General features: G+C 57.8%; 1 protein-coding gene across 3 annotated transcripts; it reads right to left on the reverse strand.

Moving 5' to 3' along the window:
• Nucleotides 1–867: 867 nt before the first annotated feature.
• On the reverse strand, nt 868–51,444 carry WNT7B (Wnt family member 7B). 3 transcript variants are annotated; one of them, XM_077169171.1, is made up of 4 exons: nt 51,147–51,444; nt 25,288–25,514; nt 7,867–8,138; nt 868–3,124 (listed from the first exon to the last, which is right to left on the reverse strand). In XM_077169171.1, the coding sequence occupies exons 2-4, from the start codon at nt 25,382–25,384 to the stop codon at nt 2,645–2,647; spliced, it is 849 nt and encodes a 282-aa protein (XP_077025286.1). In that variant the 5' UTR covers nt 25,385–25,514; nt 51,147–51,444; the 3' UTR covers nt 868–2,644. The 3 variants fall into 3 exon arrangements, with proteins under 3 accessions (XP_077025286.1, XP_077025285.1, XP_077025284.1); XM_077169170.1 differs by lacking the exon at nt 51,147–51,444 and adding an exon at nt 48,625–48,695; XM_077169169.1 differs by lacking the exon at nt 51,147–51,444 and adding an exon at nt 44,344–44,450.
• Between the last annotated feature and the right edge of the window lie 18,201 nt (nt 51,445–69,645).

A 69,645-nucleotide genomic window follows, 5' to 3' on the forward strand; every position in this document is an offset into this window, starting at 1 on the left:
ACCCTACATCTGGGAGTGGAGGCAGGGAGGAGAGGTGACCAGAGGCCACCCTGCAGTCAGTGCCAGAAAGGGGCAGGACTGGGACATGAGTGCAGGGCTCCCCCCCTTCAAGGGCCCTTCTCTGTCTCCCACTCAGCATCTCTGGAGGGCAGGCGCCCCTTGAAAAGCCTGCCCGGTGGGGCCTGGGGCTGGAACCAGCCTCCGTGGGTGCCAAGGCTGGGCGCAGGGCGGCCAGGGCTGTTTGATCAGTGGTTCTGCCCGATGCCAGGCTGCCCGGACAGCGGGCAGTGGCCAAACCGGCCACGCTGCATACCTCCCGGCCCTCAGCTCTCGGCAGGAATGCCATTCATCCCTGGGTGTGCAGGGTTCCCTGGCCACCAGGCCCTGGTGGAGGGACCTATGGGGCCCTGGGGGCAGCACCCTGTGCAGGGTGAGGGCCACGGGGTCACAGGCTACTCTGAGATGTCCTGAGAGCAGCACCCTGCAGCCCACGAGTGGACTCTGGGATAGGTGGTGGCCTGTGTATCTCTGCAGCCCCAGGGTAGCCCACAGGAGCCCGGGGAGGTGTCCAGCCCTCACCAGCCTTGCCCATGGCCTCTGGGTGGGTCACGGAGGGTGCCTAGAGGCAGGCAGACGGGGCTCGGAAGGTTAAGAAGGAAATGGGCATGGTGCCAGCCTGAGGCCCAGAGGCAGGTGGCTTGGCCCCATCGGAGCCCCCCAACCACGGAGAAGGACCAGGGTGCGTGAGGACCAAAAGGGGGGGGTTTGCATCCAGGGAGAACCAGAATCCTCCCCTCTCCACCCCAGGGGCCAAGTGGGCGTCGCCTGGGGGCTGCACACACACGCACTTATCGGATTCCAGCTTTTATTGAGCCGAGCGCCTCCCCACGGGGTCCCAAGACACAGGACGCAGCCTGTGGGCACCCCCCGCCACCCCCCACCCCCGTGGGGACTCCTGGCTGACACACCGCGCCTCACTGCCATCATCCGGCCCCAGTTCCCTGATGTGTCGGGAGGAGGCCACTGCCGGCTGGGGCGGGCAGCGGGCTGCAGCAGCAGCCGAGGCACAGTGCAAGGGACTCAGGGTGGCGGGGGCCCCGAGGGTCCGTTTCAAGCGGAAGAAGGAGACTGGCTGGGGAGGGGCGGCCTCGGCCACTCCCCCCACCCTCCGTACCCAGTGTAGGTCACAATAATTTAAAAGACACTATAGACATTTCGACGATATACAATATAAGTTAATCAAGTTCCTTGGCAGAGGACGCTGTTCCTACAGGCTTGGGGTACCCCAGGACTTGGGGACCAGTGTGGGATAGGGTGGCAGCCAAGGGAAGGCCCCTGCACGATTGGGGACATGTGAGCAAGAACACTGGGGCCAGGTCCCAGGCGGGGTCACTTGTCCCAGACCAATGTCCAGCCCACTTGGCTCCTTGGCAGCTCCGAGAACATACTTCCAGAAGCTTCTGCTGAGAAAATAGGGGCTACGGGCAGTGGAGGGGGCCCTGGAAGCAGGTTGCTTGGGCAAGGGGCTCCCTCAGTGTCCCCAGGGAGGGTGGGGGTGCACCTACAAAGGCACTTTGAGTCCTGAGTCCCAGGTGAGGAAGCCCCCTGAGAGGCCCCCAAGGGCACCCAAGAGGGTGCAGACCCAGGAGTGTGGGCAGTCAGGAAGGGGTGGCCAGATTTCTCCTGGCACAGGGGCCTTCTTGCCCCCAGTCCCAGGTGGTTCCAGAACAATCTCAGCTGGGGTCTGAACGGTGAGCGGAGGCAGGAGCAGTCACTCATGGCCACGGGGCCTCAGGCATGTTCTTAGGCCACTCTGGGCCTCAGTTTACCTGCTGTCAAGTGAGGCGAACATCCCTGGACAGCCCCTGGCCGGCCGCAGTGGCTCCAGGGTGGGGGGCTCTGCAACAGGCACTGGGGGGCAAGGGCCGTGGCACTCAGGAGCCTGACCCAGTGATCCCTGGATTTGCTCAATGTGATTTTTAGGAAGGAGAAGAGAGGGGCCGGGAGGGGAGGTATCAGGGGCACTAACACAGAGGGCAGTCAGGTCTGGCACTAGGAATTCCCTTCCGGAACTAAGAAAACATAAATAACTTGTGTCAACATCTGTCCAAATTGCCCCAGAGTCCAGCAGCTGATGTGGCCTGGGAGTTGGTCTTGAGCATGGCTGGCCCACGTGGCCTCTGTATGTCCGTGCCACTGGGCAGGAGAGGGGCACTCAGAGTCTCGTCACTTTGTTTCCAAGCGTGCATGTGTGCCCTTGGGATTCCCCCTTACAGAAAAGAGAAAAGGAGTTTGCCAGGCCATTTTGATGTGCCCTTTTGGCCAGGTTGTGGGCACTGTTCTGCCACCAGAAGTGACGGGGAGGTGGCAGGAAGGAGCTGTGGGGGACAGGGAAGGGGTCGCGAGCCCCAGCTTGTGCCTTTCCTGCGCCCGGGGCCCCAGGTCTCCACCCATCCCTACCCACAACCGACAGCACCGAATCAGGCAGAGCCGCAGCAGGTTGGAAGGCAGGGGGTGGATGTGCAAAATGCCATCGGTGGGGTGGGGCTGCCGCAGCAGGGGCACTCCGGGCTGGGACCCTGGCCCAGTGACCGTCGTCTGTGGCCCCACCACCAACGGAGCAGCCCGCCGCGGCCCCGCCGGCTCACTTGCAGGTGAAAACCTCGGTGCGCTCGCTGCAGGTGTTGCACTTGACGAAGCAGCACCAGTGGAACTTGCAGTTGCACTGCCAGACCTTGGTGTACTGGTGGGTGTTGTAGCCACGGCCGCAGCACATGGTGTCGCAGCCGTCGGCGCCGAGCGAGGTGCGGTTGCACAGGCGGCCCTGCGTGCCCACGCTCCCCGTGGCTGCGTCCTCCTCGCAGTAGTTGGGCGACTTCTCGATGTACACCAGGTCCGTCTCCATGGGCTTCTGGTAGCTGCGCAGCTGCTTGATGCGCAGGAAGGTGGGCTGACGCAAGCGGCTGGCGCGCACCACCTCCACCTGCACAGCCGCGTTGTACTTCTCCTTGAGCAGGTGGCCCACCTCGCGGAACTTGGGCAGCGTCGTCCAGCACGTCTTGGTGGTGCACGAGCCCGACACGCCGTGACACTTGCACTCCAGCTTCATGCGCTCCTCCAGGACCTGTTGGGACACAGCGGCCATTCAGTGTGGGCGAGCCAGGTCCCCCTGCCTGGCACGGGCACCCGACCACAGGAGCCTCAGTCTCCTGGACTGTTGGGTGGGGACGCCTGCTGCAGGAACTCCCAAGGAAGTCGCGAGGGTGCAGGCTGGAAGGGTCAGGACTCAGGAGGGCTAGGCGGGCGCTTACGGGATGCATTCCATTCATTCTCATGACACCCCCTTGGGGAGCATGCTGTGACAATCGTCAAGGCACTGATGGGGAAACTGAGGCACAGGGCCCCAGGACTCGCACCTGGTCATGGGGCAACACGCAGTGGGGCTGGTGCTCATGCTCAGTGGGCTGCACTGCATTGCCGAGGCACCTGGCCTAGCCACAGTAGGTGCTTAATAAATGCAGATCATATTCCCCACCACATTCCCCATGCCTGACATAAGGCCTGCATACAGTCAAAGCCTAATAAATGTCTGTGTAATGAAAGCTGTAGAGCAGATGGAGCTCGGGCCCTGTTTGCTGAGGACTGAGGAGGGGGACGGAGTGGGTGGGGGGCAGTGGGCTGGCCCGAGACCCCATTCTTTCTCCCCAGCTCCATGAGGGACAGTGGCATCCTGGGTTTGTCTCAGGCCTCCCTGAGTGGCCCCAGAAGGCTGCCCCCCAGAGCCAGCCCAGGCCTCAGGTCCTCATTTACTTAGGCCAAAGGGGCCCTGCAAAGGCCTGATGAGAGGTGGAATCACTAGCAGCCGGCCTGCAGCCCCACAGGGGCCTTTTGTCCATCGCCAGGCTCCTGCCCACCTAACCTTGGCAGCTCGGCCACCCTCCGAGCCCAGGCCGATGCACCCCATCATGGGGCATCCCCTGTTTACCCCCTGGCCTGGCAGCCTGAGTCAGTGCCTCCTCCTTCCCGACCCTGGCCCACATGGGAGGGGGCAGCCAGATGCCTGCCCTGTGTTATCACGGGGCCTGTACAGAGCCACCAGCCCCAGACCCCCGCTGCCCTGAGCCCTGAGAGGCCAGCTCCCAACTCCAGATGGCCTTGCTGGTCCATGCCCAGGGGCTCATCCCTCCTGGCAAGGGGCAGGCCTAGGAGACTGAGTCCCGGTGGGCCCAGATATGGGGAGGTGTGCCGTGGACCAGAGCCACCTCTGCTCCCCCCTTCCCCCCACCCCAAGCTCTGCCCATGACCACCTGACAGCTCTGGTCCAGCCAAGGGGACCCCTGGTGAATGAATGAATGAAAAAGAGGACGAGAAACACTCCCCCAGGGATAGTTACTGCCCCAAGCCCCCTCACACATCTAGCCAGGATCCTGGCGAGAAGGGACACTGAACTTTGCCCTCCCAGGGCCCTGAACACGGCTCAGAGAAGGAAACCAGACATGAAACGCAGGGGCCGTGGGGTCCCAGAGGCCTCACCCTGCCTTGAGCCATGGGGCCTGGGCTGGGGGCTTCCTGGAGGAGGTTGGAGTACTACACTGGGCCTGGTCGTATGAGTAGGAGTTCACTGGCAAAGTGGGAGGTGGGGGTCAGGGGCTCCAGGAGAGTTACGGCCTCAGCACAGGGCTAAGGGGGTTGACCTCATCCCCTCAGAGAAGCAGGGGACGATGATACAGATTCAGAAAGCCATCTCTGCTCCTGGGAGGACGCCCGGGGCAGGGCGGGACTGAAGGGGAGGCGACGCCCCCAGCAAGGAAGGGAAGGCAGGTGGACTCAGGTCCACGGAGGAGGGAAAGAGGCCTCCAAACAGGAACTGGCAGGGCTGGGTGACCAGGCAATGGGGCCTGGGGGGGCCTCCTCTAGGGGATTGCACACATGGGGTTTGGGGCCTCCCTCTGCCTCCCGCCCCTCTCCCTTCTCCTGTCCGCCTCCGGTCAGACTTCCCCAAGCCCCCCCAGCTCTGGTCTGAGTGAGCCCCCATTCTCTTGGCCTCCTTGGCTTGTGCCCATCCCCTCCCCTGGGAGCCCCTCTCTCCACCTAACCTGCTCCTCGGGCCAGACCCCGTTCCCAGGAGCTGACCTGACGCACCCCATACGGGAGCCCCAGCCTGGGGGGACAGCTGGGCTTGATGGCTGGAGACCTGGCGGGGTGTTGGCCTAGAGGCTGTGCCCCCCAGCCCCACACTCTGTGGTCTATTCCTGACACCTCGCCCTGCCCCAGCCCCTACTTCCATGTCCATACATAGGCCAGGCAGCCCAGCCCCTGCCCACCCGCGGAAGGTCTAGGCCCTGCCCGGTCACGCAAGGGGCAGCAGCAGACGCCGCCGACAGAGCAGCTGGTGGGGGCTACATCCTTGCGCGGCTGTCCTCTGGGCCCCAGGCTCTCCCAGGAGGGGTCACAGCATTCCAGAATGTGCTGTCCCAGGAGGGGACAGTGGCATCAGCCAGGGACCGCAGGGCCCTGAGACTAGCCCCTCAGCCCCAGGAGCCTCAAGGAGACCCCGAGACCAGCCTCTTGGCCACAGGAAAGAAGCCGCAGGGCCCCAAATCCACCTGGGAGGGGGCAGAGTAACCTTGCACTGCCAGGGCCTCCCACGTGGCCTTGTCTCCCCCTGGCGCTGGCTAGAGTGGGGGTGGATTGGGGTGCTCCCAAGAAAGGCTGAGCTGGTGTTTTTTCTAGAATAAAGGCACGGGCCACGCTCCGGGGACAGAGCTTGATTACAGCACTGGGGTGGGGGCGAGTCCCCCACTGGGAAGGCTGGTCGTCCCCGGGCCGGGGTCTCCAGGAGGGACATTCACACTCCACCCAGTGCTGGCCTCGGGCCAGGGACTCCAGAGGTGCGGGGGGACCCACCCACACCCTCCCCCTGGCCCCTCTCATGGCCTTTTATCCAGACCCCACAGAGTGTGAGCCCCTCGGGAGTGGATGTCCATCCACCCTCTGGGTCCCGGCCCACAGTGTGGGCTGGACAAGGCCACCAGATGTGCACCAGGCCACGTGCCCTCAGGTGACAACCTCCTTGCAGGCCGGGGCAGGCCTGGCCCAAGGCTGGGGGAGGAGCAGGCCAAGATGCGCCAGCTGCCAGCACGGGGTGGCCTTCATCAGTCGGGGCTTCGACCCTCATGACTTCGAGGAAGCAAGCCAGAGGATCCCTGATGGCAGCTCCAGGCTTCCCTGGAGGAACTGACCCCTGCCTTCCCTGGGTCACCTCCATCTTACCCTTGGCCTGCCCCACCAGGCCGAGGGACCAGCCCAAGGGCCAGGCTCTGGCCTTCACTGCCCTCATCTTCCTCCCAGGGATGCAGGAAGCCTCTGCCTAGGGCCTGAGCTCTCACTGATGCTCAAGGGGTGGGGTTTTCATCCAGGACCCAGCATGCCTCCTCCTCCAGGGAGTGCACCCTGATTCCCACAGAAAAGTGGATGATGCCCTCCTCTGCCCTCCCACAGCAGTGGGCTTCATCCCAACATGTATTCCCATCAGGCTGGGCCTGGAGAGTGGGGCTTCCAGTCTATCTGTGGGTGCCTTGGAGGCAAAGACCATGTCACCTATTCATTCATTCATCCATTCATTCACTCATTTATTCATTTGACAGTCATTTAACAACTTCCTGCTGCCTGCTACCCTCCAAGTCTACAAGACAAAGATAATCCCTGGGCCTGGCATTTAGGGCCTGTTCTGAGCCAGGCCTGCTTACTTCTCAAGCCCCACCTCGCCCCCCACCCCCACCCCTGCTCCCACAACCTGGCCGCTGGAGTCCCACACAGGCACCTCCTTCTCGCCTCTGCTCCCCCCAGCTCTGGCACAGCATTCATTCAAGGGTCCTCCAGGCAGCCTCTGCTCCCTCTCTGGGCCCCCATGGCCCCTGGGGATGCCTCCGCACCCTCATGAACTCCACAGTCAGGTCTGCTGCTCCCTGTCCCCGCACCCAGCCTGGCACAGGCTCAGAGAAGGCAGGGAGAGCTTGTGGAGCAAATGAGTGGCACCTGGAGGCCTCCCACCTGGGTCCCTGGAACAGAGGGCATTTTCAACTACTCACCTGGAGAGGCAAGTCCGTCCCCTGCCTGAGAAGCCCCTGGGGGTCCAGTGGCCCAGGTGCAGCCCCCGACTGGGGAGGCAGAGCCCGCGCACAGTCCCGCTCGGCTGGCCGCCCTATCTTGGGCCATCTCGCCGCCGTGGCTGCTCCACCCAGCCCAGTATCGGGGCCTTCATCTCCCTGTGCCAGGGTCAGGCTCGCCATGACTTCTTTCCCAGAGAGCCCTGCCTGAAGGTTCTCCCTCAGCGCCCACCCTGCTGCGTCCCTCCCAGGCGGGAAGCCCCCAGCTCGCAGTTTCTGCCCCACTTCCTGCCTCCTGGGACCACCCCTTCCCCACGCCCCTCTCATGGCAATCTCCATGCCTCCTCCAGGAAGCCTTCCCTGGTGTGTTGGCAGGGCCCCTTTGGAACCAGGAGCCAGATAAGAAATGTGAAACCAGGGCCTGGGGCTCCACCCTGGGCGTCCAGTAAGGCCCAGAATGGCAGTGGGGTCCCTGGCCTTCGTGGGGTCCTTGGACATATCAGCTCACTACCCTGAGCCTCAGGGTTTGCACCTATGAAACAGGAGCAATGAGCTGCCTCTCGAAACTTGGAAGCTTCAGAGATGATGCTCAGAAAGGTCACCCAGCCCTCGTGTAGAAGAGGAGCCTGAGGGTCAGAGAGGTGGCGGTCCACCCAGGGTCACACAGCATCACACGACACTGTGCCCCCTGGCCTGCACGCCCGGCCCCCTGGCTGCATCTCGGCTGCCCCCGGCCCCCCACGCCCACCCCGCCTACCTTCCTGCCCGCCTCGTTGTTGTGCAGGTTCATGAGGCGCCGCGCGTTCTTCTTGATCTCGCGGGCGTCCACGAAGCGCCGGGAGAAGTCGATGCCGTAGCGCACGTCGGCCGAGCAGCCGCCCCACTTCCAGCCCTCGGCCTGGTTGTAGTAGCCCTGCTTCTCGCGGTCGCAGCCGCAGTTGCTGAGGTTGCCCTGGCTGCAGGCGGCGGTGACCGCGTGGGCCACACCGGCTGCAGTGATGGCGTAGGTGAAGGCGGCCTCACGGCTTCCTGGGGTGGGGGGGGGAGCACACAGTGAAACCTGCCGCTCCGGGCTGGGCCGGGCTCAGGGGACACAGGGCTGGGGGACCTTGGACTCGGCACGTCCCCTCTTTGCAAAGTGGAGCCACCCCACCCCTTGCGGGGTTGCCGTGAGGCAGTGTCAGTATACAGTGGGTGCTTATTACCTGCCCCGACCCTCCCATGGCAGGTAGGGCCATCATCGGCCGGTCTCCCCGCCCCCAGTGCCCGGGCTGGGGAGGACCAGTTCCTACAACTCAGGGGCAGTGGCGGGAGCCTGGGTGGGGGGTTCTGCACCGCTGCCCCCTCTTCTCTGCAGCTTCCTCATAAAGGGGCCCTTCGTGCTGGTCCCCGTGGGGACCCCGAGCACATGGTGAGAGGGAAGCTGGGACCATGGGGCAGCACAGGGGACCCCACACCACCCAGCCAGCCCCACCCTGGGCTCTCTGTCACCACCTCTTTCTCCCTGCTCCCTCCCACCTCAGTCCATACCCAGACCCAGGTATTTCTGGTCCCCCTGAGTCTCCCCCTCCACCCCAGCAGGCCTGCCCAGCCCCATCTCCCCAGGCTTCCCAGCCTCCCTTGTCCCCTTTACCTCCCAATCACCAGTCAGTTTGTCTCAAAGGACAACTCTGGACAGGGCGCTCCTGCCCGCGCCGTCACACGTTCTCCTGTGCCGGCAGAGCCAAGCTCACACTGAGCAGGGAAAGGCAGGCCCACAGCCCACACCCGCTGCCTTTCCCAGCCCCTCTGCCTCTGCTCCACCCAAATGAAGACTCCCTCCTTCCCTGCTGCTTACCCCACTGTGGGTTTTCCTGGCCTTTGGGGTAGAATTCCCTTCCTCTTGCTCGAATCCTGACTGCCTTCCAAGGCCATGCTCTGACACCCCCTCCTACAGGCAGCTTTCCCAGATGCCCCAGCCGGATGGAAGCCCTCACCGACTGAACTCCCTTGGCCCCACATCTGACCCCTTGTGCTCTTGACTCTCTCCACCCAGGTTAGTGCTAGGGGTGGAAACTTGTAGCGTCCTCAGAGTCCAACAGCCCCTTGGACGGCGGCACCAGCTCTCATTTCTTCTTTGTTGTATTTTCTCCCACCCCAGGTTGGCTCTGCCTCCTTCCCCTTTGATCCCCTCGGGTCCCCATCAACTCCCCACCAGCACAGAGCTCCCGAGATCCAGGGCTGGGTCTGTGCCATCTCCCCATCCCCAGCCACCTGAGCAGGCCCCATAAATGTTGGCTCAAGAACCGAAAGCCAAATCCCAGTGACGGGCATCTCGCAGGCCTTATCTCACCACGTGCAGAGTGTGCAATTGTGCATTGCACTTCTGGAAGCACCCTCAGCTGGCTCACCAACCGTCCTCATTACTGGGGGCTGAGGTGATCGCCCACAGATTGAGAGAGGTGTTGCAGGTCAAGTCCATTCCACAAACATTTATTGAGCATCTCCTGTATGCCTGGGACCACCTCCTCATACTGCAATGGCTATGAACTCCCTGGGGGTCTCCAACCTTGGTGGGGCCCCTGTTCCCCTGGGGTTTTCTTCCTCCCTGAGTGAGGACCAGGGTGGGGCTGCCAAGAGACAGAGGGGCTTTGGTTTGCTGTCAGTGAGGACGAATGCCTACCCCTGGGAGGACCTGTTGGGAGGTGTCCCTGCCTCCAGAGCCTGCAAAGGCCTCCTCCTCCCCCTCCTCCTCCCTCCTCCTCCTCCTCTTCCTCTTCCTCCCCCTCCCCCTGCCACACTGGCCTAGCCTCTCCTTCCTGGCCCCCTCCATGCCGGGCCAGCCCCCAGGCAGGACCCCTTCTGAGCCTGGTCACAGGAAGCTGCCTTCTCCCCCAGTCTCCCCCGCAGCTCAGTAAGAACTCTACCTCCACACAGCTCAGGGCCCAAATTGCTCTTTGCTGCTCTGGTCACTCTTTGAGGGATGTGGATGAGCCCCGTCCCCCCACTGTGCAGGCCCGGCCAGCAGGGCTCCCAGCCTGGGCCCCATGACCTAAGAGGACAGAAAGGCATGGAGACGGGCAAAATATAGGAAACAGACCCCAGCTCTTGTGAAGGGAAGCCACCAGGTTGGAGACAGCTTCCAAAGGTGCCTGCTCCAACTCCGGCATCCCAGTCCACAGAGCCCATGGACAGGCTACTCCGCTGAACAGTGTGCTATGCTTGGGCCAGGAGGCCTTAGGCAGGGCAGCTGCATCTTGGGCACCACAGGCACCACAGGGAACCATGGGTACCACAGGGAACCACAGGCACCACAGGGAACCACGGGTACCACAGGGAACCACAGGTACCACAGGGAACCACGGGTACCACAGGGAACCACAGGCACCACAGGGAACCACGGGTACCACAGGGAACCACAGGTACCACAGGGAACCACGGGTACCACAGGGAACCACAGGCACCACAGGGAACCACGGGTACCACAGGGAACCACAGGTACCACAGGGAACCACGGGTACCACAGGGAACCACAGGCACCACAGGGAACCACAGGTACCATGGGGAACCACGGGCACCACCAAGGGGAACCATGGGGCACCATGGGGAACCACAGGAACCCACAGATACTACAGGGAACCATGGGCACCATGGGGAACCATGAGTACCACAGGGAACCACAGGCAACATGGGGAACCACAGGCACCATGAGGAACCTCAGGGAATCACAGGTACCATGTGGCCCCAGGGAGCACCATGGAGCACCATAGAAACCAGGGGGCAACAGGGACACCACAGCAGCACTTTCTTGCAAGGGCTGGGATTGGACACAGTCAGATCTGGACTTTAGAGAGCATGCTTTTTTACTGCAAGAGGGATTGAGATTCTGGAACTATTTAGAAGACAGATGAGAGAGCTGTGCAGCAGAATGATGATGATGGTGATGATGAAGATATTGACGGTGGTGGTCATGATGGTGGTCACAATTGTGCAGATGCTGATGATGGTGACGACAGTGATGGTGAAGATGATAATGGTGGTTGTGATGCTGATGGTGATGATAGTGACGGCGGTGATGGTGACGGCGGTGATGGTGATGGTGGTGATGACGATGGTGATAATGGTGGCGGTGGCGATGGTGATGATGGTGGTGATGGTGGTGATGGTGGTGATGGTGACGGCGGTGATGGTGATGGTGGTGGTGATGGTGGTGATGGTGGTGGCTAACACTTACATAGCTCTCACAGCCCATCAGCTCACTTCTCAGCCATTCACAAACATTCTTGTTTAACTCTCACAACCGTACGATGTGGGTTCTATGGTGACCCCATTTTTCAGATAAGGAGACTGAGGCATAGAGAGGTTATGCTAATGACAGAGGCAGGACTTGAGCCCAGGCAGAGGGTTCTGAAGCCTTAAGAGGCCAAGGGAGGGACCAAGGTATTGGACTAAGTGACCTTGGGCCAGAGATGACAGGAGCAGCGGGATGAGCAGCTTTTGGGGAGCAGCTACTGTCCTTGGACTCTCTGTGGAGCCTCAGGACACAGAGGCCCAGCAGGCAGGTGAATGCTGGGTTGAGGGCTGGGGAGGCAGAGCTGGTGGTGAGAATGAGTGTGTGTCTCAAGCTAGGTGCCCACTGAGGGTTTAGAAAGCTCAAAGAACTGTGCAATCATTTCCAGAGGACCAGCTGACGGAGGTAAAAAGTCCAACAATCCGGCAAGCCCTGCCTGAGCCAAAACAGACGAGGGCATTCTCTTGGGGGGCCCAGAACCTTCTGGCCTCCTGGGACCTCCTCTCCCCGACATGTCCCTGTGTTTTGACAGAGCGGCCGCCCAGGCAGTTTTGATACCGTGCCATCCTGTAGACCCCGAGCAGGAAGGAGACACTGAGGCTGGACTGTGCTTTTTGGGGACATGTAACAGGGACCTCGCGCCACCCACCCCCCCCCCCAGGCTCTACTCTCACCTGGTTTTGCCTGTAGCAAGTGCAGACTCTCAGTTACTTACTCATCAGTTACTCATCGGGCTGCCACTCCCACTAATTTCTTTTTTATTTGGTTTTAACGAGACAAACCCGCTCGTCTCTCCAGACAGAGACGAGCTGGAGGCGAGCTGCGGACAGAAGGCGTCATTTTGGGGGGACCACGAGGAAAATGTCAATGGTGGAGAGTCGCTGCCACAGATCCAGGGGTTCTGAGCATCCGCGTGCCGCTCGCGTGCCCTCACCCCCGCCCCGTTCTCACACGGCCCTGCGGGCTAGGGACCAGGGCCCCAGCTCAGAGGGCTTTGGGCGCGCCCCAGATCTCAGTGCAGAGAGGGAACAGGGCCAGGAGGCTGTGGAGAGTCCCGGCCTCCCTCCCCAAACCACTCCTGGGGCTCCGAGGGGGACCGTCTTGCCAGTCCCAGCTCTCAGCCGTTTTCTCCTCCCAGCACCAGCCTTAGGAGCTCTCAGGCCGAACACCAGCCAGCCCTGAGATTGACAGAGAACCTGACCTTTGTGCTGGGTGTGGTCAGCTTTGAGCCTATGGGCTGCTGCTGCTCAGCAACCCTCCGTGGCTCCCAAGGCCTCTGGGCTGGCTTCAAGTGCCTTAGCCTGACTCCTAGGGGCCCCTGAGACCCGGCCCCCCTCCCGGCCCCACTCAGAGCTTCCCACCCCCACCCAGCTTGGCCAGGGTGAACCATAGGCCCACCCCTGGCAGGTGCCCCACCCAGGTGTGCAGCAGCCACCCATGAATAAATGACCCAGTGGCCTGCCTTGAAGGTCAGTGGCCCTTGCTCCTTCTGGAATACTAGCTGGCATTCCCATGAGTCCGTACCTTTCCCAGAACTACGGGGTGAGTGTGCCCTCCCCTGGGCTGTCACCAGGTGCCCTGTGGGCTGCAGGAGGTGGGGGGGGGTGCAGGAGCCACACCTGACTCTTTTATGTAACCCCACATTTCCCCCCAAGAGCAGGTCTGGATGGGGCATTTTACCCACATCACCGTGTTTTATCTCCACAACAGCCTGAGGAGGTGGGTCCTTTTGATTAGCCCATTTCACAGATGGGAGCACTGAGCCTCCCAGGTGTTCAGTGACTGCCCGGATGCACAGCAAGGTGGCAATCCCCCCCTCAGGCCTCTAGACAGGCCTTGAGATGGGGGTGGGGACAGCAGGAAGCTGGGTGAAGGCAGCAGGGATGGTTTGCAGGGATGCCACACTGGCTTCAGGCATACTCGGGGGTCTCAGGAGGCCCAGGGGCCCTTCTTAGGGCCAAGAGCCTGCCCAGCAGGATCCACCCAGCTGGGGCCAGGTGCCAGGGTCTGTAAGCTCAGATGCAGGGGATACAGTGACCATCTGGGCAGGAGGCCACACATTGGTCTCCTCATCCCACAGCCCTCCTGAGTCCCAGACAGGCTTTTGAGACCTGAGCTCCCCAGCCCCATGCTCAGGCCTGTCCCCCAGGTTGTCCCCATCCCCCATGACACCCAGACAAACCATTAGTCCGAGGTTCAGGGAAAGCAGAGGGAGGCACTGGGAGGTCAGGGCAGAGCGCACAGGCCTGCTGTGTGGCCCCAGGCAAATTACCAACCCTCTCTGAGTTTGTATCTCCACTTGCCAAGTGAGGCTGGTGATCGTCGGCCCACTCCATGGCCCCCAGAGTCAGCCCCGTGAGCAAACGTGAATAGTTGTTGCCACCCACAGTGTGGAGGGGGCGTGTGGGCCAGGGCCCTCCCGGGCACGGCATTGGATGTCCAGGACCAGAAACCACCTCCTCCTAGGACTGGACACCAGCCCTGCCCAGTCTTTCCTCCTACATAGAGAAAATCCAGAATATCAGCAGCAGAGTCTCCAGGGACCACAGCCAAGGGGGTAAACTGAGTCCACGGGAGCAGAGGCTCACCTTGGCCGCACATGGGCCCCAGGCACCAGACTCATCTTCATAAGCCACTTTTGGAAAGAGTAAAGCTGGAGTTGGAGCAGGAATGGAGCTGTCCACTCGCCCTCCTCAGGGCAGAGCTGGGGGCTGTGCCCACCCGCCCCATGCCACTGGCACTTCCTAGTACCCATTTCCTAGCCAGCATGTGAGTTTTAGAAAGCCACAGCAAGCCACCATTGAGTTCCTAGTAACCCAATTAACAGCAGGCCCTGAGGAGGTAAAGTGGGAACGGGAGCCAGGAGCCGGAGCCTCGGTGCTGGGGGAGCCTCTGGGGCCACAGGTGAGACCTCCCCAGCCTCCGGCAAGGTACTGAGGCCCAGAGAGGGGCAGACACCTTCCCGGGCCACACAGCAATTTAGGCAGTGGGAAGCCCAGACCCAACACTTCTGAGGGGGCTCAGAAGTGGGGACCATGTACCATCCCAGAGCCCTTTGGGAAGCAAGAAGGAGCAGCTCAGGGTCTGATGCCTTGAGTTCAAGTCCAGACCCTAAAATGTGCCAGGTGAGCGACCCTGGGCCAGTCAAAGGGGCTTTCTGGGCCCATTTCACTCCCACATGACCGAGTCGCTATGGCTGGAGAAAGAGGAAATGGGGAATGGGGAGTGGTGGTTCCTTTTGCAGGTGATGAAAATGTTCTAGAACTGCCTGTGGAGATGGTTGGGCGGTTGTACCTATTGAGTTTACTAAAAGCAACTGAATTGGATGGTTTAGGTGGTAGATGAATTGTATGGTATGCGAATTATAGCTCAGTATATCTATTATCCAAATGTTAAAATTAAAATATATATATATTGAGTAGATGGAAATATTAGTGGTCAATGAGAAGGAGGGTTAAGGGGTATGGTTTGTATGAGTTTTTTCTTTTTTCTTTTTACTTCTTTATCGGGAGTGATGAAAATGTTCTAAAAAATGATCATGGTGATGAATATACAACTATGTGATGATATTGTGAGCCGCTATGTACGGAATGTTTGTATGTTAAGAATGTATGTTCTCTCAAAACCACAATGAGATATCATCTCACACCCACCAGAATGGCCATTATCAACAAAACAGAAAATGACAAGTGCTGGAGAGGATGCGGAGAAAGAGGCACACTTATCCACTGTTGGTGGGAATGTCAAAGGGTGCAACCACTGTGGAAGGCAGTTTGGCGGTTCCTCAAAAAGCTGAATATAGAATTGCCATACGACCCAGCAATACCATTGCTAGGTATCTACTCAAAGGACTTAAGGGCAAAGACACAAACGGACATTTGCACACCAATGTTTATAGCAGCGTTATTTACAATTGCAAAGAGATGGAAACAGCCAAAATCTCCATCAACAGAAGAGTGGCTAAACAAACTGTGGTATATACATACGATGGAATATTATGCAGCTTTAAGACAAGATAAACTTATGAACCATGTAATAACATGGATGGACCTAGAGAATATTATGCTGAGTGAATCCAGCCAAAAACTAAAGGACAAATACTGTATGGTCCCACTGATGTGAACGGACATTCGAGAATAAACTTGAAATATGTCATTGGTAACAGAGTTCAGCAGGAGTTAGAAACAGGGTAAGACAATGGGTAATTGAAGCTGAAGGGATACAGACTGTCCAACAGGACTAGATACAAAAACTCAAAATGGACAGCACAATAATACCTAATTGTAAAGTAATCATGTTAAAACACTGAATGAAGCTGCATCTGAGCTATAGGGTTTTTTTTTGTTTTGTTTGCTTGTTGGTTTGTTGTTGTTGTTTTTTTACTATTACTACTACTTTTATTTCTTTTCTTTATATTAACATTTTATATTTTTTTCTGTTGTCTTGCTAGTTCCTCTAAACCGATGCAAATGTACTAAGAAACAATGATCATGCATCTATGTGATGATGTTAAGAATTACTGAGTGCATATGTAGAATGGTATGATTTCTAAATGTTGTGTTAATTTCTTTTTGTTTTTCTTTCTGTTAATAAAAAAAAAATAAAAAAAATAAAAAAAAAAGAATGTATGTTCTCGTACGTTGTTTTATCAATAAAAAATTTTTTTAAATTAAAAAATAAATAAATCCATTATAAAAAAATGTAGCATTTTGGGGTATAAGGGTCATTCAGTGGTAGAATTCTCTCCTGCCATGCAGGAGACCAGGGTTCAATTCCCAGCCCGGGCACTTCCAAAAAAATAAATAAACAAATGGTGCTGCAATCATATTATAGTCACATGCAAAAAGAATAAAATGTGACCCCCACCATACAGCACACACAAAAAAGTAGCATTTGGCTCCCGACTGAACCATCCCCAAGGCCTGGTTGGTGTGAAGGAGCCTCCACCGCCCAGGACGCCCGGCTCGGAGGAGCAGGTGGCTGGCCCCAGGCCATGGGCAGAGAGCACAGCACTAGAGTCCCACCCTGGACCCCATACCCATGTCAGGACCTCACCCAGCCCCAGGACAGGGCCAATGTCCCGTCTGCTTCCCGCTGCACCAAACAAGTCAGGCCCCTGTCTGGCTGGGCCCGCTATCCGCTGCCTGTTCATGCACACCCCTCCCTCTGTCCCTCATTCTGCTGTCCTTGTGTGTCTCCCCAGCACCAGATGCAGGCCCCCTCCTGGCCAGACCCCCAGAGTCTAGGAAGAGGCACCCCCACCCCTGCCCATCAAACCCCAGCGGGGACCTGCCCCAAAGCCAAGCACGCACAGGGCAAGAACGGGCTGAGGGGCTGGGACAGGCTCTGTCAGACAGTGGAGGGGGAGGGCAGCCCTAAGGGGTGGAGGGGAAGGGGAGAGGGCAGATGGGGGGCTGGGGTGGAGTGTGGTCAGGGGCCCCCCTCGCGGGAAGGGCTGCTGATGGCAGGCCCTGAATGACAAGAGAGGGGAGCCATACAGAAGTGCAAGGAACAGTGTTCCGAGCTGAGGGAAGAGCATGTGCAAAGGCCCTGAGGTGGGACTGAGCAGGGCATGGGTGGCATGCACAGCAGGAGCTGGGGTGTGCAAGAGCTTCAGAAGTCACCTGGAGGGTTCTGGATTTTATCCTCTGGAGATGAGAACCCCCTGGAGGGGGCTGGTCTGACATATTTAAGAAGCCTCATTAGCTCGGGGAGGGACTGCAGGTAGAAACAGGGGGACAAGAACGGAGGCCATTGCCAGGGTCCCAGTGAATGATGGTGGCCTAGCCAGATAGACCAGTGGCCAGATTTGGGACATAGTCTGAGCGTGCAGCCAACAGATTTGCAGGCGGATCAATGAGCAGGGTTTAGGGAAGGGAGTCCAGAAGGGCTCCCAGCTGTGGGGCTTGAGCAGCTGGGGGTATCCACTGGGACAGCGGACACTTGAAGAGGATCAGGCTTGGGGGGAAGCCCAGAGGCTGCTAGGGAGTAGCAGCTCCCCACCTGGATCTGGAGGTACCCTGGGACTGCAGGGTGAAGTGACCCCCTAGCACGCAGGCCAACTCCAAATGGGCCTGGGGAGCCCATGCATGGCCTGGGCAGGGGCGTGAGGCTCAGGTAGGGGTCTGGAGGCCTCTCCATGCAGTCAGGAGCTTTTCACCAGGTGGACACTTTCGAGAAGCAGATCACACCAGGGAGGCCAGGGCAGAAGCCCCTGTGTCACCTCCAGAGGCCTGGGCATTGACAGCGGGAGGGCCTCCTGGTCTGAGCTCCCCCCATCCTGCCTGGGCCCCCAAGCTCCCCCCTAGCTGGGAGTGACTGGGTAAGGACTGCACCCATCCCTCGCCCCATTTACAGGTGGTGAGTTCAAGGCTCAAGGAGGCGAGGGACCCCTGGGTCACACCAGAAGCTTGTTTGTCACCTGGTAAGCTGGTGCTGAGCCCAAGTCCAGGTTCCTGGGCCTTAGTCTGGACAGGGCCCTCAGGAGGCTGCTGGACTTAGGAGCTGGACCTGAGAAGCCCAGAGACCCAGGCAGGGCCCAGCATGTCCCCTGGGCTCAGCTCAGCTTTGGCACCTCACCCTGGGGCCTGAGGCCAGTTCCTAATGTCCCCTGGCATGGGGGGGGGGGGGTGTGCCCACTCCCTGCCTGCCAAGCTAGTCTCAGGTCTGCATCCCCAGGACACAGGGCCCGAACTGACAGAGCCAGGGAGGTGCGGGCTCAGGGCCAGGGGGCTAGGGGTGAGGTGGCATGGGTGGAGGGGCAACAGGTGCCAGGAGAGCCCAGAGAGGCCCACCAGGCCCCAGGTAGGCCCACACCCCTATTTCTGCAGCCAACAAGGCAGAAGCACAGAACCCCAGCTGGCCAGCTCCCCCACAACCTGGCCTGGGGTTCATAGCAGCTTTGCTCCCCTGTGCCTCAGTCTCTGCATCTGTGAAATGGAGGGAATAACAGCACCCATTCACTGGGCATAGGGGGTGTGGGACACCTGGCCACAAGGTATGCTCGACATGAGGGTTCTGCTTGCACCACTGCTCTTGGAGTGGGCACAGACCTCATTAGGGTTATGTGTGCTCATGCCTGTGACATGCACACATATGCCTCTGCACAACTGCATGTATGTGTATGTGTTCATATGTGTCCGTGTGTGTGTGTGCATGTGTGATGTGTGTGCCCACACACAGGCATGGGCACATGCATGTACATGTGTGCACACAAGTGTGTGTGTCTCCACACAAGTGCATGTGCATATACATGTGTGTGCCTGTGTGTATGTATCCACACAATTGCATGCACGTGCACATACATGTGTGTCCATGCATGTGTGGCTCTCTCCATCCCTTACTGTCTCTGTTCCTCTGTCCCTCGGCCCCTCTCCGTCCCTCTGTCTCTCTCCAGCCCCGCCCTGGCACCCCCGCCGGCTCCGGCTGAGTCAGTGTCTCCACGCTAAGCTCTCCCCTGCCGTTGTCATAAACAGAGCTCTGGGAGAAGCAGGCCAGGTCCCAACATGCCAGCACGCCCGCGCGCCCGCGGCCTTTGTTCCGACTTAGCGGAGGCCCTCACACGCTGCCCAGCATCCCCCGCAGGGCAGGCGGGCTCCAGCTGGGCCACGACCATTGTGTCCCACCCAGCATGTAGGACGGGGGAGTCACTGAGGCCCAGGGTGGGCAGAGCCAGGTCCGGGTCCACACAGCGAGGGGTGGCACGGAACTTGGGGTCTTGTCCTGAGCACTGCATCCTGAGCTGCGTCTGGCCTTCCGTGAGCTCCCTGCCCCCTTCCCTTGACGCCCCTGCCACCTGCGGCTCCCCCCACAGCTCCTACATCAACCTGGGCTTGCAACAAAATCAGCAACTTCCTATTTGCAGGGACTTGGGGCCACAAAGGGTCCCCTTCCCTCCCGAGGGCCGCCCCATGCCTCCCAGCACCCGGAGCCCCTCGGAGCACAGTGGGTGAGTGAGTGGGCTCCGAGCTGGGCAGCAGGTCCAGCGCCAAGGGTCTGCGTGGCCCACCATGCCTGTCTGAGTTCAGGCCCCCACTTATGGCGTGAGAATAAGAGACCCTGAAACGAGGGCCCCACCCATGCCCTGGCCTGCAGGGTCCTCAGGAAACCACTGCAACTGAGACCCCAGGCCCACCTTGTCCTCAGGGGCCAAGGGTAAGGGCCCTGCCTCAGCAGCCCAGGGACCCTTGTCCATGGGAACCCTTGAGCAGAGCCCCAGCATGGGAAGCTTGAGGTTGGGGATGCAGGAGACCCTCCTGTCCTCATTCCAAGGTGAGACCTCGGCGTCCTGGCTGAGCCCCGGCACCCACCCGTCCTGGCACAGGTCGGTAGACTGAGGCCCCACGAGTAGAGAGTAGGGCGCCCTCTCCCTGGCCCACGGCCTTGCCTATCTGCTGGGACCTTGCCAGGGAGAGTGGAAAATCCCCACCATGGGACACATTCCAAGAGCCCTTCAAGGGCTGTGTGGAAGGACCCAGGGCGGGGAGGAGACACCCCCATCCCTCCGCCCAGCCCACCTGGCCCATCAGCAGGGCTGGGCACGCCCTGGAAGGCCCTAAGCCACTTCTGCAGCCACCTCAGAAATCCGCTCCCCAGGGGGGACAGAGGCTCCTGGCCCGCCCCAGGAGTGACCGCGGGCCTGGCCCCCGACAGTCCCCACACTGCGTCCTGAACCCCAAGCCGGCTAAGGCTCTTGGCCTCCCAGGAGTGACTTTCTGCTCCTGTCTTCAAGACCCCAGTTCCCTGCTTTTCCCTCAGGCCCCGGCTGCCTGGAACCTGAGCCTTGGAAATATCTGCACTGTGGCTGTCCCCAGTACAGGCTGGGGTTGCAAGGTGACAGGGTGCTCAGCTGCGCCCTGATGGAGGCAGGACCACCCCCACACCCAGGCCCTGGGCCGAGAGAGTCTGCCTCTCCCATCTGGCCCTTCCCACCAGGGCTTAGCCAGGGGTCCCAAGCTCTGCGATGGCAGAGCCCTGCCCCAGGTCCGGCATACAGCAGGTGCTCAATGCATGCAGGCAGAAGGACAGACACGCTGATAGAAGGGATCCCCCCTTCAAGGCCCCTCCTTCCTATGCCCTGAGCTTCCCCCAGTCACCCTTGGCCCTGGGGGCTGCCCGGCCGGCACTGGGGGACGAGGCCCCGGGAGGGGAAAAACCTCAGCCCTGCCCCTCCATGGGGTGACCTTGGGCAGCTAGCAACCCCAGAGACAAGCGTCACCCAGTGGGAGCATGGCATTAGCCATTAGGGCCACTTCCATGTGTTCTAGAAGCCACACCTAGAAAAGTAAAAATTAAGTAGGCGGGATGAATTTTAATGATATAGTTATTTTAGCCAATATAGACAAAGCATTATTTCAACATGGAATCAGTAAAAAGTCATGAGTGTGGTCTTTTGCATGCTTCATGGTGTTGCATGCCACGTGTCTTACACACAACAACACACCTCGACTGCACTCGCCTTACTTCTAGCATTTGTCTATGGTGGATGGTGCAACCCCAGGACCCTCATCCCTCCAGGGAGCCAGAATTCCCCTGGGTCTAGTTTGCAAACTCCAGGCCAGGCTCCAGCGCACAGTAGGTGCACAGGCCCAGGAGTCCTCCCTCTTCTCCGAGGACCCTTGCCTCGGACCACTGGGCAGCCTGGAGGACCCTGCCCCTCAGACACCCCAAGCAGAGTCCCTCTGCCCTCCTCTGAAGGTCCAGGGCCTGGTGGCCTTTCCAGAAGCTCTACTCTGCACAGCCAGTAGGCTTGGAGCTCCAACAGGCAAGGCCCACCTTAGAAAACCACTCCCAGTGCAAATTGCACCCACAAAGCAAACAGGAGCAGGAGACAGCTGTGCCGGCCAGTCGCCCAGGGCTGCTCATGTGAGACGGGATTAGGGGCAGCCCCTATGCCTAGTCATGGCCGAGACCGGCACATGACAGGCAGGACCCAGCCTTCCATGGCAGCACACTGAGTACACACAACTGCAGCCCCTATGCCCAATGCCAGCGGGTCCCGGGGTTCTCTGGGCACAGGGGCAGTGGGGCAGTGGCTAGATGGGGCCAGCATAGGGAGATAATTCCATCCCTGCTCAGAGCCTTCCCTGCTTTCCATGCTCCAGCCCTGCTCCAGCCCTGCCTCTACCCCTCTAGCCTCAGGGTTCCCCTCTGTCCCCTCCCCAGTGACCTTGATGTCCATGCCATCCCTGGAAAATATCTCTTCTCTGCCACTGGGCCTTGGCAAATGCTGTTCCTTCCACCAGAATCCCCTTCCCTCTGCTCACCTCCAGGCTGGCCTGGGTCACTCCAACTCACCCTGGGGTCTCAACCTACTGGTCACCTATTCAGAGAAGCCCTCGTCAATGATCCTGGACTGGTTAGGGGCTCCGTAGGATGCTTCCTGATATGCTTAGGGCCCCAGGTTTCTAAGGGGCTTCCCTAGAATGCAAGGTATACTCCCACTCTCATGTCTCCCCCTCAGCCCTCAATTGACCCATGCCAGGGCAGACAATAGCCAAATCAGGACACGTGCACCCTTAATTCACTTTTGGTTAACAGAAGAGATAGGCTAGGAAGATCTTTGAAAGGTAAGGGAGCAAGCCTGGGGCAGGCTGGGTGCAGGAGTCACCCGGCCTGAGGGAACCCAGGCAATGTTAGGGAAGGGAGGCATAGCATGAGCCTTGATCCCTTGAAGGGAGCAGAAGCAGCTGGCACCCGGGGGCCCCACAGCAAAGCCAGTCAGGGTGGTCTGAAGAAAGATCTAGCTTAGGGGCAGTAATGAGCTGCCCATCTTTGGAAGCATGCAAGCAGTGGCATCAGGTACTGGCAAAGGGAGTGGAATTTTGCACAAGGGGTCGATTTGCTCCTTTAAGGAGGCTTCCTTCAGCCCTGAAGATTTAGACATGGCCCAAAGTCATAGGCAACCCCACCTACCTAGGCCACTCCACCTCTGCCAGCCAATCGTTAATTGGCATGGTCTGAGCAGCTGCTCCACGAGTGCCCACCGGCCGCCTGCCAGCTCATGGCCTGGCTCCCATACCATGCCTGGGGCACCCAGCACGCCTCTGCCATGGGCTCAGCCCTACTTCCTGCTCATGCTTCCAGCAGCCCAGCCTGGGAGGGGCAAGGTGCTTGCCTGGACCCCTCTCAAGGCACCGCCTGGGTCCTGCTGCCTGTGGAGCTCAGCCCAGCTCAGCCTGTAGTCATGGCCCAGAGCCAGGAGCTGCGCTCCAGCAGACAGCAGTGAGGAGCCATGGAGGGTTCCAGGCTGGGCAGAGGCCCTCAGGCCTGGGTTCTAGAATGTCCACCCAGCAGCAGAGGGCAGGGGGAGCCTGGAGGCAGGTGCTGAGCTGGACCAGGGCAGGGGAGGGCTGGGAGACAGCCGGGGTGGGGGAGCAAAGCACCAGAAGGTGGCTGTGGTCATGGCCTGGCTGAGCAAGAGAAGAGCCAAGGAAGGAATGAAAAAGGCTTCCCCCGCAGGGAATGGGATGGAAGAAGACAGGGCAGAGGAAAAGGGGCTTGCGCGCTGAGAAAGCAAGCAGCAGCCAAGGCCCGGCGGTGGGACGGGCTGGAGGTTCCCAGGGGCCAGTCACACTGAGCCATCCCCAAGGAGCCACTGTGCTGGCCTTGACACTCAAGGGAGAGGTGGGGAGGAGGAAGGAGGGTGGAGTCAGCAAGTCACGGGCAGGAATGGGCTCCCCAGCTTAGGGACACCTGGGGGGGGGGGTCCAACAGCTCCCGGCCACGGAGAACTCAGTAGGAGGAGCAGCCGCCCAGGTGGCCGGGAGCCAGGGCTGGGTCCTGATCTCCGAACCCAGGGACATGGAGTTCACTCAGGGTCTGAACAAGGAGGGCTGGGTGCAGATGCCTGCGTGAGGGGTGAGGGAAGACCAGAGAGGGGACAGCCAGGGTGGACAGCTCTGCCAAAGAGTTTGGCTTGGAAAGGTGTGTGAAAGAAGGAGTAGGTGTCTCAGAGTGGAGGGATCCCTGGACGCTGAGCCTAAGGATTCAGGCGCTCTCGGGGGACAGGGAGCAAGGGAAGCTGGCTGGGCCCAGGGAAAGTAACTAGGGGAGAGCTGCGGAAGCCCCCAGGCCCCAGTCCAGCCTGGTGTAGGGCGCAGAGGATGCAACTGCGGCCTGCAGAGCTCTGAGGCCAGTGTGCCACTCAACAAAGGGATCAGGTGGCTGGCGGGTCCCCAGTGCCACCCATCCCCCCCCCCCCGGGCTTTGGGCCGTCCACGGGAGTCGTAAATTTCCTGGGGTGTCAGTGTAAACCCCCTGCCTGGCCTGGAGAGGCCATCATCTCCCACACCCCTGGGTCAAGTGGTCCCAAGCAGAGTCCACGCCCCCAGCCCCAGTGCCAAGCCTGTTCCAGTGCCCGAGTCTCCCTCGGGGCAGCCTTTTCCAGGAGACACCGAGGGTGGCTGGAGAGGGTTGTGGAATCCCACAGAGAAACCGCGAGCACATCTGCGACCACCAAAACCACAGCCACTTCTCAGCCGCGGATCGGGGATGCCCACAGCCTGGGGTGCGAAGGGGCACTCCCCCACCCCCGCACACTCCGAGGGAGAGAGCTGCACTTGGGTGGTGGGGCCCCAGGGAGGGGGGCGGTGCCACCTTCCTGCCTGTGCCAGGTGCCACCCACAGCCTGCTCACCGCAAAGGGGCCCCCAGGGGCTTTCCGTGCCACCCCCGGCCCCGTGCCAGCCTTCCAAGCCCGTAGGACTCAGTGCTGGCCTGGGTCCCGGCAGCCAGGGCTCTGCCTGGTGGCCCAGGCCCCTCGGCCCTTGGGAAATCGGGGGTCTGGGCTAACAGGGCTCCCTTGCATGCCCGGCCCTGCACCCTGAGTTAGCACACCCCAAGTTAGCACTCTTCCGCTCTGGTCCTTACTAGGTCCTCACGGGACAGGCTGTGTCCCCAGCCCCACCTTCATTCATTCGACTTCAATTAATTGAGTACCTACTGTGTGCAGACCCTGGGCCAAATGCTGGGACCCAGACAAAGGCCCGTCCACCTCAGCTCCAAGTTCAGGTTACAAGTGAGGAAACTGAGGCCCCAGGTTGCCCTGAGGGTCGTGCCCAAGATCACATGGTTAGATTCTAACCCAGACCAGATCCAGAAGTCAGTTTTCCTTGAAGCCCCTTTCTGAACCACCAGATAGGCTCCTCTCTGTGCCTCAGTCTCCTTATCTGTAAAATGGGCACAGGAGCCCCTCTCCCAGGGCTGTGAAGCCAGGAAGATGGGACATCCAGCATGTGGCAAGGCTATCAGCAGGGGGCGTGCCCACTTGAGGAGCTCCGGTGGCCTCGTTGTTGAATTGGTGGCCCATCCCTCCCCCAGTCCCAATGCCGCCTGCACACCCCACCTGCCCTGTCCACCAGCCACCAGGCCTCTTGGTGCCACCAAACACAGCACACTGTAGCCTTTACTCATGCTGTTTTCTCTGCCTGGAATTCCCTTCCCCTTTCAGAATCACAACAGCATTTAAAAAGAACATGCCGTAAGCCGGCATTCTGCTCATTCGACCCTCACAGCAACCCCACGTGGCAAAGGCTGCAATGCTCCCTGTGGTTCGGACACAGAAATGGAGGCAAGGAGGGGCAGAGTGCAGGCCTCAGTCCACACGGTGGGGAGGGGAAGCCGGTGTGCCCTCTCCACTGCCTGGCCCTACCTGCCCCCAGCCTGCCACACTCATGCCCACACATCAGGACAACGTGCCCCGGCCACAGCCCACTTGCTCGGACCAGCTCCCATCGGCGCCTTCCAGAGGTTCTGGATCCCCACCCCAGCAAGGCAAGGACAAGGGTTCTGGGAAATGCTGTTGATGGCAAAGAAATAGGCCAGCGGGAGGCTCATGCAGTGCAGAGGGCGAGGGCGGTCTGCCCTGGAGCTAGGTGGGTGGGGGCCTGGCACCCCAGAGAGCCCTTACCTACTCGAAGCTCTTGTCCGAAGACAGTCTTCTCGCCGAGGGCAGAGCAGTTCCAGCGGCCGAAGCGGAACTGGTACTGGCACTCGTTGATGCCCATCTGAGCCCCCTCCCCAATCACGATGATGGCATCGGGCCGGCTCTGGCAGATGGCACGCTGCCGCGGGGCCAAGCCAGGAATCTTGTTGCAGATGATGTTGGCTCCCAGGGCCACCACGGAAGACAGCGCTCTGCGGAGGGGGAGGGGGACAGCAGTGAGACTGGGCTTCGCTCCTGCAGTTGGCAGAGTCTACCAAGTGCCTGCCACGTGCCAAGTGCCGCCCACCAGGAAGCAGAGCCCGGACACCTGCCCTTGAGGGGCTTGCATGCCCGGGAGTGGCTGGCAAAGGCTCTCACACCCCTGCCTCCCGGCCTCAGAAGCTCAGGTCCCACGGAATTGCAGATCATGTTCACAATTCCCATGGAATCCCACAAATCACAAGAACAACAGAATTGCAAGTCCCATGGAATCACAAATGCCACAGAACCACAAGTTCCATGGAATTGCAAGCCCCACGGAATCACAGGTCCCACAGGATGGCAGGACTGAGGGAATTTCACGTTCCATGGAATTGTAAGCCCATGCAATCATAAGAACCCCCAAACTGAAGTTCCCTGGCTCCCCCAAGCCTCTGAGTCAGATCCACAGCTCCATCCGGTCAGAGAGCACCACACTGTCAATTTCTCAGCTGTCAATTCAGGACTGCTCGCAGCTGCATCCAAACAGCACATCCCAGCCCCAGAGCACTGGGACTCTCCTATCACATGTAAACCCTGTGTCCTCCGGGGTGTACCTGGGGTTGGCAGGCTGCTCAGCTGCCTGGCCTGGGCTGGGAGCCAAGCCCACCAGGGCTACCTCTGCTTTAGCCCACATGCAACCCTGGCAAGGGCACTTTGCCCCTCTGGGCCTCAGTTTCCACATCCGTGAAATGGGGTTATAATAACTGTCCCCCCACCCAGGCCCAGGGACAAGCACAGGAGAAGGGCCCCCAGGTGAGGGCTGGTGAATGCTATTTCTCCCTCCCTTCTGGGTGTCTGGGCTCATTCGGGGAGGAAACGGACCTGGCAGGAATCGGGAATTGAGCATCTGCTGCGCACGTGGCTGTGTGCAGGGCCTGTACTGCAATGTCGCACCCTCAAGCAGGCCCTGACTCATCCCTGTACCCCAGGGAGTGGAGGCCCCTGGCAAGGAGACACTTGCCAAGCCTACAATTTCTTTATAGAAGATGTTACCGGAGTGACGGGTTGGTTATTTTCTGTTTTCAAACAGTGAAATTCACATAACAAAAAGTTAACCTTTTAAAGTGAACAATGTTGTGGCATTTAGCACCTTCAGAATCTTGTGCAAACACCCCCGCTATCAAGTTCTGGAACATTTTGATGATCCCAGAAAGAAACCCCACATTCATTTAGCAGACACACCCCAAACCCCCAGCCACCGCCAATCTGTGTCCAATCTATAAGGATTTGCCTATTCTGGACATTTCATATTCATTGCACCTTGTGGCCATCACGACCGGCTTCAAGGTTCGTCTGTGCTGCTGCCTGTGTGAGAACGCCCTTCCTTTTCATGGCTGAGTAATATTCCATTCTTTTTCGTGGCTGAGTGATATTCCATTGCCTGTATATAACATATTTGGTCTGCCCATTCACCAGGTGAAGGACACTTGGGTGATTTTTACCTTTTGGCTCTTGTGCATAACTCCCCTGGGAGAATTCATGTACAAGCACCTGTCTGAGTCCCTCTTTTCAGTTCTTTGAGGTGGATCCCTAGGAGTGGAACTGCCAGTCATTTGGGAACTCTGTGTTTAACTTTCTGAGGAACTGCCAGTGTTTCTCACAAGGGCTGCACCAATTCCTTGGTTTGAAGCACCCAGAGGAAAGGGGGGTAGCAAGCTGGAAGGAGGGGAGAGCCTGCTTAGGGCAGACCAACGGGCAACAGCTGGATTTCCAAACAGCATACGGCCTTGAAACAACATACTGGGCCTGTTGGGTCAGGGGACAACCTGGGAGTAGGGGTGAGCAACAAGGCTCTCAGCCCCCTGACACGGTGCTGCGCCCTCCATCTCCCTGCTGCCAGCCCTCTCCTGAGAGATATGAGTCGGTGTTTTTCCAGGGCGGCTGCGCACCCAAAGCCAGCTGGGAAAATCCCCATGCAGCTTGAGCCCACAGCACGTGCCACAGCCCGCAGGGCCCCGAGCCCCACCTGACACCCGATCGCCACGGCCCGCCCACCTCACCACCCTCCCACGCCCGCTAAGCTGGCCCGGGACCCCCCGGGTCTCCCCCGGGCACAACGGGGCAGCAGCACCCAGGCTGGTGTGGAGGAAGGCATCTGGGCGGGTGGGGCTGAGAGCAGGATGGAATCTGGGGAATTCAGCCCAGAGTAACTGTAGATCCTTGGAAAACCGACCTGGGGAAATGAGATGGATGGGAAACCTGCCGGGCACCCGCCTCTGGGCCACAGGTCAGCACCCGCTGTGGAGCCCAGACTCTGAGAGCGCCACACCCTCTTCCCAAATCCTCCCGACTTTCAGGCTGCAAAGTCCCCACAGCCTGGGCTGAGAGTGGACAGAATGACAATGCCGGCACCTAGAGCTGCCCCTGTGTGGACCCCTGCTCAGAGGCTGTCCATACCAGCCCATTGCTCCCAGGCTCCTTCGCCCACAGCAGGAAACCTCTAGGGGTCTGCTCTCCAAAGAACCTCACTAGCATCACCGTCCCCTCCACTTCCTGTCCCCCCACGTCTGCCTGGGGTGTGCTCCCCTCACTTTTTTTTGTCTGGAAAACTCTACCCCCGCTTTTGGGCCCAAGGAGAAGGCCCGCTCTGCTCAGAGCCGTGTGCGCCATGGCCGGGGGAGACTGCCCAGTGGGCGCTTGTCTTGTAGGTACCAAGCCCACCCCGCCATCCCCAGGCTCAGCCCCCCTGTAGAAGGCGAGCGCCTCGAGGGCAGAGCCAGACCCAGCAGCACTGCCCTGCGTGTGCCTGTGGGGTGATGGAAGAGTGAACAAACGAGTAAATACCCCAGAACTACATCTAAAAGAACACTTCCATCTCAACAGCCAAAAGGCAAACAATCGATTAAAAACTGGGCAAAGGATCTGAAGAGATATTTTTTCAAAGAAGATATACACACTGCCAATAAGTGCACGAGAAGATGCTCCATGTCGGAAATGCAAATCATAAACCACCATCAGCTGCCACCTCACACCCAGAGGACGGCTATTACTGAAAAAAAAAAAAAGAGGAAGTAACAAGTATGGCATGGATGTGGAGAAATGGGGACCCTTGGACATTCTGGTGGAAAAGCAAAATGGGGCAGCCAGTGTACAAAACAGTTTGGGGGCCCCTCGGAAAGTTAAAAATAGGCTTACCATATGACCCAGCAGTTCTCCTTCTACACACATCCCCAAAAGAGCTGAAAGCAGGTGTTCCAACAAAAACTTGTACCCCAGTGTTCACAGCGACACTATTCACAATAGGCAGAAGGTGGAAACGGCCCAATATTCATCAACAGATGAACAGAGAAATAAAATGTGGCAGCGCCCTACAATGGAATACTATTCAGGCGTGAAAAGGAATGAGGTTCGGATGCATGTGACAACGTGGATGAAGCTCGAAACCCTTATGCTAAGTGAAAGAAGCCAGACACAAAAGGCCACGAATTGCATGATCCTATTTATGTGAAATGTCCAGAATAGGCAAATCCTTAGAGACAGAACACACACTGGTAGTTGCCAGGGTGGGGGAAGGGAGGAGTGGGAGAGGGTGCTAAACGGGTGTGGGGTTTCCATTTGGGGCGATGCGCAGTTTCTGAAACTAGAGAGAGGTGGTGGTTGCATAAGGCTGTACACGTACTAAATGCCACTGAAATGTACCCTGTAAAATGGTTAGTGGTAAATTTTACGTCCTGTCTGCTGTACCACAATTTAAAAAAAAGAATGTTTCTACCCCAGACTTCCCCACCCCTGGGTTGGAGGATCCGGTGGGAGAACCAGAGGGCCTTGCCCAGCTGACACCTGCCAGAGCTCTCTGGGGTGGAGGCTGGTGGAGAAGGGGGCTTGGAGCCACCCGCACCCCTGCTCCATCCTGCCTGCGAGGAGGACACGGGACGGCGTCAGGAAATACATCTCTCCGTCCTTTGCACCAGGAGCCTTGATGATCAGATACGGCTAATAATTCAAAAATAATTTTGCAAATGTCTCCCTTTGAATTTTTTTTTCCCACTCATGATACTAAACCCTCCCTTCCTGGGTGCCAACTGGGTGCTGGGGCCTCTGATGTGTCTCAGGGATGCTTTGCTGCCTGTTCCACTGCCACAGGTGCGGATACGGGAGCTGAGGTGGGGAGGGGACTCACCCAGAGCCACCCGGCAGCCTCGGGTCTGGGGGACCCCGGAGCTCAGGCAGAGGCTGGAGCGGGGAGGGGTTCGGGCCTGGCAGTAGGGGGGTACCAAATGTTAGAGGATAGCCTTTCCGTGCTCACAGTCCTTCGGTCATTCACTCATTCACTCCAGGCTGCCCGCTCCCCCACACACCCTTCCCGTGCGCCCCCCAGGCTGACCTGCCCCTCCCTGGCCAGCTCCCAGCCCCCACCCCTGGCCTTGACAGCTTTTCCTTTCTCCTGGAGGGGAGGAAGCTGCGGATGTGGGTGGCGGAGACTGGCCCCCACAGGAAGCCATCAGAGTGGGAAACAGAGTAAAAACATAAAATAACTCAATAACCGGTGCTTTAGAGAAGGGAGGCCGGTGGGCAAGAGGAACATTCTGGAATAACTGGTGGTTTGGGTGTGAAGTAAACTGCCCTGCAGGGTGGGCCTGGCTTCCACCCCAAAGTGAGCAAATAAAATCCTCTGGACCAGCTACCTGCCCAGACGCCCACCAGGGGCCCTGAGAAAGCGGCCGGCGAGGCTGAAAGTAGCACATGAGCACAGAGGAGCTAGGCAGGGCATGTGCACATTGGTCGTGGACATTCTCCATGGAAAATTCTGCCCTGGGTTCATCCCCCTGTGTTGCTCAGGGGCCCCGAGACACAGGCAAGGTGCCAGGAGGAGTGGGCAAAGCTGAAAACCTGGAAACTTTCCTTACCCCTGGTCTGGGCAAGCCCCCAAAGAAAGGTCGAAGGAGCAAGTGCTTCAGCCCTGTAGGCAGGAAACTCCTCCTGAATCCCGGGGGCTGCCCATGGGCCCCCCAGCCTCAGACCACAAGGAGGCCAGCAGAGGGGCTAGGCCGGGATGCACTTGGGTGCAATGCTTCCTGGCATGGGTTCAAGCTGAGCGCTGTGCACAGAGGGGTCTGGTGGGTGCTAGAAAGATCTATGCCAGAGCAGCTCAAAGGGGAAGGGGCTGCTCCAGCAGAGTGCGTGGTCCAGAGGTGGGGAGAGAACATTCCAGCCCCTGCAACCACTGCCAGGCGACAGATGGGAGCAGACGTGGCCCAGCAGCCAGCACCTTTGCTGCACATTAGCCAGGTCCAGGGTACTCCTAGGGCCCCAGGGGATGCCTCCTTTCAGGTGTGTGACCTCAGCCAAGTGTCTCCAGCTCTGTGTGCCTCAGTATCCTCATCCGTAAAATGGAGTAACGACAGCCCTGACTGCTCACAGCACTCTCGGGAGGGGTCTGTAACATCACGTGCAGAGCGTTTGGCAGGCTGGCAGGGGGCTGTAGCCGACGTTGGGGTGAGCAGGTCCCCTGCGTAGGACCGTGTGACTTCTGAGCCCCAGGATGCTTCTGTGATCCAGCACGGGTGCCCAGCACTTCACCCGGCAGCCCTGGAGCTGGCTGGCCTCTCTGTGAGCCACGGCACCCACCACCACTGGGCTCCCCCAGCCATCCAACCCAGCCATCTCCTTCTGGGGTCTGTTCACCAGGAGAAACACCAAGAGTGCTGGTGACCCCCAGAACACATCTATGCGGAACACTGAAATGGCATAGAGTGAAGCAGCAAGACAGGCACTCAGCCACAGGAGAAAGGAGAAATTAGCTATGCTATATTCACCCATGGAGTACCATGCAGCAATGAAAAAGGGGGGGAAGCTGACACGGGTGAATCTGAGCAAAAGAAGCCTGACACACGAGCTCCAGTCACCCTGGATTTGGGCCAATTTCCAGTCCAGCCCGGCTCTGCCATAGGGAGGGGCTAGCGCAGCTGTGTGGGGGAAACACTCCCCTTGAAGGCAGAGCCCCTGTGTGATGGATTCTGGCCTAACGGTGTCTCCTCCGTGTTCCTAGTTCACAGCCTGGGAGGCCAGTGTGCTACAATGATGATTATTCCTCAAAGCTTGGAAAAGGAGCAGAGGCCCAGAGAGGCCCCCTGGTCTTCTGGGTGATGCAGAGAGTCAGGGACAGAGCAGGGGGGCTCCACCTGCAACCCCGGGCAGGTCAGTGCCTGGTTCCCCTATCTGTCCCCTGTGAGATGCTCCTTCCCCGACCCTCAAAGGTGGCAGGGGTAGGAGGCAGCCACTTGTCCACCTAGAGAAGCAGCCAGTTGTGGAACAGGAGCCTGAACTGAGGGGCAGGTTGGGTGCAGGGTGGGCCATCCCTGAGGGCTCCAGAAGAAGGATGCCCACCGTGCCCAAGGCTGGAAGGGGCTTCCCAGGCCAGAGGCTGAGTCATGGACTCCGGGACACTGTCTCGTCCCCCATTTACCTGTACCTGTTCAGGGGCCAGCGTGGGCAAAACCTCGGTGGTAACTGAAGGAACGAGGGAAGGGATGGACAGACACGTGAGTGAGGTGAATGCCTGAGACAACTCTGACCCAACCTACACAGGAAAGAGGCCTTTCGAGGGACAGTGACCGTCCCCTTTGAGGAACGAGGCAGCTGGGAACCTCCGTGGTGGGGCCCGTGGGCGGCAGGCTGGGCGGGGGCTGCTGGGGGCTCACCCTATTCTTACTTAGCTTGCAGGTGACAGAACAGTAAACCACTCATATAAAGCTAAGCCAATGACAACTGTCCATGAAGCTGGGACTTCGAGCCATGATGTAGGGGTGGCCAGGTGATGGTGATTACGGGGGTAAAGCCCCCTAAAGTCCCCCTCCACTGACTTCACCACCAACAGATAAGCATTGGGTCTGCTGCTCAAAACGCCAAGAGAAGCGACGCCGCCTGCCAACCCTGATCGGGAACAGCCCCTCAGAGCAGAGGTGCTGAGCCCCTCGATTCTGTCCACAGAGCCCTAAACCTACGTCGGGGTCCCCAGGGGCAGGAAAAGCCAGATTTCACGTGGGAGCACGGCATCGCTCCAATCTTGGACTCCTGGGAATGGTGTCTGGGCAGGACTCGTCCCCAGGATTTGGGGGCTGGGGTGGGGGACTTTGGGGGCACCCGTGCCCACCTCCAAGGGGTCAGAAGGTGCCCCCTTTCTCCCAGGTGGGTGCACGGCCCTTGGGAAGGTCAGTAGTGGTGAGAAAGCCCCCGTGCCCCGCTCTGCCCTCTGGGGCCTCCCTGCCCCAGCCCTGGACTTCTCCACACGGCAGCGTGGCCCGGGTGGGGGACACAAAGTTCCCTGCAGGCGAGGCCTCTGCCATTTACAGACTCCGCCCACAACGGTCACCACTCCCTCTTCCCCAGGCCATGCTGCGCTGCCCCTCTGCCCCTCGCACCCCACTTCCTCTCTCCAAACCTCCTAAGCACCCACCACGGTCCCCCACAAGAGACCCTCCTCCTCAAACCCTTTCCTCCCGTTGCCCCCTCGGGGAGCCCCAGGGCCCTGCACTTAACCCTCACGCTCTACCCAAAGCCCTTGAGAGCGGGGTCTGCCTGCCCCCACCTGCTGCAGACTTCGCAGGGCCAGGGGTCCCCAAAACTGCCCAGCCTGGCCCTGGTCAGTCTGAGATGGCCTTGGACATGGGCACCCCGTCCCAGCCTCCAGCCCAGTCCCCCGCCCGAGCCTGGGCCCTGGAGCCCAGAGCTCCTCCAGCCCACGCTCCCGGCCCGGGGCACTTTGTAATTCTCCCCTCTTGGGCATCCTCAGGCAAAATATGTGAAGAATGTTCTAATTATCTGCCATCGGCCAGGAGGCGGGCCAGGTCCACTCATCCAGGAAGTAACTCGCAGATACTGGGAGGGCGGCGCCTTGTCCACATGCCCACCCTGTGCCCTGGCCCCCAGTCGCTCCCTCAAGTGGCCAGGGGTTGCTCCAGAACTTTCCAGCCATGGATGGGCCAGAGGAGGCTGCTCTCTGGCTATGGAGCCTGGCAGGCCTGTAGGGCAGTGTGGGCAACGGCCAGAGGCAGCCTCAGGCCTCCTGTCCCTCAAAAGGGGATGAGAACGCCTTCCAGGGCAGAAGCACTGAGCTGGTCCCCGAGGACCAGCAAGATGCAGACTGGCGAAGCCCCCTGCCCTGCCCCAGGACAGAGCTGCCCCCTCACCTGTCCCACAGGGCCTGACAGCCCCCCATTAGCTCTGGGCTCCCCAGGGCATAGGGCACACAGTAGGAATGGAACACAGTGGCTTCAGAACTCAAAGAACCCGATGCAAAGGACCAGGGGCCACTCAGAACCCCAGTCCTTCCTCTGGTCTAGGGATCCTGTGTTCAAGTTCTGCTCGGCCTCTCTGAGCCTTAGTTTCCCCATTTGTCCAACGTAGAGAATAGCCCCTCTCACAGGCAAGGTCTCCTGCAGGCTGGGTGCCACTGAGACAGCCCCTCCACCCGTGGGTCCTGTCTGCTACAATCTTTCCAGGCCACTGCCCCGCTCAGCTCACTGCCTGCAGTGTTCCCGGGGAAGAGAGCGCAGCGTCCACTAGCTCCCTCGCGCCCCCGGCGGGCAGCGCCCTCCCGCCCTCCCCACATAGCTGGCATTCCTGGCCTGGCATCCTGGGACCCCTCCCTTCAGAGAAACCAGGCGGCGGGTAGGAGGCCCTGGGCAGGACTGAGGCCACTGGAGGTGGGCAAGCCATGGGCAGGAGGCCCCCTGTACCCCACATTAGCATACGGAGCCCAGGGTTGAGGGGGCCTGCAGAGACTGGAAGGTTCATCAAGTCTGCATGTTGCTAAACCTGTGAAATGAGAAGCTCGCACAGTCATCCTAACACCTCCCGCCCCTAATAAAAACCTCAGGACCCTGACCCTGATCTCAGGAAACTTCCAGGCCTCGGGCAGGCATTCGGGGCGCACGTGACACATGAGATTAGGGCACACTGGACCAGCTCTTCCTCCTCCAGGGCACTCTTTCCTCTAACATTCCAGGTCCAGTTTGGTGCCTCCTCCTCCAAGAAGCCCTCTGGGCCTCTCCTCCATTCTCCTCTTCCCCTCTCCAAGCACGGTCCCATCTGCCAGTCCCGCAAGGAGGCAGTGGGGGCCCAAACTCGTCTGGACCTGTTTGGCCAGGGTGTCTCATTCCCCATCCCCTCTGCCATGCCCTGGACTTCCCAGGCACCACTGGCACCCCTGATGGCATGCTGCCACCTCCACCCTAATTCCCAGATGGGCACGGATGCCCAGAGACTGTACAGCAAATTGGTGCCCCAGCAGGGATGAGACCCCCCCAGCCATGGCCACAATCCCAACACCCCAGGTCTGTGTGATGCGGGGGCACCTGGCAGGACTGAGTGGGAGCCAGCTTGGCCAGGATGCCAACCTGAAACCTCAGGACAGACAGACAGATGAACAGGCAGGTGGAACAGGTGGGTGGAAGCCTGGCAGGCCCCACTGGCCCAGGGCCAGGCTGGCAGTCTGAGCGCCTCATGGCAGGGCCAGCGTCTCAGCCTCCCCAGCCCCTCTACCCGTGGCGCAGAGCAAACTTGCTTCTCTGCGCAGACTGCAGGGCAGGGCCGCGCCCGCCCCAGGCCAGCACCCTGGGACCCCCCTTCTCAGAACAGATGCAAGACAAACCGAGAGGTGGGGCCCCACCAGGGCCGTGGGGTGCCTCAGCAGAGCACAAGCCCGTGGGGGGCTCAGTACCCCCACCCTTAACCCTGGCTCTGCCTGGTTCTGGGACCCCCTCTGAGTCCTCTCAGGCTGTACCACACCCCCCAACCCCATGCCATTGTCCACTTCTCCCTCTGAGAATTCCTTTGTCCCTGCAGCCTCCCAACTATTTTGCCCACCAGCCCAGGCTTGGATGCCTTGTGAGATGGGGAACTCACTCCCTCCAAAGACAGCCCACTGTGCCCTGGTCAGCTCAGCTGGGATGATGGGAAAGTTCGCTCCCTCTGATCCCCTCTTCCAAGCTTCAGGGGGTGGGGGGGCCAGGACTGGACTTAGTGACATGGGCCCCAAACACAGACCGTGTCCCTCATGGCCAGACCCCAGGCAGACTTCATTATTCCCAATGGGGTGGGACTTCAAGAGGAATGGCCCCTTGTCTCAGGCTGGACCTGGAGTGGGAGAGGGTTGGTAGCCGAGCCAAGAACAGGCCCAGGCTCCCCACTGCTGTGCTCCCCACTTTCAGGCTCTGACCCCAGGCCCTGCCTGTTTCTTCACCATTCCTCCCCATGCCAGTTGCCCTCCTCCCCTCCCTCCTCCTTCTCCCCTGCAGGAATCTCCACCAGGAGCTGGGAATGGAGAGGAAGCCAGGGGTCTGGCCCCATTGCGAAGCTGGGGTCTCCCTACCCTGGGGCCCAACCTCTTTAGGACTCAGATGCAACATATGTGGTAGGCCAGCTCTCCGGGGTGCCCTGGCCTCCCCTCACATGCCGCCCCTTCTCAGGGCAGAGGCTAGACAACAAGGAAAACTTCCCTGCAGATGGAGCCATCATCCTGCTGCACCCCACGTCTTCCCAGAGATGCCAGAAAGGAATCGAAGGAGTAGGAGGCCACGGCTCACACCCCGACCACACACCTGGGGAGCTGCAGCCTGGAGCGGACGCCTGCATATCCCATGGCTGGTAGGTAGGTGCTGGGAAAGAAGGCCCAGTACCCCTCCCCAAATGCCCCCATGTCTTGTGTGATGGGGAAGGTGGGCCGCTACCTCCCAGCCTGGCACCCTTCCATGACACCAGCCTGCCTGGCCAGCCCTGGGCCCCTGACCCCAAGGGGTGGCACCCCTGCCACCCTCCACACACACATCTCAAGCAGCCCACCAGGAGCCTGAGGCCCAGGAAGGCCACCCAGGGAGCCTGAGCATGGCCGATAATGTTCCAGGCAGTGCCAACCTGGGGGTGACACCCCTAGACAGCGGGCAGGTGGGGACATCTGGCTCCTTTCAGAAGAGAGAGCACCAGGAAATTCCCAGCACTGCCTGCAGGCAATCAAATCACCCTGAGAATACCTGAGTCAGGATGACAGGATATCATCCAGCGCCCAGCCCCCCCCCAGCTCCCCACCTGTGCCCCGGGGGCCCCTGACACCACTGGCAGGGGCTGCCTAGGTCAGTGCACCTTGCTGGGTGCTCAGCACCGGGCTGGGCCTGGGAAGCCCACATGCACGCTCCCCGGGGAACTTTCCTCCTCCTAAGGAAACCTGCTGCTCCCCTTAGATGCCCCCCTCTCCTGACTCAGACCTCCAGCTGAGGACAGACCAGTCCCTGTCCAGTCTCCCTGCCTCCTGCCCCCTTCTCCACCCCATTTCCAGCAGATCCCTTAAACCTCAAGAAGCTGCTTGCCCCTGCCTGGCTTAAAACCCCCCAGAGACTGGCCCGGGGCAGCTGCCCCTGACATCCCCTCACCCCCATCACCTTCTATCGCCCACACCCCCCCTGCTGCCCGCTGCACCCTTCACCTCCCAGCTTTGGTGCATGCAGGTGGCCACTCTCTCTTCCAGGCAGCTGAAGGGCTTTCCTGGGCTCCCCTCACTGCCGCTGGGGTTAGGACTCCCGCTGTGGGTGGAGAGGGGAGAGGGAGGGACGGGGGAAGGGAGGAAAGGATAGGGAGGGGGGAGGGATAAGGAAGTGGAGCGGGGAGGAGGAGAGGAGGGTCCTGCCAATTTAGAGGAACCTGTCCGGGGGCATCCCCACCCCCACCCACACCCGCAGGCTGGGCCAGGTTTGGTGAACACCATGGATGAGAGGAGCAAGCTCAGCGGGGAAGGGAGTGCAAGGAAGGCCCTGGGAGGGCATCGGGGCCCAGACGGGGAAACTGAGGCCCAGAGAAGGGGATCATGCGAGGTGGCCCCAAGTCCTTGGCTGAGCCAGTGCTGGGAGCCAGGCCACCCAGAGCCCTGCAAGTGCCAACCCCACCGAGGCTTTCAGCCACCAGCCTGGGCTGCCCCTCCCTGCTCAGGATGGTCTCAGCGCCCCTGGGTCAGGTTCCTTGGGGGGGGGGAATGGGCCAGGGGACAGGATCAAGGGCCTCTCAGCTCCCCCACACCACCAGGAGAGCCGCCCCTCCGGTCCCAAATCCACACCTGGAGGTGGCTCCTGAGACGCTGAGAATGCCCTGGCCTGTGGCCTCAGTGGCTCGGTCAGCAGATGCCTCTGACCAGTTGGGCCACTCGGGTTCTCGGCCCCTGTCGGATGAGGGGCAGCGACCCCGGGGGACAAAAGGCTAGGCAGGAGGCCAGGGCGCGGTCAGCCGGATGGGCCGCAAGGCAGCCAGGACCTGAGAGCCGGGCAGCCCCGGGTGCCCCTGGGCCTCGGACTGCCTCACCCCCCACCCTGCCTGCTGCTCCCTTTGTTCCCTCCCCACCTCTGACAGCAGGGAGGAGACCGTTGCCAAAGCGGAGCCAGGGCGCCCACGTCCCTGTGGGCATGAGGGAGCCTTCCCGAGGGGTGGCCCGAGACCTCCAGTAGGGCCAAGGGCAAAGTCCACATCCGCCAGTGCCCCGAGGGGGACAGGTCCTACGTCCCGGAGGAATCCCCATTCAAAGGGGCTTTGACATTTGTTGCACCACTTGCAGTTCCAGGGGCTGAAGTCTCAGGTCCAGATCCCTCAGCACCCCAAAGGTGCTGCACCAACTCCCAGGGCAGGACAACCAGGTGGGAGGCCATGGGGCCGGGAACCTTCCCTCTGGGAATCGGCCCATCTGCGGCTCCAGCAGGGCACAGTGGCAGGACTTTCAAACCTAATGTCCACCTCGGGTCTGGGAAAGGATTGGAGCAGGAGGGGGAGCACAGATCTTCATGGGGGACGCCTTCCAGAAAGTGGTGGAGGCCTGCAGGTGTCGGGACGGACGGGACACGCTAGCCTCCACCGAAGCCCCGGGAACTGCTGGCTGGTTGGGGTGGGGGCCTCCCGCTCCCCACAAATGGGGCTGCAATGTCTGCCGGGGGCTGCAGAACTCCAGAGCCCTCTGCTCAGAGTCGTAGCACCTCAGAGGCCCAGAATTACAGCCCAGCAGAGCTTCCAGGGAACTTGCAGCACCTCAGCAGCCTCCAGCTGCAGCCCAAGGCTAGGGGAGGTGAGGGTGGGCCAGGGGTTCCAATTTCAGCTCTGTGGGTGCTTTCTCCGGGCCTCGGCTTCCTCATCAGCCACAGGGCCAGCTGCTCTTCCCCGAGGACCAGCAAGCCTCCCCACCCAGGGCAGTCCCCTCCCAAGCATCTCTGACCCTCATCCTCCTGTATCTGCTTGAAGCCTTCCCAGGCCGGGGAGCTCACTACCTCACTGCTGGCTGGAGGGCCAGCCTCGGGTTCCAGGCTTATGGGGTGGGGAGCAGGGCCAGGGTGGCGGGGGAGGGGGATGCTGGGAGACAGTGAAGGAGAGGGAGGAGTGCAATGCACCTGTGCCCACCCCCACCCGGCCGGCCGGCCCGAGGGGAGGCCCCCAGCCCCGCACCAGCGAAGGAGGACAAACGGTGGTTTTGTCCTTGGCCAGCGGGCGGCCCAGGCCACACAATGACCCTTTCATCAGGCTGAGGGAGCCCTCGGCCGAGGTTTCATCTGACAAGGGAGAGCGCCCGGCCTCCCAGCCCCTTGGGGGTGGCGCTTGCTGAGCCCTATCTCAGCCGGACCCGGGGCAAAGCAGGGGCCCCGGAGGAGCCAGCCGAAGTCCCTCCAGCTCCCCAAGGTGGGGAGAGAGAGGCCCCAGGAGGTTAGGGGCCTCACGGGGGGTCCTGTTCTCAGCCCCCCACCCCTACCTCAGAGTTGACTGTGGGTCTGCAAGCCACGCCTCTGCCCGGCCACCATCCCCAAGGTCTGCCTAGGACAGCCGGATGGCAGGACATTGGTCCAGGTCCAGCAAGGGTCTTGGGTCCTCCCTGCATGCCACAGGCTGTGCGGCCCGGGCCGACCCTCCTCCCAGACTGGCATGGGGTTCGGGGCAGGTGAATGGGAGGGACGGTGGATGGGGCAGTGCTGTGTCATGCTAGGCATAGGGGTCCCATCGTGCCGGAGGAGACCGGGAAGCCGTGTGGACACGGGAACAAAGAATGTGCACTGGGGACACCCAAACTCACCTCCTTTCACAGCAAATCCCTCCCGAGAGCATCTCCTAGAGTTGCCTCTACTGCCCCGAGGACCCCAGAGACCTGGGATCCCTCCCCTGCTAGACCACCCATAGGGAGAATTTCCTCCCAGGGGCAGTGGCCAAGCCGCTGGGCTGGGTGAGGAGCCGGAGCGTGGGAGGGCTGGGACCTGGGCTCCGGGCCCGGCTCAGCTGCCAGCCAGCTGGGTGACCTCAGGGGAGGGATTCTTCTCTGGACCCCGGCGTCCCGGTCTGCCCACCTCGGCAAGACCCCGTGAGGCTCCCTCCAGGGGAACCCCAGAGGGTATGGCTGTGACTGTGACGTGTTCCCTCCACCAGGAGTCTCTCCATACTCCTAATTTAATCTGGCCAACTCCCATCCATTCCTGAAAACACTGTCCAGGTGTCACCTCTTCCAGGGAGACCTCCAAGATGCCCCGTCTCCCAAACACACAGCCCTGGAGCCCCTCTGTGTCACCATTAGCCAGCCCCTCCCCTTTCCTGAGAGCTAGGAAGGGACCCCCCCCAAGTGAGCCAAGAGCCCAACTAAATATTCACCTGCCATGAATGCTCATAGGCTCTGTGTAAGGTTTGAGCCACCTTCACCCCCATTTTACAGAGGGTGCACCCATGCAGTAAGAGGTGGGGCTGGGAGGGGAACCCCAATGTGGGTCACCCCTGGACTCGTGGGCCTCACCAGGACTCAAGGGACACCCGGTTAGAAAGTGGCCAGTCCTCCCACTGGCCTTAGTCCCAGCTCCAGAGCCCAATGGGCCCTGGGGGGCTGAGAGGCAGCATGTGAGTACGACCTGCCCCTCTCAGCCCTCCCTCCCCACCTGCAGACGGTCAAAAGGCGTCCACTCCAGAAGGCAGCACTACTGCCTTGAACTAACGGCTAACGGGTCCCGCCCAGCCGTCAATGACTTCTTGGGAGCTTTCTGTGCTTAGAAAGACTCAATTATCCGAGCTCAGGCTAGGGGGGTCTCCTGGAGGGAGAAGGCTGTCCAGCCTTCCCAGCACAAACCCTCCACGGACACAGAGCATGGCATGCTTCTGTATCCCCACACTGGGAGCACCACAGCTGGCCTGCAGGGAGGTGTCTCATCCCCATGCATGCTAGTTTCAGTTGTGGCCCCCCCAAAACATATCAGATCCTGGCCTCCAGGACCTGTGAACATAACCTTTTGGAATGAGTGTCATCAAAAGGAGTCCATTACGTTAAAATGAGGTCACTGGAGCAGGGTGGGCCCTTGATCCAATACAACTGACATCTCATAAGACACGCAGAGGAGAAACAGACACAGGGAGAAGTCCACTTGATGACGGAGGCAGAGATTGAAGCCCAAGGATTGCAGTCAAATTCACCAAAAGCTCAGAAGAGGCAGGGAAGGATTGTTCCTCAACAGATTTCGGACATCCGGCCTCCAAAGCTGCAAGACGATAACTATCTGTTGTTTGAAGCTCCCCAGTCGTGGTGCTTTGTTACACAGCAGCCCCAAGAAACTCAGACACCAAGTTACTGATGAATAGACTGAAGGCCAGAGAGGCCCATGGGCTTGCCTGATATTGCCTGATACCTGAACAGATGCAGACCCTCCAGGCCGGGATCTACTCGTCCCTGGGGATGACCTGTTCACCCCTGAGCCAGGCCCCCACATGGGCTGTGATGCTGAGGGAGTTGGCCTGATTCAGCACACACACACATGCATGCATGCATGTGCACACACACACACACACACACACACACGAGGGTCATGCCCACAGGGCTTTCTGGGACTGTGGTTGGCACTACCAGCAAGCCACAGCGGATGAGCCGGGAAGGGGCCTGGCCTCGGCAGGGCAGTGGTGAGGGCTCCCGCCGCCCCCCACAGCCAGGTGGTCGGTGAGTAACGGCCCCGTCACCCATGACTCACTCAGCTCCACAGAGCGGGCGGTCACCCTGAGAAGCTCCTACCGGAAGACCTGGAGGAGCTGCCACTGCCAACCCCCACATCTGACCAACAGGGCAGGAGAGGCCAAGACCAAAAAGGACCTGCCCAGGACAGTAGCCCAGCTTGGCTCTGGCCCAAGGCTTTGGCCAGGCCCCCCATCAGGCTGACACGGCACTATGGGGCCTCCCCTTGGCTTGCGGCCCCCACCTGCCCTCTCTTGGGCCCTCGCTGACCCCCACTGGCCCTGGGAACTCCGCTCTGACAACAGAGGCACAGAGCCGGGCCAGGCCGGCCAGAGTTGCCTAGCACAGCTGCGCCGAGCTCAGCGTCCAGCACCCGGGGCCCTTCCAGGCCAGCACACCCGTCCAACCCGATCAGCAACTGGGCCCAGGCATGCGTCTGAGATTCACTGTGCCGGACGAAAGCCCAGGACAGGGAACGGGGAGGGCAGCCCAGATGAAAGGGCCAGCATCAATGGTCCGCCGAGTGTCTGTGATCTGAGCAATGGGATGCCTTCTGGAAAGTTCTCTGGTGCAGAAAGAAGTCGCCCAGGAGCTCTCTGTCCTGGCCTCCTCAGACTTGCAGGCTGACCCTTACGATGCCCACTGCTGCCACCCACTGCCTTTCACAGTTCTCTAACGCCCTCTTACTGGCTGCAGCACCTGAGTTCAGGTATTGGGTCAGAGACGCTCAAACGCATGTCTTCTGGCTACATGCACTTTCACTCTCATTGCCTAGGCCCTGCTCCCACCCACAACACCTTACACCTCCTTCCAGTCCTGGGTCCACCAGATGGGGGCAGGGGACCTTGAGAGACACCCATGGCCTCCTTCTCTCACTCCCGGACCTGTCCGGGGAAGGGCTGGCACCAGTGCTTTCCTCCTTCGGTGAGGGTCAGGCTGGGCTGGCACTGGGCAGGGGGTGCTGAAGCCTACCTCTCTGCCTCCCTCCACTCACACCTGATCCCAGCCCTGGCCCAGGCCTTGGAAGAACTCTGTCCCCAAAGCTGGGCCCGCACTTCATGGAGCAAGCTGCTGTGGGTTCAGAGGGCAGATTCTATAGCCTGGAGGTGGGGTACACCTATGGGGCTCCCCAAAGGGAAATGTGGAGGCTACAAAGGGACTGGCTTCCACCTGCCAAAAGAATAAGGGGACAGGGTCCCAGAGGCCCCTTTCACTGCCATCTCAGCACCCCAACTCCCATGTGGGCCAGCTACTGGACCCCCTCAGCCTCAGGTACAGCAGACCCCCACACCACTCCCAACACCCCTCATTGACACTCAACCTCAGCCAGCCACCTTCAAAATGACTGCCCGAGCAGACGAGGTGCCCCACACTTAAAACTGAGAGGAAGTCTGTGCTCTGCGGACAGGCCACTGACCTCTGAGAACCCCAGCAGCCATCCGGAGACCCCTTGATTGCCTCTCTGCCAGGGAGCAGCAACCAGAAGCAGGACCCTCGGCCTAGAAGCTGCAGGGCCCGGCCAGCCCTGGCACTGACTCTCCTGGCCTGGGTCCCCACCGATCAGGCGCTTCCCACCCCACCCGGGCCCTGCCCGGGGCCTGCTCCCCCGCCCCAGCCGGGGCTACCCGCCGGGCCTGGAGCTCTCTCCGCGCCCGGGACCTTGTAATTATGTCCCACAGCCCGGGAAACCGCGGGCCTCGCAGCATCTGGCTGCGGTTGCGAACTTTTGTTTCAAGATGCGCGACTATTTATAGCAGAAAAACTAGTAGGATAGTAATTTCCTAGGAGCTGGAGGAGAAATTGGCTGCGTCTCTATTAAAAAGGGGGGGGGGACACGGCGATTTATTAGTACTGCGGCCGCGCGGGGGAGGGGTGGCGCGCGGAGCGGGAAGGCGGCGGCTGCCCCCTCTGGCCGCGTTAGGCGACCCCGGACGTGGCCCGCCTGTAAAGAGGGGGAGGGGGAGGGGAGGGGGACAGTGGGGAGAGCTGGCTCTGAGGTTTAATCAGTAGCATCCAGCTTAAATTCCCTCAAACGGCGGTTCCATAAATCAAACTTCTTTTTAAATCGGAGGCCAGAGCATATGCGTCCCATTAGGAATCAGGCGAAGCCACCGCTGCGCAGACGCGCCCCCTCGGCTCTCTGGGCCAGGCCGGGCCCTGCCTGGGAGCTTCCCCGAGCCCGGCAGGCACTGCCCGGGCCGGGCGCACAGGCGCGTCCCCGCTCCCCGCACGCTGGCTCGGCCCGGATGCCTGGGCCCCCGAGGCCGCCTGCGCGCACTGCACTGCCCCCTCGCCTCCAGGCTAGGAGTCGACGGGGACTAGGGTCAGGCCGCCCATTGCAGCGACAAGGCGCGAGTAGCCGCAGAGATCTCGGGGCCACCCCCTGGTCTCCTTCTGGCAGAGCGCAACGTGCACGTGTGTGCCAGGGCGTGCGCGGGGCAGCGGCTGTGTGCGTGTGGCTCTCCGGAGTGTGACACGGCGGTAGGAGCTGCGTGGGTTTAGATGAGGAGGGGTCTTCGCGCTGTTCCAGGATTCGCCTGAGACGCGCCGGGCATCTCCGCGCGGTCCGCGCGCCCTGGGGCCCTATCGATCGGCGCGGACTGCCTCGCGGATGGTCGGGCTGCTCTTGGTCCACCCTTTCTCTGACCCCAAAGTCGGACTCTCACAGCCGCAGGCGTCCCCCGCGCCCCCCCAGGTGCTCGACCTCGGCGGCTTAGGCCGGCCAGGCGACCCAAAGTTCCCCGACTCCCGCGCGCGCTGGGCACCTCCCTCGTTCCCTGTCCGCCTAGCCCCAGTACTGCAGGCCGTGATCCCCACCCGCCCACCCGCGCGCCGTCCGCGGCACTCACAGGTAGCTGCCGCTGGACAGGATGAGAAAGATCTGCGGGCAATAGACGGAGAGGAGCGCGCTGCGCGGCGACAGCAGAAGCATGGTGGGCCGGCGCGCCTGGCGGGGCTGGACAGGCCCCCACGGGCAGGGCGCCTGGGCGAGCTGCGATAGGGGTCCCCACGGCCCTCCTGGAGGCAGGGCGGTGGCGCGGGGCGCTAAGGGCCGGGGTGCGCGGGCGCGGGCGTAGCGGACGCCCGTGCCCCGTCACTAGGGCCGCGCATCGCGCTGGGGCCGGGACAGAGGCGAGCGCAGAGTCTGAGCGCTGGCCGGGGGCCGGGCCGGGACAGCCGGCACGCCTCGGCTGCCGTCTGGCCCTCCGTCTGTTGGTCGGTCCGAGCCGGCTCTGTCGCTCGCTCTGGTTCACGTCTCCAAGTCTCCCGAGGCGCGCAGCTGCCATTGGACGGGCCGCCCTTACATCCGCCTCCTCCGCGGGCGGGTTTTTTAAAGGGGAGGCTGACTGGGGCGCGCAACGGGAGCCGCCCCCAGGCTGGCCCGAGCTGCCTTGGCCGGGGTCCCTCCCGCCCCCACTTCGGTGAGCCGCAACGCTCTGGCCTGACTCTGGATGGTGCACCTGGAGGGAGGCACCGCGGGAGTAACCACACGGCGCTGTGCTTCTTGTGTGAGCGCTTTTTTGGGGTTGTGCTCGGCAGTGTGCGCTCGAGTGTGCCCGCGTGTGCCTGAGGGAACGTGGAAGCCTCGGGAGGGTGGGTATGGGTGAGGACGCACAGAGGGCAGTGTGTGCATGCGTCTTAGCCTGCGTGCGCCCTTGGATTTGGTAAGATGGCCTGTGGGTCGCCGCACTGACCGCCCTAGCCACCAAACCCTCCCGGCGCTGGTGTCACCCGTGTCAGCAGGGTCCTGCCTCGTCCTCACCCAGAGGCCCCCCAGCCTGGTTCCCCCATTTTGCTTCTTGTGCTTATCTTTGAGAGTTGCTTGAGATGAGGAGGGGTAGATCCATACTGACACAATTTTCTGAATAATCCTCTCTCTCTCTCCCAGTAATATTTTTAAGCCTCAGAAGCACCAATTTAGGGCCCCACCTCCTATTGTCTTTGATGCCTGACTACTTGGAAATGTCCCTCTATGCCCTGAAGCTGGAGTAGAGGCAGAAAACGGAAGATGGCAAAAAAGAAGGGTCTCTGCCGTGTATCCTGTGGGAAGGTGGGTGAATAAACTTCCTAGTGTCACGACCTGGCTTGGAGATTCTTCCCCAGCATCCAGGAGGAGGTGCCTCCTCCACCTTTATCTCTCCTGTTCCTGGGTTCTCAGCTCCTCTACCTCTCCTGGCCCCAAAGGCAGATATGGGACAGGGCTGGTTCTGGGACCTCAGGAACTCCAGATAGTATCCCATTGCTCTGGCTTGGCCTCCTCCAGGGCTGGGGCTCAGGGGCTGCTCAGTTCAAAAGAGCTGCAATGTTTTGAAATTGCTTAAAATCCCAGGTGCATCTGTTCTTGTGGCCCCTCCCCACCCCCAGGTTGAGTTCCAGATCCTGCTGGCACAACAGCTGCCCCAGGGATTGCACATCTGCAGCTGCCGCCAGGCAGAGGGGTACATGTGCATTAGGGCTGCATGCCTACAGACTCGGGGGGGGGGGGGGGGGGGACTCTGCTGTGGACATTTATGGACATGCAGAACCCAGGGTAAGCCCAGGAGGCTGTGATACACGAGACCCACCAGTGCATACAACCTCTGACTTTTGGTTGGAACTTTTATAATTTTAAACGTCCAACTCCTGGGATTCAGAGGCACTGGAATGCACTGTCTGGAGAAGTCCTCAGGGTGTCTGCAGCAGCTGTGACCATTAACAATAGGAAAGGCTTGGCTGGTGCCCACTGGTGTGTATTGGGAGGCCCTGCCCCAGGGTAAGCTCCCCCCCCCCCCACCCTCCCCGTGCAAACCAGGACCAACCTCATAGTGCCCAGCTAGGGAGGGGCCACTGTTACCCCCTATTTTTCGAATGAGGAAATAAGGGCTGAGAGGTTAAAGTGCTCACCCAAGGCCACCAGCCAGTAGTGGCAAGGGGGACTGACTCAGCGCCCCAAACCTGGTTCCTAATCCACTGGGCTCCCAGCTCATTTAACCCCTTAGGTCACTTTTGGGCCCAGGTGCCCCTCCTCCTCCCCTTGTGCAGCTGAGATGGCTTGCAAAGAAAGCAGAGATGGTCCCTTTGCTCCAATAGAGGGGCAAGGTGAGCCCTGTAGTGGTGGCAGTGGCTGGGCCTTTGGGAAGGGTGTCAACTAAAACACACCCCCATCCAGAGAATGGGTCTCTGGCTTTCCCAACTTCGGTGGCACAGGGGTGTTTAGAAGCCACGTTTTCTCCTCTCCCCCCAGGAAAGGGTGAGTTGTGCATTTTAAGGGGCACATCAGGGGGACAGGCAGGGCCATTCAGAGAGGCAATATGGCACAGGCTGGGACAAAAGGATGCCCCGTCTCAGGAAGACCCAGGGGCCCCGGATGACCAGAGCTGCAATCCCAAGAACAGAGCAGGTAAGGGTCTTGGAGAGGTGCGAGGCAGGGTGTGAGGTGCCCACTGTCCATGGTCATGCAGGCCTAAGAGCCCTAGGTGCCCAGGCTGGCTGGGACTTTTCCTCCTTGTGTTGCTCAGACCCTGTTCTTCCCCCTCTTGCCTCCCTCCCAGCTGGGAGGCCGGGGCTGCCTCTGAGGACTCTTGTGGGGAGCTGATGTTAGGGAGAGTGGCCAGCGGTGAGGTCCAGAGTCGGCTCCAATCCCAGCTCTGCACTCACTCCATGGACACATCATTCAGCTCCCTGTGACCCGTTTCCTAATCTTTGAAAAGGGAAGAGTAGAAGCACCTAACTGTGGGGTGGCAAGAGGGTGGGAGGTGGCAATGTTGAGAACCAGGTGGCCTGGGCACAGCATTCCTTAAGGGGTGCAGTTATTTCAGGGGCCACAGGGCTTGTAACTGCAGGGACTACTGGAGAGTCCCTAAAACAGCAGCCTTCCCACTCCAGCCCCAGCACCCCTCACCACCCATAAGCAAATACCCAGGGACACACAGCCTGCACACAGATCCACAATAAACAGAGCACCCGGTGGCCACAAACAGGTCCTCCCAGGCCTGCGGGGCTGAGCCAGGAGGGGGCTTCCAAACCTGCCTCTGCAGCCACCTGCTTCAGAGGGTCAGGCCTCAGTTTCTTCATTTGTAAAATGACGTGGAGGAAGGAAGAATGAACGGAAGGGCGATGGACCAGGTGTGATTATCAGGGCGCGCTTCTCCCACACCAGAGCCGCCCGCGGCATCCGGGCCAGGCCTATCACCCGACCGCAGGCGGCGCACAGTAGGCACACAGGGCGCGGCGTGAAGCGAGTCGCATCAGGGGAAAGGGGCCGGCACCCCTTGGTGGGCGCCCCGGGCGAGGTGCGCCGCCCACCTTCGCGGCCACAGCGCCACTCACCCCCCACCCCCACTTCGAGCGAGGCCGAGACAGATTCTGTCTAAAGGAGATCGCGGCTCAACAGGTAAGGACTCGGCTGGGTTCAGGAATGTGGAAATACGACTCGGAGCAGCTACTGCAGCGAGCAGCGAGCGCGGCTCGCCGGCTCCCGCCCGCCCGCCCGCGCCAGGGGGAGCGCGGCGAGAGGGGCCGGGGCCAGGGCCGGCCGGGCGGGCGGGGGCGCGGGGCCCAGGGCGAGCCCCAGGCGGCGGGGCCGGCCCCACCGCCCATCACGAGCCAGCCGGACGAGTTGTCAAGGTAATTTCAACACGTCCCGGTGATGGATAGGGACCAAGGGCCCCGGCGGGTGCCCCGGCCTGCGCGCTCGCGTCCGGGGTGCGCGCCCCCCGCCCCGCGGGGCCCCCCGACGTCTCCCGCCTCGCCGCGCCTTCCAGGCAGCGAGTGCCCGGCCCGGGCTCGGCGCCCAGAGCAGTCCGGGGAAGGGAAGGCGCGTCCCACCCCCAGGGCCTGGAACCCAAACAGGTGAAAGTACGCGCCCGGCACGCTCGCCGCTACCCGCGATCCCGGCAGCCGCCGCCCGCGCACGGCTCTCCCTCCTCCGACGCTGGGCTCGGCGCCCCTCGGGAGCCCCGGGGGCTCATACGGCTCAGCTGCGTCTCGACGGGGCTGGAGCAGGGATCCCCCAAACAGGACAACCCCGAAGCCCCAAGGGCCGCCTGGGACCCCTCCGGGCTCATGTCTTCCCGGGGGGCCCCCCTGGAGGCGGCTCCTCCCGGCTGCCTGGCCCCCGAGCCACGGCCTCTGGCCACGCGGACACTTACCCGAGCTTCACGTAGAGGACGCCAAAGCAGAGAAACACGTAGAAAATCCACTTGCGAAAGTTTTTGTGCATGATCCAGAGAGGGGGGCTGCGCCATAGACAGCGGCGGCCGGAGGGGACGCGCGGGCCGGGCGGGGGCCAGGGTCTGACGCCGGAGGACCGCACTCAGCCGGCGCTGCGGCTCGGGCGGCCGGCGACGCGCGAGCACTCGGTGCGCGCTGCCACCATGGTGAGCCTGGGGCGCCGCAGCCTCGTGCGTCCGAGAGAGTGACCCCGGCTGGGGGCCGCGACCTCCGAGCCCGGCTGAGCAGCAGCTGCCGGCCCCTGCGAGAGCGCGGGCTGGGTCCCGGCCGGGGCGCGGATGGCGGGCGGGCGCTGCCTCCACTGGGCACAGGCGCCTGGGGCCGTGCGCGCCTCGCCGAGCGCCGCGGCGGCCAATGTGTCCGCACTTGTCGGCCTCCGCAGGTGACTCGAGGCCCAGGCGAGCGAGCCGCGAGCGAGCGAGCGCGCCCCAGGTAGGAGGACCCGCCTCCCGCCCGCCCTCCTCGTTTGCCGCGCGCTCTCTCCCTCGCTTGCAGCTCTCCCCTCCCTTTTCTCCTCCCTTCCCCGTGATACACAAACGCATCCACCTCTCGGGGCCCCCTCCCCAGGCTTGCTCCCTCTCGATTGCCCTCAAGGAACTGGGCTGGGGGGGTGGGGAGGGAGAAATTGGGTGCACTGGGGGAGGGGTGTGGGGGAGGGAGCGGCTCCGGAAAGACACCTGCAGAGGGGCTCGCCGCTCCTTTGCGCTCTCGGCGACGGGAGTGGGGGTGGGAGTGGGGATGGGAGGGGGGACGACTAGTACAGTTCGTGGTGGCCACTCGACTTCTAGTTTCTAGTGTAGAGGGACCCCACCCCCTGTCCATTCCTGATGCGCTTCCCCTGTCTGAGCAATTATCCACGTGGGGTCCTCCTGGGGTCACACCCTTAGCCCTGGGTTTGATGCCGCCCCAAAAGACCTAGACCAGAACGCCCCACCCCCACTCCCCAAGTACCTAGGGTCCCCCATCCACAGCACCAGTGACTGACGGAAGGCTAGCTCAGCCTGGGGACAGGGGAGACAGAAAGTCTAGGTGCAGGGAGATGGCTCAGATGACCTGCAGAAGCCGTTTGACCAAGCACCATGATGGAGCTAGTAGAAGGATGCTAAGGGGGCTTCCCTGGCATTGAAGCGGTTCCGGGCCCCACGGGAGGTCTCTGGGGCTTCGTGTATTCCCCACGTCCCCAGGGTCTGTGCAGTCTCCTCTGCTGGTGTCGGCTCAGTGTTCGGTGCCCAGAGCACGAGGTCACACTAGCCACAGCTTCCTGTGCACCCAGAGTGGATCTGACCTGTTTCAGTGCCGGGCGAGTAGGCACCGTGGCCCTTAATACCCTGCCACGCTGCAATTGTCCCGAGAGGGAGGGACGGTGACCGGTGGCCTGACCGCCATCCGGGCCAGGCTCCTGAGCATTCCGCGCGTTTGCAGCCCTGGACGCCTTGGAGCGGAGCTCCCCGGGGGCGAGTGGATGGAACTGGGGAGCGCTTAGTCCCAGAAGGCCGCCTGTCCGGGCCCGGGAGTGGGGGGTGGGAGTGGGTATGTGTGGAGGGTTCTGGCCGCGCTCATCCCGCCTTGCCCAGTGCCCTTTTGAGCTCAGAGCCTTCTTCCCCACCCCCGCCCAGTCCACTCGACCCCTTGCCCCTGATCCCCTCTTAATCCCTCCAAATCCCCTGAACTTTTGCCACGACCCGGGCGCGGGCCATACTTCGGCCCCTCGATCGGAGGGGGGCCGGTGCAGCTGTGTGGAGCGGGATGGGTGGGGAGGGGAAGATAAAAGGGACTTTGAGATCCACGCAGGCAGGGGACTTTGAGGCACAGAAAGGAGAAAGGACAATAGCACCTCTGCCGCCGCGGTCCCTGCGCTCCCGCACCCCGATGCCTCCCCATTTCACCGAGCGCGAGGCTGATCTGGGGGGACTGAGAGGCCTGGGCTGCGCCCTCAAGGCGGCGGCGCGAGCGGAGTCTGGGGCCGGGCGGCGCGGGGTGGAGGAGCCGCGGGAGGCGCTCGCGCGCGCGGGCGGATGCTGCCACCCGGCGGCACAACGGCGCGACGCTCGGACGTTGTGCAGAGGGGACGCGGGGCCAGAGTATCGCTGGCGACCGAGGCGACGCCGACAGAGCACGGGCCCCAGACGCCGGGCTGCGAGGCGGGCGCTACCCCCGTCCCAGGGTCTGGGGACCACCCCGCCCCAGCCCGCCACTAGCTTCGGTCTGGGCGGTGGTAAATGGGGCGAAGCGCCAGGATCTGTGGAACTGTGGCGGCACCTGGGGGCGGACTCCCTCTGGCTCCGGGACCCCCCGCCCGCCGCGCCCCCGGCCGCACGGACCCCCATCCCAGGCTCTCCCGGGCCCCGAGGTCAGATTGACTCCTGGACCGGCCAGGAGGTTAGATGAGGGTTACGTCTGGCCGGTGGGAAGCCTAGGTTCGTTCACGGATTCCGCTTACCCCTCGATGCCTCAGTTTCCCCGGGAAGAGCGGAATGTAGAATTGCGGCCCAAGGGTCGCAGAGGGACAGCGGCTCGGTCTCGTGCTGCCCCCTGCCGGCCGCGGGAGGGTGGCGGCTCCGGGAGAAAGGTACCGGCTGAGCAGGTATCACTGGGCCAGGCCCAAGGCCTGGCTCTGCCACTGCCAAAGGCGGACCCTGGGGAAGCTGTGTCCCACCCCTCTGCTCCCTCATTCCCTGATGTGAAGATTGTAGCCTGCATCTCCATGAGGGTTCCTGAATAATTCCAAGGTTGGTGGAAGTCTGCCATGGAAAGTTGGGTAAATATCCCCTCCCTCTCCAACACAGCCCCACCACCCCCACTCCCCCAGGCAGCAGGTGGCTACACCTGTGATGCCAGCCCAGACTGGGTTCCCAGGGCTTACTCCAGGCCTCTGAAGTCCTGACCTGGGACAGTGAACCGCACGCCCCCCTCCCATGTTTCTGAGCCTTCTCCCCGCCTCCGCCCCCCGTACACTGATGTCAGCCTTAGTATCTGGCTCCCAGGGTCCTTGCATCTGTTTGAGAGTGAAGGTCAGGGTAAGAGGACAATGTCCAGGATTTGGGGATGATGGAGTGGGAGGAAGGGAAGGGGGCTCTGAGGCAGGGTAAACCTCAGGTTCCCTGCCAATGCTAGAGGGCAGAAGTCCCCAGTCAGGACACACCAGGAGGCCCCCAGGGGTCTTAGGCCACTTACAGGGGAAGCAGCTTCACTCTTGCAGGAATCAGATGTCACAAGCCCCCAAACCAGGCACAGGGAGTCTGGGCCACACCCAATCAGGAAAGGGTTGATGGGGCACAAGCCACCCACCCCATCCCCGGTCCCCATCTTTCCAGGTAGGTGGGACACTCAGTGCCTGTGAGGCTGGGGCTCCCTGCTTGGGCTGGGGCCAGACTGGTCTCTGGTAAGGTTCAGTGCACACCTGGGCTGGGCTGAGGTCCCAGCAGGAAGGTGGGTCTGGTGGTCCCACAGGGCAGATGGAGGAGGGGGTGTAAAAGGTGGCAGGCCCGAGGCTGGAAGTCCACCCAAGGAACTTGCTTACCGGAGGAATCTTCCAGAAATGGCATGGGCTTCAGTCTGTACACAGTGGCTGGAAGCAACTGCTGCCAGGTACAGGTTGGCCCGGGAGTGCCCACTCTAGGCGTCTGTGGGCTCCATGCTCAGTCATCCCTGGTCTCTGGGTTGGCGGGCAGGACTGCAGTGTGACAAACATGGACCCTGGAGTCAGGTAGCCAAGGTTCTCTGCTCTGCCACTTCTCAGCTATAAGCAGGACCCCTCCTACTAAACAGGGAGAGTAAGGGGACTCACATCCCAAAGGATTGTCCTAATACCAGTGTCAGCCCTGTCCCCCTCTGGTGAGGACCAAGAGTCCTCCTGGGACCCCACGGAGTGCCCCAGGTTGATTTGTCCTCTCATTCAACAGGCATGTACTCAGCATCTGTGATGCTCCAGCCAGGAGCTCAGTGCTGGGATACACAGCGGACAGACAGACATGGTCCCTGTCCTCGGGTGCTGGCATGCTGCAGGACAGCAAGGACACAAAGGTAGGGCCAGCTTCCCTGCCAGCTGCATGTGGTTTAGTGAGCATGCACACGTGTCTCTGTGTAAACAAATCTGCTCATCACGGACTTCCCTCCATGGCATGTCTGTGGAATCTTGGATCTCCGCTCCAAACCAGCATCCCCCACAGTGGCTCAGGCTGGAATTTGGGGAGTCATCATCAATTTTTTTTCCTCCCTTTCCACATCTAATTTCTTTTCAAGTCTTTGGTCCTGATTCCAAAACAGATGCTGATTTCACTCTCCCTCTATCCCCCACCCCCACCTGGCACTGCCACCTCCTGGTCCTGACTCCAGCAGCTCCAGCGCTGGGGAAGTGACAGTGGCTCTTCCCAAGGAGATGAAGCTGTCCCTCTGCTTCCTTTCCCGATTCTCTGTTGCACACACCCCAGGCTGCAGCCAGAAGGGTTCTGTACACGTGGGCCAAACCGGGCCACTTAAACCTTCAATGGCTCCTCCCTGCTCCTTCTCCCAAGTCCTCACCTGGGTGTCTGCCTAGCTGTCAGCCTCATCACACACACACACAGCCCTCCTCGTTCTCTCCTCTCCATACCCTGCATTGTTCCTTCTGTCACTTGAACACACCAAGCTAGTCTCTGCCTGTTGGGGATTGAATTACGTCCCCCCCACCAAAGCCATGTTCAGGTCCTAAGCCCCGGCCCTAAGGGTATGAACCCACTTGTAAATAGGATATTTGAAGATGGTATTAATAAGATGAAGCCAAATTGAATAGGGTGGGCCTTAATCCAGTATGGCTGGGGTCCCTATAAGCAGAGGAGATTTGGACTCAGGAGGAGACAGGGAGAGAGATGGCCATGGGACGGAGGCAGAGGTAGAGTTAGGGATTCTGACAAACCATCACTAGACTGCAGCAGACTTCAGAGAAAGCATGGCCCTGCAGATACCATGGCCCACAGATAGCACTTTGGATATCTAGCCTCCAAAACAGTAAGATGAGAAATTCCTGTTAAGTCAGCTGTGGTACCTTGTTACAGCAACCCTGGCCAACGAGACACCACCCCAGGGCCTTTGCACTTGCTGCTTCTCCCAGCTCTATGTGGTCTCAGCTTAAAGTGTCCTCTGTTAGGGTCCCACGGTTCTCCCCTGAGGCACATTCACCCATAGACCCTATCATAACACCTTGTGTCCCCTTCGTGATACTGAGACCAATCTGTCATTATTTGCTTGCTGTCTCCACATCGGCCTGTAAGTTCCACAAGGGCCATTGTCACATCTGCTTCGTTTACTACTCTGTCCCCAAGGTCTAACAGAACGAAGCATATAGTAAGTACTTTATAAGTAATGGTTGAATGAATGATTTCTCTAGTTGTTTTCTGGGGCCAGCTGGCACCCGTGACTTGTGATGGGGAGAGCAGGGACCTGACCTAGACCCCTTTGAACTTTGACTTTGACCTCAACCCACAGCCTCCAGCATCAACTGGCCCCTGTTCTGGCCACCTCCCTCTTGCTTCCCTCCTGTGGCTCACAGCCAGCTTGACTGACCTGCATTTCCTGCCCCTCAGCACTTCTGTGGGCATACATTGGTCCCCTCTGGACAAGGAGCAGGTGCTCCTTGGACCTGGGACAACCTTGTGAAATGGCACCACTGGGCTCATGGAGCAGAGGAGGAAACCAAGAGTCAGGAGGAGGGGCTTAGCCAGGCTCACCAGCTGACAGGTAGGGGGACTCGAACCCAGGCCCCTCAGGCCCAGAGCCTGGGCTCCCTTGGGAGTGTGGGGCCTGAGCCACACAGAAAGGAGGTGCTGGTTACACCATCCACATCCCACTGTGGGGATCCCCTGGCCCGACGCAGGGGCACTGAGAGTGGCGAGAGATGGGAGGACAAGTTCCTGGCAGCCCTAGGCAGGAGCCTAGGGCAGAGGACCCAGCCCCCCTGTGACATCACACATGGATGTTGTGTTAGCCATTAGATTTGGGGGGGCTTGGCTCCATTACTCAGCAATAGAAAATTAATTCAGTGGTGTTTGGACAGTGGAGATGGGGGAGCAGAAATCCAAAAGTACAGAGCATCCAACCCTGGGCCTGGGAAGGTAGAAGAGTGAAAGATGACGCCACAGGGGTGGAAGCCAAACACAGAAGCCAGGCAGAGGCGTGTGGACTTCGTGATAGGGGCACAGGGGGCCCTGGGAGCCTTTGTGGGGAGAGAAGTACCCAGGTGGGTCCTGGGATAGGACATCCCAACCTTGTCTGATCAGCCGACCCCTAGAATTCCCCAAATCTACTTCTCCAAGCCCTCCTGGGAGTCTGCATGCAAATACCTGGTTGGCTCTGGAGATGAAGCCCGTTGGAGAAATGCTATTTGGGACAGATCTATAAGTGTTTGAAAGTTCTGTCTTGGTAACTCAGCTCCTCTCATTGTGCAAGTCTCTTTCAAACCCCCGTGGGCTCCCAGCCCCTGTCAAGGAGGTAGGGACCCCAGAAGGGAGGGGTGGGCTCCTCACAGGAGGGACAGAGCCCACCTGGGGAAAGAGGCTGCGGTAGAAAGATGAGTTCCAGCAGGAACCCTGGAGAATCTTCCGGGAGCCCTCCTGAGCTTCCTCTGTGGGCTGCCAACACCTCAGGGCAGAAGGCATCTGGCCATGTGTCCCTGGGGAGGGAACGGGAGCCCCCCCAGGAGGCAAATCCAGGGGCCTGACAGGAGTCCAGGGCAGACCCTTAATGAGGTACCCAGGAGCCTGGAGAACAGGGAGAAGGAGGGAGCTCCTGGAACCAACACCAGCTCAGCAAGAATAAAATTGCCAGGTTGCCCTCTGCCCTCTGCCAGGGCTATGGAACCAGGCAGTAGGGCATTAATTAAATCGGGAGGCTCTCGGCTGTCTCATGGACAAACTTGCTTGCCCATGGCAAGGGCAATGGGACTTCAAGCTTGCCATGGTCTTCCTCATCATTTTCTCGTTCCTCCCTGTGGCTGGGTCCCCTCTCACTTCTCAGTGACAGCAACATGCTCAGAAGGGTCAGCAAAAGCCACGCCCTCCCCACTGACCTGTGTGTCCCCTGCCTCTTCCCACATAAGAGTCACTTGGAGAAGAAGCGAGAAAAGTGTCTCATGTGTGGGGTGACGTGGAGAGAGAAGTTGAGGTGAGCAGGTGGCCTGGAGTGGGGGTGATCGTTTACTGGACCCCGACCTCGTTGGTTCCTGGGCACCTGTCCTAAAGAAGGTTCCCCCGACCCCCGTGTAAATCGGCGGGGCCAGTGGAATATATGGGGTTGTGATGTACACACATTGTGTGTGCACAAAGGGTGTGCTTTCCAGGGCACATGTTTCCATAAAAATGCCCCACATGGCTCTCCTGCCCTCACTCTTGCCATCTGCCAGGTGGGTGCAGGCCATGCAGACTCCCGAGCTCTGAGGGATGGTAGGCAGGAGCCTGGGATGCAAATGATACAACAAGCACAGGGAAACCCACCAGCAGCTGCCAGACTGTGATGTGAGAGCAAAAGAAGCCTCCATTATGTTAATCCGCTGAGATTTGGGGGGTAGGGGGATGTCTGTTATAGCAGCTAGCACGATTTTCCCTAATACAGACCTCAACTGCCTAGACCGGTGGGCCAAATCCCACAGGACGGCTATGGCACTTAATCCCAGGAAAAGAACACCTCAGGCTCAGGCAGGGGAAACATGGTTTAGCAGTGATGGGCAGTGAGAATGGAAGGGAAAACCCCAATATCAGTATTTGCATGGGAAAAGATGGCTGTGAAAATAACCTCCCTTGCATTACATGCCAAAACTTGCAGAATGCAGTCAAAGCTGTACTCAGAGGCAAATGCGTTATTTTCATTACTGAAAGAAAAAATGAAAACAATGGGCCATGAATTCAGATCAAGAATTTTGATAAGGAATGTATTAGTACAGCGGTTAGCAAATATTTTTTCTTTTTTTTTTTGTATGCTGCATAACAGGGTCACATTTCATTCTTTCTCCATGTGAGTATCCTGTTATTGCAGCACCGTTTGTTGAATTTTTGTTTGTTTCTTTGTTTGTTTATGGGGGGGAAGTACATGAACTGGGACTCGAACCCAGGTCTCCTGCATGGCAGGCATGAATTCTACCACTGAACTACCCTTGCACTCCCAGCAAATACTTTCTAGGAGGCTGGCTGGTAAACATTTTAGGCCTTGCGGGGCCACATGCAATCTCCACCACATTCTTCTTTGTTGCTTTTTCTTATTGCAAGTCTTTGAAAATGTAAAATCCATTCGTAGCTTGGGGATTTGGCCCCTGTATTAGTCAGGACTTTTCCAACTGCAAATGGCAGAGGCCAAGCTGCAAGCAAAAAAGTAGAGGGGTTAGGTGGGTGCAGGAGGGAAAATAGTCGATTCACACAAAAGTTTAAGGCCTTGTGGTTTCAGGCATAACTGGATCCAGGACTCAGATAAAATTCACAGTGATTTCCATCTCTCCTTCTCTCAGTTCTCTTTATCTAAGCATTAGCCTCCTTCTCCGCAGGCCCTCTCCATGCAGTGGCCTCTCAGAGCCCCAGCTTCCATCTTGCAACTTAAAAACCCCAGAAGGAAAGACCTTCTCTTCCCCAAGGCCCAAGGTGCAAGATGGCTGTGGTTCCTCCTGATTGGCTGGCGTGGGTCACATGTCCACCCCTGTACCAATTGCTGTGGCTGAAGAGGACGGCCCTGGGCCAGGTCACATGATCATTACCATGGGGAAAACTGGGGTGCTCTGAGCAGGAGTAGGGGGGTGAATGCCGCCAGGACAAACTGCCAGTGTCCATTACGTGTTCCAAAAGTTTCATTTAACAAGCACTTACATAGCGCTGTGAGTCAGGCACCATTTAACCTTCCGAATAGCCTTGTGATGAGGGAATTATCACCCCCCTTTACAGATGAGGAAACCGAGGCACAGAGAGCTAAGGAGCTTTCCCAGGAACTTGAGGGTGATCAGATATTAGAAATTGACTATAGCATGTTACATCAATAGGTCAATGAAAAAAGTTCACCAAATTGTCTCCAACAAGTGCCTGAAACTGTAGAGCTGTGTTCCAGTAGCCACGCTTCTTAAAGATGATCGTATAATGATGTCGCTTTCGCAATGTGACTGTGTGATTGTGAAAACCTTGTGTCTGATGCTCCTTTTATCTATGGTATGGACAGGTAAGTTAAAAATATGGATTAAAAATAAATAATAGGGGGAAGTTAAAAAGATAATAATAGATGGATATATGGGGGGAAATGTACCTATTGCAAACTATGGGTTATGGTTGACAGAAATATTTTAATATTCTTTCATAAACAGTTAACAAATGTACCACACCAATACTATCAGTCAGTGGGTAGGACGGGGGAGGGATAAGGGGTATAGGAGCATTTGGGTTTTATTTTTAACTTTGATTACCTTTCTGGGGTAATGAAAATTTTCCAAAATTGATCATGGGGATATATGCACAACTAGTGATGATACTGTGAGCCGGTGATTGTACTTCAGATGGTCTGTATGGGGTGTGAGTGTATCTCAATAAAAGTTGTATTAAAAGAAAAAAATTGTCTCCAATGATGCTGAAAAGGTATCGAGTGAAATTCAATGTTCCTGATTTGAAAAGGCAGACACACAGACACACACACAGACACACACACACACTTTCATAGGAAACTCGGACTAGAAATCCACTTTAACAGCGTGAGAAGCACACTTGGACTTTGCCATCTTCCTTCCCGCTTGATCCTCGAGGCCGGGCCTTCGAGCCACCCGAGCCCTGGACTCCTTCCTAGCCTGCGTCCTGGCACCTGCAGCCTCGTGTCCAGTGCAGCTGTGGTCCGTGGTTCGGTCCTGCCTCTGTGCCTTGGTCTACCCTGGTCCCCAATCTGGAATCCTTTCCCCCTCCCCTCCGCCACCATTACAGCCCAACTGTGGGCCCTGACCTCCCGGGCCTACTCTGAGATCCCTTGGCCCTTAGGAGGGAGACTTTGCATGGGAGGCTTCAGGTAGAACCATCCAGCAGAAAGGGCTTCTCTCTGTCCAGAGGAGGAAATGGGCCCAGAGAGGGGCAGCATGCCACCTGAGGTCACACAGCAGTGGGAAGCAGACTCGGGGCTGCCAGGCCTAGCTTGGGGACCTGCCAGCTCTCCCTGCGGCCCCAAGCCAGGTTTTTCCGTCTGCCCAAAGGCTGTTCTGGCTGGAAGAAGGCAAAGGCAGCATGTTTCTCCAGACACGTTCTCTTCCTGTTCGTTCTCGTCTATATGAATCCGAGAGAAACCCAGGGGTGTGGGCGAGGGCCCACCTAGAGGGCGCCTCCTCATCCTCACCATCATTCCCCTGGGCCGAGGAGTCAGTCTGACACCTTTGGAGGAAACAAGGGCTGAGTTTAGACCAGGGCTGGACAATTTAGAGCACATGTTTTTCACTCTGTTTGGGGTTTCTAACTTAAGTTCCCACCAGAACCCACAGAGCTCAGCTCAGGCCACAGCAGAGAGTTCAGCTGTGTCCCTGCCCCAACCCCTGACCAGGCCTGAGCCTAAGCATGCCTATTCAGAGAGGGAATGACATGGGAATGGGGGCTGAGGGGCTGGGTGTCTTGCCCTCCCCAACCCGCCCACACGGGACCTGGAGACCAGGGTGTCAGGTTTAGATAAGGCCTGGCCATAGTTCCCTCACGAGCCCTCTGCTGCAAGGGCCGAGGCTCTGCGTGGGAACTTCCAGCCTCCCCAGCTGCCCTGCTCCCACTCCAGGGCCCAGGCTGGGCTGTGTTCACCACGGACAAGGGTGCAGTGCACCAGACAACTCATGTGTGTGTGTGTGCATGTGTGTGTCCCACACCCCTTCTCTTCCTGCTCTTTCAGTGGGGGTAAACTTGAACCTACCCTATGTCCTCTGACAGCTGGGGTGACAAGATCCAGGTTTGAGATCAGTTAGTGGCACATAATGAAATAATTGTGCCTTATCAAAAACAAGAAACAAGGGATTTGGATGTTGGCAATTGTTATTATTAAGTTCACCTGGACATAAACTCCTTGCGGTTAGGGGCCACACTTCATTTCCCTGTATTTCCTTCATAGAGCTCAGACTTGGGGGGCAGTAAGCATTTATCATTCTTGCACTTGTTCGTATTTAACACTTCAAGAAGAGCTGTGTCGTACGCCCATTTAATGCTTGTGCAAAAAAATAAAAGAGGAAAATCATTTAAACATTAAAAATACCAGAAAGATCCCGGTTTGAGCTCAGGGGAGTAGGAGGCCCCTGTCCAGCCCAGATTGAAGGGGCTTCTGATTGCCCACTTGCCGTGACCCCCCATGGAGAGAGGAGATGGGCCACCCTGAGTCCCCTGGCCGAGAGCCCTCCATCGGTGTCGCCTCAACCCTCCGAGCATGAGGCTGCAGGGACCAAGGTGAGCCCCAAAGGGCCCTGAGAGCTGGGTGCAGAGCCTGGAGCTCAGACCCCCAGGCAAGGGCCAAGTCCCGTGTCGCTCGCCACAGTCCCTGCTGGGCTCTCTCAACCTCAGCACCACTTGCATTCTTCGTGGGGGAGGGCTGCACCTCACAGGATGTTTAGCAGCATCCCCAGCCGATAGCACCCCTGTCCCCAAAGGTGACAACCAAAAATGTTCCCAGAGGTTGCCAAATGTCCCTGGGATGGGGGGAGCTGCATAATCGCCTCTGATTGAGAAGCACTGGGGTGAGCTGTGAGATGGGGTTTTGGTGAGAGAAGGACCCTGGCTCAGTCATCACCTAGGGCCTGGCCTGGGAGGTAGAGGCCAGGGTGGGTCACAGGAGTGGCTGAGCTCCAGTTTGCAGGAAGTAGAAAGCAGCCCAGACAAGCAATATCATCTTAAACAAGAGGTGAAGATTTTGCACCACGTCTGTTCACATTCCACTGATTCTAATCAGTGAAAGCCACACCTAGCTGCAAGGCAGGCTGGGAACTGGGGCCTTGGGCCAGGACCAGCTTCCTCCGCGCCCCGAGAAAAAGTGGACAAAGGGTTCTGGAGGACAGAAGGCAGCCCCGTCACTCCCCTTCAGACCTGGTCCCCACCATGGGCCCTTCCGCCCAATCACCTGACACCTCCCCAGGATACTCATTTCTCTTCCTGCAGAGCTCTTCCAGGCCTTTGACTCAAGAGTCCCGAGCCTAGAGTGTATAGCCCTTACTGCTCAGCCCAGCACGGGAGACTTCTCCGTACCCTCCAACCCAGTCCAACCATGGGCAGTTCCCCAATCGGTCACACCTCCAGCTTTCACCCATGTGGTTCTGTCAACACAGACACTACACCAGTTCTGATTAGCAAAACTCAACAACAGCAAAACTCAAAATGGAAGTGCTTAAACAAGATAAATGTGTATTTTTCCCCATACCAAGCAGGGAATCAGGTTCCTGCCAGCTCATTGCTCTGCCTTCCTGAGCATGTGGCCCTTCTCCTCAGGATCCAAGATAGCTGCTAGAGGTCCTGCCATTGCATCTGCCTTCCAGGCTGCTGAACAGAGGAAGGACCAAAGAAAGACATGCCTCTTCCCATTCCTGGAAATACCACTTGACACTCCCACTTACTTCTCAGTGGCCAGAAGTTGGTCACATAACCATACCTAGCTACAAGGGAAGCTGGAAAATGTCATCTTTTAGCAGAGCATCAATATGCCCAAATAAAAATGGAACTCTTTCAAAGGAGGATGGGGAGGTGGATATTTGGGCACACAATTAGCTGTTTCTTCCAGACCCACATATCCCCACACTGTGATCTACCAGGATGCCCTCTTCCTGGGTCCACCCAGCCTGTGGGTACCACAGATTCCTCCCTGGCCATTCAGGAGCTCCATTGGGGCAAAGCGAGGCTCTGCCTGTGCTCAAGGGAGAAAGAAACAGGCATGACACCCTCGCCTCCATCCTGCTCCCCCTCTGCCAGCCTTCCCTGGTCTCAGGAGACCCTCGTGAGACCCCTCTGGACAAATCTAGCCAAAACAGCTGATGTGGGGGCAGGGAAGCAAGGGGAGAGGGTTCATCATCTAATGCAAACACTTTAATTTCTCCCCATCATCACTCTAGGACTACTTTAACGTCATGCATTTTCCATGCCTCCTAAATCAAGTGTGTTTTTTAGTAAACAGGACGGAATTGCTCGTTTGTGCAACCTTTTCATGAATGGCCAATTGTTTGGGAGGGAGCAGGTCACTTCTGAACCAGAGGTGAGACCTGACATTGGATGAACCATCTCAAATGTTAATGCACCTGTGGCCATAATCCTACTTGCCAGGTTGCTGTAAAAGTAGTGGGTTGTTTGCCCTTTCTCTCGGGCACCAAGAGCTGAGAATCAGCATCAGACTCCACCCATGACACGTGCACCCCAAGGAATCACTGGCCTGGCCCCAGCCCCCTGCTCTGACGGTGGGAAGTCAGAGGTGCAGGGAGCCCAGGGATGTGCCACCATCCCCGTAGGGTGGCTGCAGCTGGTAGAGCCAGACACGGGTCTATGCCTGGTCCCAGCCGGTCACACGGAATCCCTGCGGCTCTCGTGCTACCCTCAGGGCCAGGGGGAGGGGGCCTAGATCTAGCCCCAGGCAGCAGCATCGGGCCATCAGTGTGGACCCTTTCCTCGGCTGCAGCCTCGGTTTGCTCAGCTGTGAAATGGGAGGTTGCCCACCTGCTGTGAGCCTCCCCAGGCATGTGACCCGGTGGTGAAAGAGTGATAGAAAGAACAGAAGAAGCAAAAGAAAAAGGGGATGGGTCTGCATGTTCCCTCAAGTCTTGCACCCTCACTGAGTCGTGCCCCCCACCCCCACCCCAGCCCTGTCCACTGCAGAGATGACGAGGGTGGCGCTGGATGGTTCCCAGTGGGTGGGCAGCTAAGAGGCCCTGGGATGGCCGCTTTGGAAACTGGCACCTCTGCATGCTCCCGAGGTCCCCGGGCCTGCCGGCTTCTCCCTCGGCCACCTCGTCCCGGGGAACACTGGTGCCCACAGCGCAGTCACTGCAATCAACAGCACCCAGGACACAGGGGTGGGGTGGGGGGCCTCCAAGCTGGACCTCCATTGGCCCCTGGGCTTACGGTGAGCGTAAGCGGGGGAGGCAGCACTGAGCTGGTGGGGTGCAGGCTCTGTGAGTTGCCTGCAGAGACTTTCCCGGAGCCTGGCGCACATCAAGCGCTTGAGCAGACGAGGCGTCATTGCTGGCAGGGGACAGGAACTGCCAAGTCCTGGGGTCCTGGTAAAATGGGGGGGGAGGGGAATGGCTCCGGGTGCCACCCTGGCTTTGGGGAGCCTGGCCAGGGCTCCTCCTCACCAGGGAACTGAGTTGAGGGAGGGGGCCGGGCGTGTGTGGGGGCCATCTGAGGCAGACACCTGGGGGGAGAGGGCTGCAGGAAGACCCAGTCTTGTGGAAAGCACGTCCCGCAGGCGAACCCCGTTCTCCTAGCCCTGAAACCACACCCCAACCCTGCGCCCCCTGCCTGGCAGGCTGGTGGAGTAGTTTAAGCACGTGGAGGGGCTTGGCCCTCCTCTTCTTCCCTTCTCGCCTTAAGGCTGGGCTGGAGCATTAAAACAGATTCTTCTCAGAAACCGGAGATGAAATGGAAAAGATCCCCTGTGAGGTGGGAATGAGTGCGATGCCTTTAAAAGCAACCCCTTGAGCTCTGATTTTCTCCCTCCCCAAGCACCAGAAATGCGGTCCTTTGCACCATCTGGCCCCGGCAGAAACTGACCCAGGAGACACAAGTTGGGCTGAGCTCGTATGGGGTGGTGGGTGGCATGCAATGGGCAACCCTGGGTCATAAATCCCTCAGATGCAGCAGGCTGGGGCGCTGCAGGGTGCTGGGTTGCAAACGCATCGCTGCAACAGTTTGGTCCGTGGGTGTGTTGGCAGATGAGTCTTTCTCTGGCCAAGGAAGGCCTTTTCTCATCAAACATTTCTAAGCCCAGAGAAATGAGTGCAGGCTGCCTGAGGCCCAGGTTTCCAGTAGGCCCCAGGGCCGTGGCCCAGGCATAGCAGGCACAGGGGAGATGCTGGATGGTGTCAAGCAAAGGGGCCTGCTGCCACCTTCCAGCAGGGAGATTTGGGGCCAAGTGTTAGCCTCTGGGGTGCACTGTACTCACTGGCTCAGGGCAATGGGGCAGGTTCGCTGGCACAAATGACAGGAAGAAGAAAGGGGTGCTGCCTGAGCAGCAGAGCCCAGGGCGGAGGTTAGCCCCAGGGAGGCCTCAGACCAGCCTGTGGTGATCAGGGAAGGCTTCCTGGAGGAAGGCAGCCAATGCTGGGATCGGGGGGGAAAGGCACCACTCAAGTAGGGCAAGAAACAAGAAAACAAGAACTGAAAAATTCTCCTCTGTTAAACAAAACTTAAGCTAAAGGTCCAGATAAAGCTGAACGGAATGTCAAAGAACAGATAGACAACAAATTCATCCAGCAAGAAAACCCTAGATAAAAGAAGTGAAAGCAATCTCCAGAATAAACTAAGTAAGGTAATTAAATGCCTAGACGCCAGCAAAAAATAACAAATCACACTAGGAAAATTGAAGATATGGCACAGTCAAAGGAACAAACCAACAATTCAAATGACAAACAGGAGCTGAAACAATTAACTAATGTACGAACAGACATGGAAAACCTCATCAAAAACCAAATCAATGAATCGAGGGAGGATATAAAGAAGGGAAGGAAAGAACAAAAAGAAGAAACTGAAAGTCTGAAAAAACAAATCACAGAACTTATGGGAATGAAAGACACAGTAGATGAGATGAAAAAAACAATGGAAACCTACAATGGTAGATTTCGAGAGACAGAACATAGGATTTCTGAACTGGAGGATGGAATATCTGAAATCCAACAAGAAACAGAAACTATAGGGGGAAAATGGAAAAATATGAGCAGGGACTCAGAGAATTGAAAGACAATATGAAGCGCACAAATATACATGTTGTGGGTGTCCCAGAAAGAGAAGAGAAGGGAAAAGGAGGAGAAAAACTAAGAGAGGAAATTATCACTGAAAATTTCCCAACTCTTATGAAAGACTTAAAATTACAGATCCAAGAAGTGCAGCGTACCCAAAGAGAATAGATCCAAATAGACATACTCCAAGACATTTAATAATCAGAATGTCAGAGGTAAAAGAGAAAGAGAGGATCTTGAAAGCAGCAAGAGAAAAGCAATCCATCACATACAAGGGAAACCCAGTAAGGCTATGCGCAGATCTCTCAGCAGAAACCATGGAGGCAAGAAGACAGTGGGATAATATATTTAAATTATTAAAAGAGAAAAACTGCCAACCAAGAATTCTATATCCAGCAAAATTCTCCTTCAAAAATGAGGGAGAAATTAAAACATTTTCAGACAAAAAATCACTGAGAGAAGTTGTGACCAAGAGACCAGCTCTTCAAGAAATACTAAAGGGAACACTAGAGACAGATACGAAGAGAGAAGAGAGAGGTGTGGAGAAGAGTGTAGAAAGGAAGACTATGAGTAAAGGTAAAAAGAAGGAAAATTAGATATGACATATAAAATCCAGAAGGCAAAATAGTAGAAGAAAGTACTATCCATGCAGTAATAACACTGAATGTTAATGGATTAAACTCTCCAATCAAAAGACATAGTCTGGCAGAATGGATTGAAAAACAGGACCCATCTATATGCTGTCTCTATTCAAAGGACATGAGGCCAAGGACACAAATGGACATTTACACACCAATGTTTATAGCAGCATTATTAACAATTACCAAGAGATGGAAACAGCCAAAATGTCCATCAACAGACAATTGACTAAACAAACTGTGACATTTACATAAGATGGAATATTATGCAGCTGTAAGACAGAATAAACTTATGAAGTATGTAACAACATGAATGGACCTTAAGGACATTATGCTGAGTGTGATTAGCCAGAAACAAAAGGACAAATACCGTATGGTCTCATTGATATGAACTGACGTTAGTGAATAAACTTGGAATATTTCCTTGGTAACAGAGACCATCAGGAGATAGAAATAGGGTGAGATATTGAGTAATTGGAGCTGAAGGGATACAGATTGTGCAACACGGTTGAATATAAAAACTCAGAAATGGACAGCACAATACTACCTAACTGTAATACAATTATGTTAAAACACTGAATGAAGCTGCATGTGAGAATGATAGAGGGAGGAGGGCTGGGGACATAAATGAAATCAGAAAGAAAGATAGACGGTAAAGATCGAGATGGTATAATCTAGGAATGCCTAGAGTGTATAATAATAGTGAAATGTACAATGTACAAATTTTTAAAATGTTTTTGCATGAGGAAGAACAAAGGAATGTCATTATTGCAGGGTGCTGAAAATAGATGATAATTAATACTTTAAAATGTCACCTTATGTGTGAGACTAAAGCAAAAAATGTTTATTTGTTACAAAATTTAGATTTTGACTAGAGCATTTCCTAATATAACTCATGTAGATAGTTTGATTGAATGTCATAAGTACTTGGAATCTCAGGCAGCACATGAGATTTTGTTGGTTTCTCCAGAGTGATCCCCCGATGAATCCCAGAATGATTTGATCAGTGACTGGAAAAGTATTTGCAAGCCCCCTTCGGGGAATGGTGAGAGTGGGGAGAAATTCAACTTCCCCAAGTTGAATTCTTGATATTCTCACAAGCAGTGTGGACAACCAAAGCTATAGGCTGAGCCCCCAGTCTTGGGGTTTGTTTACATGAAACTTAATCCCACAAAGAATAGGTCAAGTCTACTTAAAATTTAGGCCTAAGAGTCACCCCCAAGAGAGCCTCTTTTGTTGCTCAGATGTGGCCTCTCTCTCCAGCCAATATGATGAGCAGTCTCACCACCCTCCCCCTCTCTGCATGGGACATGAATCCCAGGGGTGTGGACCTTTCTGGCAACATGGGACAAAGATCCTGGAATGAGCTGAGACTCAGCATCAAAGGACTGAGAAAAACCCTAGAATGAGCTGAGAATTAACATCAGGGATTGAGGGAACCTTCTCGACCAAAAGGGGGAAGAGTGAAATGAGACTAAGTATCAATGGCTGAGAGATTCCAAACAGAGTCGAGAGGTTATCCTGGAGGTTATTCTCATGCATTAAGTAGATATCACCTTGTTGTTCAAGATGTAGTGGAGAGGCTGGAGGGAATTGCCTGAAAATGTAGAGCTGTGTTCCAGTAGCCATGTTTCTTGATGATGATTGAACAATGATATAGCTTTCACAATGAGACTCTGTGAATGTGAAAACCTTATGTCTGATGCTCCTTTTAGCTACTATATCAACAGAAGAGTAGAACATATGGAATAAAAATAAGTAATAGGGGGAACAAATGTTAAAATAAATTCAGTTTGAAATAGTGGTAAATGAAAGCGAGGGGTAAGGGGTATGGTACGTATAGTTTTTTTTCTCTATTTTCATTTTATTTCTTTTTCTTTTGTCTTTTTATTTCTTTTTCTAAATCGATGCAAATGTACTAAGAAATTATGAATATGCAACTATGAGATGATATTAAGAATTACTGATTGCATATGTAGAATGGAATGATTTCTAAATGTTGGGTTAATTTCTTTTTTTCGTTAATTAATAAAAAAAGAATTACTGATTGTATATGTAGAATGGAATGATATCTAAATGTTTTGTTTGTTAATTTTTTTAATTAATAAAAAAAAGTTTAAAAAAAATAGTAGAAGAAAGTACTACCCATGCAGTAATAACACTGAATGTTAATGGATTAAACTCTCCAATCAAAAGACATAGTCTGGCAGAATGGATTAAAAAACAGGACCCATCTATATGCTGTCTCTACTCAAAGGACACGAGGCCAAGGACACAAATGGACATTTACACACCAATGTTTATAGCAGCATTATTAACAATTACCAAGAGATGGAAACAGCCAAAATGTCCATCAACAGACAATTGACTAAACAAACTGTGACATTTACATAAGACGGAATATTATGCAGCTGTAAGACAGAATAAACTTATGAAGTATGTAACAAATGAACGGACCTTAAGGACATTATGCTGAGTGTGATTAGCCAGAAACAAAAGGACAAATACCGTATGGTCTCATTGATATGAACTGACATTAGTGAATAAACTTGGAATATTTCCTTGGTAACAGAGACCATCAGGAGATAGAAATAGGGTAAGATATTGGGTAATTGGAGCTGAAGGGATACAGATTGTGCAACAGGACTGAATATAAAAACTCAGAAATGGACAGCACAATATTGCCTAACTGTAATACAATTATGTTAAAACACTGAATGAAGCTGCATATGAGAATGATAGAGGGAGGAGGGCTGGGGCATAAATGAAATCACAAAGAAAGATAGATGATAAAGATTGAGATAGTGTAGTCTAGGAATGCCTAGAGTGTATAATGATAGTGACTAAATGTACAAATTTTTAAAATGTTTTTGCATGAGGAAGAACAAAAGAATGTCATTATTGCAGTGTGCTGAAAATAGATGGCACTTAATATTTTAAAATTTCAACTAATGTGTGAGACTAAAGCAAAAAATGTTTATTTGGTACAAATCTATACTTTGACTAGTGCATCTCCTAATATAACTTATGTAGATAGTTGATTGAACACCTTAAGTACATGGAACTTTGTATAGGACATGAGATTTTGTTGGTTTGTCCAGGTGATGCCCTGATGAATCCCAGAGTGATCTGATCAGTGAGTGGAAAAGTATTTGCAAAGTCCCCTTCAGGGAATGGTGAGAACGGGAGAAAACTCAACTTCCCTAAATTGAATTCTTGATATTCTCACAAGCGGTGTGGACAACCAAAGCTATAGGCTGAGCCCCCAGTCTTGGAGTTTATTCATATGAAATTTAACCCTACAGGGGATAGGTCAAGCCTACTTAAAATTAAGCCTAAGAGTCACCCCCAAGAGAACCTCTTTTGTTGCTCAGATGTGGCCTCTCTCTCCAGCCAACACAGCAAGCAGACTCACCACCCTCCCCCTGTCTACGTGGGACATGACTACCAGGGGTGTGGATCTTCCTGGCAGCGTGGGACAGAAATCCCAGAATGAGCTGAGATTCAGCATCAAGGGATTGAGAAAAACTCTAGAATGAACTGAGACCCAGCATCAAGGGATTGAGAAAACCTTCTTGACCAAAAGGGGGAGGAGTGAAATGAGACAAAGTGTCAATGGCTGAGAGATTCCAAAAAGAGTCGAGAGGTTATCCTGGAGGTTATTCTTACGCATTAAGTAGATATCACCTTGTTATCCAAGATGTAATGGAGAGGCTGGAGGGAACTGCCTGAAAATGTAGAGCTGTGTTCGAGTAGCCATGTTTCTTGATGATGATTGTATAATGATATAGCTTTCACAATGTGACTGTGTGATTGTGAAAACCTTGTGTCTGAAGCTCCTTTTATCTACCTTGTCAACAGATGAGAGGAACATATGGAATAAAAATAAATAATAGGGGGAACAAATGTTAAAATAGATTTAGCTTGAAATGCTAATGATCAATGAAAGGGATCAGTAAGGGGTATGTATGGCCTGTAAAATTTTTTTTTTCTGTTTGTTATATTTTTCTGTTGTCGTTTTATTTCTTTTTCTGAATTGATGCTAATGTTCTGAGAAATGATCATGATGATGAATATGCAACTATTTGATGATATTGTGAATTGCTGAGTGTATGTGTTGGGAATGTTTGTTTCTTGTAATTTTTTTTAATTAATAAAAAATTAAAAAAAAAAAAAAGAAAGAAAAGAAAAGAGCTCTCTTTCACCTGCAGGGTTCAGTTTGGAAACTGCATTAGCCGCCATCACAGTACAGGTCCTATAAGGACAGGAGGTGCCTGCCTGGGCCTCAGTTTCCCCTAGAAGTAACGGGGAACAGGGACAGTATTAGTGACCTAGCTCCAGGACACATTCCCAGCTCCACTTTCTCAGTCCTGGGCTCTGGAGCTCCTTTCTGTGTGTGCAGGTGCAGGGTTGGGGCGGTCAAG

The sequence above is a fragment of the Tamandua tetradactyla genome, chromosome 7 (genome assembly GCF_023851605.1).
Source record: "Tamandua tetradactyla isolate mTamTet1 chromosome 7, mTamTet1.pri, whole genome shotgun sequence".
In the NCBI taxonomy this organism is placed as follows: domain Eukaryota; kingdom Metazoa; phylum Chordata; class Mammalia; order Pilosa; family Myrmecophagidae; genus Tamandua; species Tamandua tetradactyla.

What these genes read in the sequence shown, in the direction of transcription:
- WNT7B (XM_077169169.1), bottom strand. Translation starts at nt 44,426, where the DNA reads ATGCTTCTGCTGTCGCCGCGCAGCGCGCTCCTCTCCGTCTATTGCCCG. An exon ending in CTGTCCAGCGGCAGCTACCT is followed by an intron (nt 25,515 to 44,343) that starts GTGAGTGCCGCG and finishes CCCCCTCCGCAG; the next exon opens with AGCGCTGTCTTCCGTGGTGG. An exon ending in CGGACAAGAGCTTCGAGTAG is followed by an intron (nt 8,139 to 25,287) that starts GTAAGGGCTCTC and finishes CCCCCACCCCAG; the next exon opens with GAAGCCGTGAGGCCGCCTTC.